Here is a 72,089-nt window from a genome sequence, read left to right on the forward strand (position 1 = left end):
AAAGCAGCTATCAATGAACGCAGCTTGAAAGCAAAGTATCAGGCAATTTGAAAGGGCATTCAGGATATGGGGTTGAGCTATGTATTCAAGAACACAGGGAACATTAATCTCAACTTAGTCCGAGAATTCTATGCAGGGTTTGATCCGCAGAATAATGAACAACTGGTGCCGATTCATGGACGATTGATAGATTTTTCACCCACGGCCATATGTAACTTTTTAGGTGCTCCAGATGTTCTTGTGGAGCCATTAGACCACTTCATTCGCCGACCTACATACAGAGAGTTGAGACACATGCTTTGTGTTGCCTATTCTATGGCAGCATGGGTATGGGATAAGATAACTAATTGGCACAAAAGGTTTCCCAAGAAGAAGATGAGGGCGGAGGCTCAAGTGTGGCTTAAACTGATAAATGCACGGCTCCTACCATGCAATCATGACACACTTAATAGCCGTGAGAGGACCTGTGTACTCTACTTCCTCATGACGGGTCAAAGGGTAAATGTGGGTTATCTGATCCGCTACCAGATGTCTATAATCAGAACGAGTAAAAAGATCGATTGAATGCCATTTGCCAATTTTCTAACTTAGTACTTAAGACACGAGGAGGTTGAGGAGGAGCCAGAGTTTGACCACACCATCAATCAGTCCCTACGACAAACGGACATCACTAGCCTCCGGCTGAAAGAAGAGACTGCCATGACATCGTTGACAAGTACCGAGCACAATGCTTAGGATGATAGTTTTATGGCCTATCTCTATGGGATGATGGATTTGCAGCTAAGGATAGGAGGTCGACAAGCCACATCTGAGGAGAGGACCGAATTGGAGCACCGGTACCCGCTCAACGCTCATGCTCAGCAGCTGGTTGGGATAGGAGATTGATACAGACTCCCCGATGATGAGGATATCAACACACCGGAGCAGTCTGAGGCTGAGCCAGAGCAGTCAGATGGTGAGGGAGATGATGATGAGGAGGAGGATGAACATGATGAGGAGTGGAGAGCGTCAGAGGATGAAGGCGTTGCTTGATCAGGGAGTTTCTTTACACCCTACTCATTTTTTTCGTGTTTTGTCATTTTGTGCATGCACTGAGGACAATGCATGAGCTAAGTGTGGGGTGGGGACTTGTACATAGTTAATTTTAGTTATTTAGTGTTAATTATTTTAGTATGTGTTTTAGTAGTTTAGTAATTGATTTGGCTTTGTGTTTTAGTTGTTTAGTGTCGTTAAAAAAAAACAGAAAAATTGTACTCCTCCCGACGATGGATCTCCCAGACAGTTTTCTTGAGGGAAGTTAGTCAAAAGAAAATATCAAAAAGATTTTTTTTTTATAGGTAGTGTAGTAATTCCCCCTTGATTTTTCTTTGGGCCGCGGTTCTTTTCCAGGGGCTTTTAGTTGAACCGGGTGTAGTTAGTTTTAATTTTTAGGAGTAGGAACCACGAAGCTATACATTTAATTGTAGAAATAACTCTTAGCTTTGTTATACCTTGAGAATAGTTAGTACTATGGTTGTGACGCTTAGGCTCGATTTTTGACTCTCGCATAAGTACCTTAAATCGTAGATTCCTAATTTTGCTTAACTGCTTTGACTGGAGTGTCGCGATGAAACCAATCCTGAGTGAGTTATATGCCATGTGTGTGTGATTTTTGTATGTATTCTGTGCGTTGCATTTGATGTCTAGAACTTACCCTGTATGTGTGCAAAGCGAAATAGTAGTCTTGTTCAGTCTGAGAAGTGATATAGGCGTTTCTTTGTTAAGCCATATATATATAGTTTATCCCCCTAAAAGTTATGTAACGTAGTTAACCCCTTTGAGCCTGTAATCCTGTTTCTTTGGCAACCACACTACAAGTCTTACCCAATTATTTGAAGTAACCATCTATTTGAACCTTTTCACCTCTAATGAGCACTTGAATTGTTATAAACTTTGTAAAAGTTAAAGTGTGGGGTGGTTGGTTTGGTTTTTGCATGGAACTAATGAAATAAGGAGAAATGTGAACTGTTTTGAAAAAAAAAAGTAAGAGCCGCTTGAATTGAAAAAGAAAAAAATAAAATAATAGTTGTATTGCTGGGAAAAAGAATATTCTTTGATAAGTGGCGACTCTTAATGCAATTATGCTTAAAGAAATATGGGGTAATATAAATTGAAGTGAAGGTGGAATGTTTGCTTTGGCATAAGTATGGGATGTGTGTCAAAGTATATGTATTGAAGTGCTTAAGGGAGGTGTAGTCACTCATATCCAAATGTATCCTACCCGACCCGCATCCTACATTACAACCAATGAAAGTCCTACTTGATCTTAGACTGAATGAACTCGAGTAGTAGAGTATTACACTACGGGCAAGCCTATGGTGCATCATTTGTGGCATATGAATGTTATTTCTGAGAGCGAGAGAATTTTGTCTATCTTGAGTTCCTATATTCTTAAAATTCATTGTGTGTGAAACTAAGCTCTTTGATTGGGTAAGGGCACATGATTCATGAAGGAAAGGTAATGTTGTTGACATCCATGTTAGAGTAAGTAAGTGAATTGTGAATAAGGCATGGTATTTGTGAGTCGAATCTTGAGGCGAGGATATCACACTTGTGTGCTTAAACTATTTTAAAAAAATTCTTGGTGTAATGAGTTAGGAGAATTGCTTAAAAAGGTCGTGTCTATAAGTGTAGTTTGATTGCTCGAGGACGAGCAATGTTTAAATGTGGGGTATTGATGTGTGGCTATAATTCCATAGTTTTGTATATTATGTGCCTTGCATTTTACATGCTTTAATGATAAATTACACTTTATATGCGCATAATAGAATCTATTTTATGTGTAGGTGAATTGGAGATGAAAGTAGAGCAAAAGGGATACTGAAACGTTGAAAGTGTGCTCGAGAACAGTGAAAAGGAGAGACTTGACAAGGCCAGCCAAAGGCCAGGCTGAACTAGGCTTTAGCCTGGCGAGACTAGCCAAAATCCAGGCGTTAGGCTGGCGACGCCAGGCCTGAGGCCAGGTCCAATCCGAGTTTTGAAGACTTAATTCGTTTTCGGGTTTGACTAGGACTTGGCCTACACGTTTAGGGTTTCTTCTACACATATAAATAGACCTAAAAATACCACTTGGAGGGACTTTTGAAGCCAGAGGCAAGAAGTGCTGGTGGAATCACTTGTTGGGAGTTAGAATCATCAATTTCTACAGCTTTTCATCTTTACTCTATATTTTAATTATGCAAAATAATTGGGATATTGTTACTATGAGTATGAGTAGCTAAATTCCTAATCTAGGGTTTTGATGGAACCTATTGAAGGATGATTTTCTTGTTACGTTAATATAGATTTGCCGTAGTATTTTCTCTATTTGTTCAACTATATTATTCTTGTGGTTGATTGAAGGGCCCTCAATTAGTTGTGCCTATTTAGTATGTATTACTCAGGAGAGAGTGTATATTTAGGTAGTTGTTGAACAACATCACTCCTAAACGTATATGAGGGATCAATACGGAGGTTTAAAGGTGGGTTTAGGGATAACGAAACCTTGATGCGATCTGAGTGAGCTGTACTTAATGCCAGCTAGCGTAATTCGGGAGAATATGCCTAGTAAATTATGGTAATTACTCGGGAGAGAGTTACGACAGTTAGAGTGCTCATGCTCGATAGAGAAGACTTAGGCAAATTTGTAGAAAACATAGCAGAAAAGATTCCGAGAATCGGGAAAATCACAACCTTAGATCATTTCAATTCTTATTTACAACCTGTTCGTAGTTAGTTGTTAATTATTACATTTTCATTACCTAATATTTAGTTAATAAAAACCTAAATTGTTACTTAAATATTTCTGAAGATTGATTGTGTGAATTTTTGCGAGTCTAGTAGTTGTGTTTGATAGGTTAATTCCCTGTGGGATTCGACTCCGGGCTTATACACCGGAATATATTTGCAACGACCGCTTAGTCCTTTTTATAAGGCATAGTTGAGCGTGATCAATATTCGCCCCCACTCTAGATGACATGTTTCACTTGGCTTGTTGTCATAAAAACTTGTTTGACTCATGAAGTGTTACATAAAAAGGGGATTCAACTGAAATATTTTTCGTACCAATAAAAGGGGAGAGAGAGTAACGGTCATGTATCCCTACATTTATTTATTATCACATTTATTTGGTGTCTTAGCTGAGAACGAATGGGTGATACCACAAAATATTAAAGACCTACTATGGTATTGGAACATCATCATTAAAATAAAGAACGAACAAAAGGAGTAGTGGAAAATGGCTCCATCATGCATCTGGTGGACTATGTGAGAAGAAAAAAAATAATATATACTGTTACTTTACTAAAAGATATTTTTTGGGACTTTATTTTAATTTACATATTTGTCCTCATATTACCATTTGCAATCATGGATTAAAATTGTTATTATTTTCTTTTCCACATTCAATTCTCCAACATCACTCTTTGAGGAATGGATTGTCAGAACTTTCATTTTTCCCTAATTTCTCCATCTTGAGACGGTTCAAACCAAGTATTATCTATTTTAACGTTACTTTTGGGGGAGTCAAGTATCAGAACTTCTAATTTTACTATCTTCAGACGGTTCAGACCAAACACATCGTCCATTTCAACATACATCGAGGAAGTCGACGATGGAAATTCCTTATTGTTTAGAAAATAATAGGCAACCATTATACATATTAATAAAATTTATACCCATTTGCTGTATTATATGGTTATTTATTTGCCTTCTCATATTTGTATTAGACAGATATGAAAAGTGTATGATTTCTTTTTCCATATTCTTCAATACACTCCAAATTAGCAAAAAAAAGGCGAAGTTTTCATATTTGATACTTTTTGGATACATAGCTGTAGACATCGAAATTTTAATGGATCAAGCTAAATCCTAAATTAAAGATACTATAAAGAAATCATAGGAGTCTATTAGGATTGCTTGTAGGTTACTCTACCCTAAACCTAACTAACACCTATATAAAGGAATATATATTCCCTTGAAGAAGCGTGTCAAAATTCCCATAAACTCTTGGGATATTCACAAAGAGATCAAAATATGGCTGAATACTTCTTGACAATCAAATAGTTCAAGAAGCTAGAAATCAAATACATCCCCAGGAGGTCTGCCCATCCTACATTCGAGAAGAATCAAGGGAAAAACAGAATTGTACTCACAATTGATTAGTACAAATATTTTTCTCTTATTTTGTGAATGCAATTTATTTTTCATATCTTGAAAATTTATTGCAAACAAATTGGCACGCCCAGTGGGTCCAGTTCTGCCCTCCATCTCTTCCTCTTGTAAATCAAAAACTCCAAGTTTCAAAATCATTTGTTGCGATGATCGAGTACTTCAAGTCTCGTCTTCAAGTTTCGGCAATCCTACACCCCGACAAACCTTGAAGTATGGGACATTTGTAGACATTAAAATTTTAACGGATCAAGCTAAATCCTAAATTAAAGATACTATAGGACTCTTGAAATTCTAGGATTCTATTAGGGTTGTTTTGGAGGTTACTCTACCCTAAACCTAACTAACACCTATATAAAGGGATAATATTCCCTTGAAGAGGAATCTCAAAATTGCCATAAGCTCTTGGGATATTCACAAAGAGATCAAAATATTGCCGAATACTTTTTGAAAATCAAATAGTTCAAGGAGCTAGAGATCAAATACATCCCCAGGAGGTTTGGCCATTCTACATTCGAGAAATACGCTGATTCAGCTCTCGAATCACAAAGATAATCAGGAGAGAAGAATCAAGGGAGAAACATTATTGTACTCACAATTGATTAGTAAAAATATTTTTCTCTTATTTTGTGATTGGAGTTTAGTTTTCATATCTTGAAAAATTATTGCAAACAATAGCCATGAATGATTCCATGGTTTAGTTCATTTTGCCTTTTATTTGACTTGATCAATCAATTTATGTTTTTATATTATGCAAATATACTACTAATGTGCTATTGAGAGAACTCTTTCTTTAGGTTAACATGTTTGTATCATCGTTCATGTATCTAAAAGCATTAGAGGACTTTGTATTTGTAATTGGAAATTCAGGAGGGACTTTTTATTTGGCAAGGTATTTCAGTTTCCTTGGGTTGATTGACTTTCTTGGCTTGGATTTGCTATTAAGTAAATAAAATCAATCATCAAACCTTAATAACCTACAATAAGACTTTCTTCCTTAAACACTAACTCAGCCAACATCAAATGAGGACTTAAGAAATTTGTCATATTCCTTGTGATTATTGATCCTTTATAGTTAGAAGACCAGTTCTTAAATCAGATATACATGGAACACCTCTTCCCCACCCCTTTTAAAACTTAATCTTCTATTTTACTTACAGTTTAATCTAACAAATATTGAAATAATAGTTAGGGGAGGGGGTAGAATATTGATACTGTAATATTATTTTAATGGATAATTGAATCTTCTCCTAGTTTATTTTTTCATTGTACCTTTCGAACTTCTTTATTTTGAGGTAGATACGATAAATTTAAAAGAAAAAGGCGTTATTATGGTAAAAGTTTGATTTAGATATGCTAAGTGGTTTACATGGCCGAACCGTCAATTAATTGGAGTGACAATCTTATAATTCAATATTCAAGTTTCAGCTGAAGCAACATTAGGTTAAAACAATTCAGCTGCCTAAATTTTGTGATATCGATTTACACGATACATTTATAATAAATTAGTCGAGATATGCATGAGTTGTCGACTTTTCTTCGTCTTTCATGTTTAGACACTCAAGGATTCATGTTTGCCACTCGTTCCATCTTTTCAACTTCAGTTCAAGAAATAAAAAACTTGTCTTTTAACATGCAGAAATAAATAAAACTTCCTTTACAGATGGTCTTCAAGTGCTTTGTCAAACATATGAAATCGTGGGTTTAGAAAGTTGCAATTTGGTCATGAAATTTTGGGTTTAGAATTTGAACTTTAAGTTGGGATCCTGTTCTACTGACTAGTTGTTGGTCTCTGATTTTTTTCCTTTTGAATCTTGTCTATAATCGTGGAAAATTGCCTGGCGTGCCGTAGAGAGCAGAACCATAACAAAGAGAAAATATGGAAGAGAAGGGAGGAAAGGGGGAAAGTAAAAAAACTGGAATAGCCACGTCTTACAACAATTTCCGTTGAATACTTCTGAGTTAATAGTACTATCAACTATACTGTTCCAAAGATGCAAATGCATATCCAAAATTGGATTAGATTTTGAAGCCAACTGTTCCTGTAAACAAACTACTACTCCTAACCTATCAACCATGGCAATACAAAGCCGCTGAAATTAAAACCAAAAACACATCTGCAACTCACTAGTGTATATTTACACCTCGCTATGCAAATTCAGTCCACATAATCAACATCCCAGAATGGAACAAATGGTATCAGATGTTTCCAGCAACAGTCACCTCCTTAAAGCACCATAATTCCTTGTTACCTGCAAAGAACATTAGTTATGCACGCAATGTTCGACCTAGAAAAGTAAACTTTGCTTTATAAGGTGAGGTAAAATGCACGACGTTTTCAATGCTCAGTGACGCAGAGCTAACAATCTATAAGAATAACCAGAGCATGCTTCTTATTCTTTGTCATGAGCAATTTCCCTAATTACTTTGCACCTTTCCTCAACATCAGAATTCTTGAATATTTATCAATACCTACATGGGGCAGACTACGATATTTAAGTTCAGCCGCCATTTCTCCAGTACCTCAAAAGGAAGAAAACCCCAAGAGTTCATAAATCATACTAATTTACTTTGTTCTCCCATCAATTCTCCAATAACACAATTTAGTTTCATTTCTTCAGAAAAGAGCCACTCAAAACTAATTAAGACATTTCATTTGAAGTGACTGAAAGTATTCAGGGGGTCATGCCTAACGATGAGATATAAACTAAAGCCCTATTACCAGATTGCAGAAGGGTATTCTTGATCGAGTTTCTCACTAGGATAATTATAAAGATATAACTATAAAGGAAGCAGCAAAGTTATAAGCACGCTCAAGGAGCAAACAACAACTTAAACGGGATAATATCTTATGAAGTAGAGATATAATAATTTTCAAATTTTTGTTTGTCTAAATAGTATAAGCATTGCCTTAAAACAGCTATATGATCCAATCCAAATACTAACTTTCTGATATCACTTACCCGAGGTCGAGGTCTATTTTCTTTCTTTGCCATGTCATCATCATCATCATCTTCTTCATCTACATCCATGAGCATCCTTTGAAGTGAAGACGAGGAGCTATCTGATTTTCTTCCCCTTTTAGCCGCTGTTGTTGAACCTCTACCCCTTCCCCTTGGAGCAGCCCTTTTGCGGCCTTTGCCCTGGACTGTCTTGTCATCGCCCTAGCAATGGGAGACAGCATATAAAGGCGCTATTACGTAACATACAGCAGGAGGAAGTGAGACAGAAAACTGATATTTAGGAAATACTTTTACCATCCAGTATTTGGAATTTTCATGCACACTATCCAAAATACAACTCTACAGGGGAAACAGATTCAAACTGAAGCGGTGACGTTTAATGATACTGCACTGGCCAGTAATACATTGTTCAGTAGTTCAAAGCAACTGGATCTCCTGATCTCTTACTCTCAATGCAAAAGTGAGTGTACGACGTTAACGGGGCTGATTAGCAGTGCGGTTAAGTGGGCAAACGTCGACTGAAGAGCGAGTCGAGGTCTCCAGAAATTATTAGTAAATAGAATAGGCATCCACTGTCTTCCTTGTTACTTGAGTTTAAATTCTTTATTCACATTTGTATTTTCTAACTGCAATTCTCAGGCAATGAGAGAAGAGCTAGAATTTACTTACTGTCACTCGTGCAAAGGTTTAATTGCCTTTTTTAACACTTCCAATCTTTTGCTTTCTATCCTTAGGCAGTGTGAGGAAAGTTGGGGTTAATTGTATATAATACAATGTAATGCTCATACAAGACTGCAATTAATTTGTGTGCAAGCTATATGCCTTCTTTCCAATACTCTTTTTTTCCTTTCCTAAGACAGCTTTCTAAACCAGGGAGGAGAAGTGCTTGGGGAAAGAAATGTATTCAATAAGGAAGATAGAACCTACTGAGCTTTCATCAATAGCATTTGTGTCCTGTTTAGCATCCTCATCACTTGAAGGAGATTCCACATTCTCATCATCTTCAGCAATACTTCGCACTGATGCAGATGCAGCAACCGATGCAGATCTGCAGCAACAAAGTTTATGTAAAGGACTTTAATGACAAATAATGCTTAAATTACCTAAATTTATGGCAAAATTCTAAAGGAGAAGCAAACAGCTATCAGCTATTTTGACTGGTAAAGTTTTATTTGTAAAAGTTGACACTACAAAATGTTGAAGATAATGCTTCTTTTTTCATATGAAGATCCTTTGTGTTATGCAAACATTTAAAAGAGGTGACGACAATCTGTCTTTAAAATAGTTGGGCGTCTTGTTGATTTGTGTTGTATTTTAGCCCGCTCTCTTTCCTTTTTATAATGTGAATAATCAATGAAAAGTGATTTCAATTAACTTCTCACTTGTTTATCATTCTTAACAACTTAATTCTTCTGTTTTAAGAAAAGTTGTCCATCTTAGTCCTATTTATACCCCTTTTCACCTCTTTTTATAAAGGTTGCATAAAACAAAAATGATTTCAATAAACGTATCATCAACTCACCATTTTAATTTAGTGCATTCTTACCCTAATATATAATTTAATGTTACCTCTGTCCCATAATTTTCTTTTCCTGTTTGACTTCAAATATTAATTGCTTTGGAGTCATGGCCATTTCAAGACTAAATTTAAGTTGTGCTAATATCTTTTTCCACAAAATTAATGCTATCACGGAAATACGCATAGACTCGCTTATTGCCACGCAGAATATATACGCATACAAATGAGTTCACTGGTGTAGAATATTTATTTCCTCCTCTCTCTTGTTGTCCTTCCATGATCAGCGAATAATTCCTCTTTCTTTTAGGGAGTGTTAATTAATACTCCATAACAATTAAGTTATAAGAAATAAAACTAGCAAATCAAAATTCTAAGAAATAAGAAGTTTAAAGAAAATGAAATTGAAAAGACAAATCTGCTATCTATATATCGTAATAATTTGATGAAAGTAAGTTTATATAGGAAATAAAAAGCCAAAACAAACAGCAAAACATCAATGTTTGTAAGTAGTAGCGATAATTGCTTATTTTGCACTGATCAAAGCAAAAATATTGTTGTCTATTTGCTTATTATTTAAGAAAAGAAGCAGAGAATTTTATCTGCTACTGCAACAAAAAGAGCGTGAAGCATCTTATGTTGGGTATTCTTTGTTGTCTCACTAACACATGCCTCCTATAGGCGATTGTATTCTGGTTCAATCCTGCTTTATATTCTTAGCAAGCTAAATGTAGCTTGGAGTTCAGAAATATAATGAAACTTCCCTTGATGCTCAATGCTTACAACAGCAACAAGCCACATATCAAACCCTTTGATGCCAAAGAAAGCAAGAAACAAGCACAACTCGAAGCAAAAGCTTCTGCATGTGAATAAACTATAGCAAAACTGGGACTTTATAAAGAAGACTAGAAACAGGGCAAAAATACGCAACATTGGAGCATCACTATTAGGAATCCAGGACAAACCTCTGTGAATGACGGAATCCCAAAGATGCATCAAGAGTTGTCTGCTTCAAGCTATTGGAAGCCCTTCCTCTGCCTCTGCCTCTGCCCCTGCCCCTTCCCCTTGAAGAGGTCTTGCTAACTTCAGAAGCATCACGAGAGGATCTAAAAGATTGAGATGACTCATTTCTTCCTTTACCGGCAGTAGACTTTGAGGCGGAGAGCATAGTGGTGTCCTCATCATCACTGAATGAAACTGCTGATCCTACTGCAGTACTTTTGCCTCTGATATCCTGAGAACACATGTCCTTAATCATTATGGATCAGATGCCCTTAGATTATACATGCTTTAGACAAATATAATAATGGACATTGACGCAATAAGATCATCCTCAGGTAAAAATCACAAAAAGGAATACCTCCAAGGACTGTCCATTAAAGGAGAAAGGTTGATCATCTTTATTCTGTGCAGCTCTTTGTTTGACGCGTTCCTACAAAAGCCATATTTGATATAAGACTTCAGAACATCACATAACAGTAATGGCATTGTGAAATTTACAAGCACACATAATTATAAGAACAATCAAGAAAAATACATTTGAACATGCAATTTTATGCAGTTAGTGAATTCATAATCATAGAATGTGCAGAAGAACTTCTGCGCCCAGCTAATTCCAAGCAAAAAAGAAGAACAGCTCTAGTCAACATTCCAAGACTACTGCTTTCCATCTTTGGCTAAATTTGAACTAGCAATTTGTGTAATTGCCTCCATTTGAACTGACTGAACAAGTGGCACAAGCACATGCAAATTGTTTATGTCATCTGAATTGTATAGCGAACAATCGTGAATGGACCTTACGGACCAGACTTGAAGGTCATCTTTAACTCTGTGTTAACCTGGACAGCAGCACATTATTGAATAATTAAGAATCTAACTTTCCAACTGTTCTCTTTCCTTTCTTTGGCTTAAGCTTCTCTTTGCAGACAACAAAGTCAATTAACACTATCACATGCCCAAGCATATAAAAGGCATTTGTAGTTCTTTGCTGCTATTTGAGTTCTCCGCTTCCTTCTCTCAGTGATTGTCCAACCTACTTTGCTTTGATGGAACAAAATCACCACCTCACCCACCCTAAAAGGACTAAATAGAGCAAGAAAAGAACTGCAAGAGAGCCCAACATGTTGAGCTACTCCAACATTTGCACTGTGAACTGACACGTTCGCACGTGATCCATGCATAATATAAAAGCACCACATAAAACGTGGCACCCTGTCTGTTTTTCATAGATCAGGAATTAAGCAGTCATCAGAAAATTGTTAGTTCCTCATGCATCTCTTCTTATTTGGTGGAAGCCTCCTCCTTTTTTAACCTGTCTTTCAGAAGCTATTAGCTGGGAATTATTTCTGTGCGCTTAAAACTTCTGCAAACAAATAAACCCATGAAATTCTTGCATCAAGTTCACTGACTCTCCACTTGAAACAGATTCAAGAATCACATATCACAATGACTGTTTGGGACCATAATTCATATCAGGTACCATTGAGAATGAAAGCCAATTGCTGCAGATGAAAATATACTTTTTCTATTGTTTAGCTGCATATCTCCCCTTTGTGAGATATGGAATGGGTGCCCAACCTATCTTTCCCCATTTGAAACTGTGAACCAAAGTAAAAAGGGAAGAGAATAGAGAAGGTACAAGCTCTTCTTTAAGGGGAATCTTTAAAATAGTAGATATGAACCCAGAACTTTAAAAATATAATGGGTTCAATGCTAAAAACTTTAAAAGTTGAACCCATAAGATTTAAATCCTGGATCCGCCTCTGTCAGAGGTAGTCTCAAGGTGAAAGATATAAAATTCTTACCTCTAAGCATTCTCCAACTTTTAAAATTATATCATCTTCTTCGAATTTCACTGCATCTGAATCACGGGCTATTTTATTCTGTTAGAAATATTTCAAACTTAGTACCGCACAATTAAAGTAACATATATGTAGGAGTAGAAGAAAAAATGGAATATAGGAATATCCCTAATTACAGTGACTACCGCATAACAAAATGACATACTCGAGTTTCCTCAAGGTTGTATTGTACACAAGAATAAAAAGCCATTTTGTCATCCTTGTTAACAAAATTGTGCAGCGCAACATCCAGATCGCTGACTGGAAGTACCTCCATTTTCTGTAGCATAAAATCATTATTAGATAGCTCCAAAATATTGAAAAACAAATGAGGACTTTGATGTATTGTTTTCAGCATCAAGATGTTTTCCACTTGTGCTTGCTCTTGTCAAATCTTCTGATTATACACTAATTGCGAGAGTCACAATGTTTTACTGTTAGATACATGCTTCTTCTTTAACTGCTAGTTGGATATATTATGTGGTAAACAAGGAAAACCCCATTTATCAGACTAGAAGAGGGTGAAGAGAGGGGGTAAAAGAGGGTGGTCAAAGAGAGAAAAAGTCCAGGATAATCGATAAAGATGCCCTACTGGAAACTTAAGTGTGCTGCCAAGAGTACGTTCCCTTTCACTTTTACGAAACTTAGTTTTCCCACAGCATAGAGGAACCAAAGAAAACTCTTGAACTCGAAAAATTAAAACATTATATGCTACTGTTTTGGATATATAGTAATGAAAACTCAAACATTGAACTATTTAACAGGTGATCGAGGACATCAGAATGAGAAAAGCTTCCAAACTTGACTTGATACCCACCAAATTGCTCTCAGCAACTAAAGCTTCAATGTTTTGCTGATTCAATTCTTCAGGGCGAAGCCGCTCAGAATCATCAAATTTAGCTACAAGAAATAAACAAATGTTAATAAATGTGAGATAATAAAAAATAGTGTAGATTACAATATCATTACAACAACAACAACCCAGTGAAATCCCACAAGTGGGGTCTGGGGAAGGTAGTGAGTACGTAGACCTTACCCCTACCACGAGGGAGTAGAGGTTGTTTCCGAAAGACCCTCGGCTCAAGTAGATTACAATATCATTAAAAATAAAAATAAAAAAATCAAGAGAAGCTAGGATATAAGGAGAATCAAGGTATTCAAAATGATGGATCATGGATGAATTATCTAGCATTATAAGTACGTATCTGCATTGGAGATGGTAAAAAAAATTCAAAAAGCCAGAATGGTGAAAATATCTGGAGCAACGATAAGATGTTCTTCTATACCAACCTTCTAGAGGAACTGTAACACTCAGTCTGGATAAAAAGAAAGTTCCAGTTCAACTTGGAATAAACACTGATATGAACGTTGAAAGTGTCTATTGTTATATTAAGCAACGGGAAACTTTCAGGTCACAAGATACCGTTTTGTTCTCTGAAAATTTAGGGGGGAAATATGAATGTAGAAGCTTATAACGGTCCATATAATCTGTTTGGTTGTATGTATGAAGAATTTCAACATCCCACCCAAAATATTAATGCAATGGATGGAGTGGTCCAAGACCTTTTAAACCTCATAAGATGCCCTTATATACCCAAGTGGGACATTATATGATGCAACAGTATATAGATGGTATAAGTTTCCTTCATGATAAATTGGAGATTATCTTATGACAGTCTAAGATGGATGGCTTGAGATTCAATCTCTATAAAGTATCAAACCCAAGAAGTGCAGAGTCTTCATGAGATAAATGAATTAGATTAGGTCAAGTTATGACTTATGAGCAAGAATCAGACTGTCATTGCCTACAGAGTGATCACACGGTCACTTGGCAGCACTAAACCAGTAAATTGTGAAACACAAAATCCAGTCATCGATCAAAGGCCATGGAAAGGGCCAGCCTGGTGGCCTAGACTCATGGCGAAGAAATGTAAGTAGATTCTTCACTCCCAAGAAAACAGTAAATTACCTTCTTTGCCGACCTTCTTTGATGATTTTGAGAAAATGAGAATATCCTGCGGATTGGCAACCTATAAATTTGAAAATGTCATGACCAGTGTTGTATGCATCTCGCTAGAGAGAGAGGCCAGGACTGCAAAAAAAAAGGATTAAATAGAACCCTGATCTAGCAGTTAGCATAAGAAGTACCTTCCCCACATATTTTTGTCCAAACCTTTGAGGATTTATAGTCATAAACCCAGAGTAGTCTACCTGTCAGATCGGTCATCCAAAAAGGAACATCAATTTTGGCACTACAATTAAAAAGGGAGAAGGGCAATGTATACAAAGTGAAACATGATGCATAAGAAAACCACCTTTACTCGAACTAAGGGGAGCTTTACAACAGATTCACTATTAGCCTTTTGATTAGATCTTTCTATCAACTTCCTGACCTATCACAATTAGAAGTTGTTCAAAATCAATCACAGTCATAAACTTCTCAAATAAAGCAACAGAAATTAACAAATGTACAAAAGGTTTATCATATAATATCCTGAATAAACACAAAGGATTGAAAGATGGAGAATAGACATACTACGCTATCCAAATGTTCAAGAATCGAGCTATGATCATTAGGATCAATATCAGGTTCATCCTTCAACACTACCTGTACCATGCACCATTTGAAAATGAATTTTAAAAAAATCCTGTGTAGAGACGTAGTTACGAAAACAAGCTACCTCAGTATAGAGGTTGTGGTGGATAAAAGAAGCTACCTCAGTATATTCAAAAGGCCGCACTGAGTTCAGAGGTATCTTTGTTGGGCGATATTGATTTCCCTAAGTAAAGTAGAAACTATTATTCAAATATAAAGGCATCACCAACAAAATAAAGAAGATTTAAAGATGGAATTCATAAAGCACAACCTTAATCTCTAAGAGGAGTACATGTTTTTGTTTTGATTCACCCTCAATCAGTGATGTTGCAACGGAAGAACCTGGCTGAGTAACGTGAAAACCCATACCTGGGACCTCCTGTAATAAAGATAAGCTTCAACTGAGCCTACTTCACAGGAAGGGAAGTAATTTAAAAGGCGAGGACAGAAACCAAGAAGCTCCAGAATTAGTAATACCTGAGGGTCCACTAAACATTCATGTTCATGACCCCACACAATAAAATCCAGAAAGCGAGGCAGGAAATGCTCATTTATTGCATTTTTCGGATTTGTCTTTACTCTGGAAAATGTGACGAGAAACGAGAGGAACATTAATACTCAAACTAAATTTTCAATTGTACTACTAAAACTTAGCGCAGATCTTAAACATGATAAGAGAGGAGATTTTCAGTTATTATCATCTGGCAGTATCTTAACCAACCTGTTCTGGTGAAGTACCAAAATGTTGAACCAGTCCGAGACTTGACACCTTTCCTGAGCCTCAGGTCGCATCCATTGCACAGCATGTGGTGTCTTCAAGTACCAAAAGGAACACAATTAGAAACTGTTTTTGTCAAGCAGCCAGACAGATCTGAAAAGGAACTAGAAACAATACCTGAAACATTCTATTCAAGCGTTCGTCCCTGATATTCCCAAGACCATAAAGAGCTACTGATGTTGAACCCTGCAATGCATGCAGTTAGAAATAAAATCACGCTTCAAACTCGGCAGCCACTTATTAAAGGTATCCACAAGCAGACCTTCCTGATAAGGATAGGGTAGAGAGCAATCTGCCCAACACCAGAACCACCAAGATCCATTTTACCAAAATAGTTAACAAGATTGCATGCGGAAAGGATATCAACGGCAGATAGGTTATCCTGTAACATAAGTGGACAACATTAACTCCAGATCAGCATGTAAGAAAGAAGATGGTAGCTCAACATTTTCAATAAAGTATTCTGGCTCATTGATTCATAAGAATAATTTTGAGATGCTAGTCCAATAAATAATGTTGGCATCAGCCTAACATTAGCTTAATCTTGAAAGCAGCAAATTAAGAGTTGTTTGAGTTCATCAGCACAAAGATGCAGACAGGTCCAATCTCCAAATAATCAATTCTAAACCTTCCGTGCAAAATTGAATACCCACCTTCATGTTTTACTCCATCCCAAAACATTGTTCAATTTCCTTTAAAAAAACAAGAAATATTATATAACACAAAGTCACCACTTTGACACTTCTCCATGCACCTATTATCATTTCTCCAAATCCAATTAGAGCTTTTCTTTTAAGCCTTCACAATTTTCTTAATGACAGATTCAATTAAGAATTAGAAAAAAGTACATGTAGAATCAGTGTGAGAGGTGGCATCATAGCCAGGACAAAACCACCTCTAGGGGTCAAAACCCAAATTGCTCTATGTGAGAGGTGGAGAAAACATGTAAAATCTAAAGCACCCATATGAAAATTAGCCTGAAAAGAAAAAGGGTTCGCCATTCAAAATGAAGTATCTCTTTATTCTACATAAGCTACTAACAAGTAACTTAATTTTTAACACAATCACATTGCCGACCAACAGCGGTATGATCAAAAATAGTCTTGCTGGTCAATGAATAGAATAATAGCAAAGCAACTTTCATAGAATCCATACCACACCAGCTGGATCATCATGATTGCCATGAATGCTAAAAACAGGCAACCCCACATTAAAGTGGGGATCTTCATAATTTACATGACCAAACCTGAATAAGATCCGCATAAGATTAAGAATAACAGAAATATTTATATTAACAAAGAAGTAAATGTAAATGAATTTATACGGAAGAGTTAATTGTAAAGCAAATTTTCAGATAAACTAACTTTGCAGGAAAAGATATCCTCTCATAGAACATAGAAAAAGGGGAGCAAGCCGAGCATAAGATTGTTGTTTCAAAATTTTCAATCATTTTTCCACAAATGAGGTGTCAATTTTCAGAAGGGAGAACAGAAATTTGCCTTCCCATTAAAAGATAAATGAAGAAGAAGAAGAAGAAGAAGAAGAAAGCATATATGGATTTTTCATACTTATCAAAAGGAAAGGAAACACAAAAAGAAAAGAAGAAAGAAGCATTGGAGGAATTTATGGAACGCTTCTAAAGCATGAAAATAAGAGGAAGAATAGTGATTGCAAGTTAGCAAAGTTCAGATAAATGGTTATTACATGTTAGCAAAGTTCACTGTCTGGTCACTAACAACCTGGAATTGCACAGGTCGATCATTGAGACAATAACGACGGAGAATCTCAATGGCTTTCACCAGTGTTGACCTGGAAGGCTTATTCTCGTGAAATAGATCACCACCGAGAAGCACAAAGTCCACCTGGAGCAAAACTGAAAGTCAATGAAACTCAAATATTTACTAGATTCCAACAAAATCTCATACTTAGTTTTCACCCCTTTTTTTCTAGATGGATCATAGATAATTGGCACAAGATATAAGAATAAATAACTGAGGAATGGCATATTAATTCCACCAATAGATACAACTTACAAGCAAATTTGTAAAAACCAAATGAAGAAGAGAAATTATTTTTGCCTGTTTTTTCTCCGCAATCGAACATATCTCTTCAAATGCCTGAAAAGAATCTTGCCGCCGTATTTCATCCTTTTCCATGTAGCCCAAGTGACAGTCTGTAGCAACCAGGATCTTAACCGTGTCGATCTCCTCCTCCCTGAGAAAATTTTCCAATTAAATTCATATTGCATCTATTGTAGACTTCAATAAATTTCTACAATTTCAAAGCAAAACTAAAATCTAAGATATCTCAGAAACCATGCATTTATAAAACAAGCTGATCAATTCAACTTGAAATTAGTTTTAGAAAAACTTTTAATTTCATATGTTTTAATTAACAGAACATACTAAAAGTTGTTATAAACTACTTAACAGGCATTATATTATTTTTCCTTCATTCTTTCTGTTACCTTGAAGAATCGTCCATTTGATCGAAGATTATCTCTTAACCTGCAGCAACAGCAATGAAAAAGGAACAATTGAAAATTGAGCTTGAGTTATATAAATTGACAATATAAGAAATATTTACACAATCAAGTCCAATTACAGTTAAATCTTTTCATAAGCATTAATCAGTAGTAATATGGTAGAAATGGTAACTAAACTGCTATCACAAGTTAAAATCCACCGATAATGTAAAATCTTTTTACAACGTCAGTTATATGATTTAATAATTGAAAATTATAGAAGTAACATGAAAGCAATAGTTAAAATGCTTTAAAAATAAAAACCCTAGCTACATAAATGAAATGTCAAACAAGTATCAGAAATTTTTACTTCGATGTTGTCAAGCAAGAATCAGGGAGCAATAGAAATGGAAGTAGAGATTTGAGAAAGAGTTGCTGATTTCTCGAAGAACAGGAGGAAGCCGAGTTCAGAGATAGTGAGCTGCCGCTGCAACTCTGTGACCAGTGGCCTGGCGGGGAATTTAAAAGAGGAAAATTGTGCTGAGACTGAGTTCGGGGCTGTGCCTATTGGAATTTGGAAATGTGTTGGTAGTGTGTAATTTTTTTATTTTTTATTTTTTATTTTTTGCTTTCTTTTTTAAAGTACAGGAAACAAAACACTAGGTATGTTTGGAAAGTCATCCGGTAATTAAAATTAGTATAATTATTAGGATTTATGTGTTTGTCATAACGTAATTACATTATAATTACAAGCGTACTATTTAGCTGCACAAATATAATTACACGGTTAGATTAAATTTTAAATAAAGTAATTATCAAACTTAAAAGTTAATATAGTAAATATATGGCTATAAAAGATTTTTTATAAGTATAAATAATATTAGATTTGGTATTTAAGATGCATATTTTTTTCTTGAATGTACATTAATGAGTTATCATATATTTATAACTAATATTGTAAAAATAATTATATATATTTTCCAAATTAATAATATTTAGTTTAATTAATTATAAAAACTAAAGACATATGTTTTGAAAGAACATTACGGAATGCATGTTTGATAAAATAAATTAATATTTATAAATATAATGTCATAACATTATTCAAATATTTGGCAAAACTAATCTATCAATTCTAATTAAAAACAATGAACAATATGTAATGTGAAATAACAAGCCAATACTACTAAAACAAGTAAATTAGATCCATAAATATAACACAATTTCATAATCCAACAAAAAAAAAAGTTTAACATATGTCAAATTCCAACATAATAAAAATAAGTACAAATACAACTTAAGATTAGAAAATATAATAAATTTATAATCTCATTCAACGGCGAAATTCTACTTTAATGACATCACCCATTACATGCCAAGTTTATTAATGACTCATTATTTCTAATATTAGGAGGTGTAGTTTAAAAAAACTAGAATAACAACGCAGTTACGCTAAATGAAGAAAATAAAATAAATAAGAAATAAAATATAAGAGCAATTACATGGAATCACAAAAAGTAAAGATAGAGAAATAGAAGATAAATAATGTACAAAGAAAAATATATTTTAAAATTAAAAAATATATTAAAAAGTAAAAATAAAATAAAAATTTAAAATCAAAATAAACTAAAATAATGGAAATAAAAATTTATAAAGAAAATAAATTAAAATAATTACTCATAGGAATGAAATAAAAAAGTAACCTTGTAATTACACAGTGTAATTACCATCAGTTCTCCCCCTCCCCTTGAGAATTGGAGAGTGTAATTACATCTCTCTAATTACACCCAATTTCATGTTAACCAAGTAATTACTTGGCTAGACAAACATCCCAAACTCTGTATTTACACCCAAATTCAATTCCTAGGTGGCTTCCCAAACAGGCTCATGTAGAAAGAAAGAACGGTAATTAACTCAAATAGTCGTCCACCCAACCAATAAATTAAAAATAGTCGGTTAAGGTATAATATATACATATTTCGTATATTATATGTGTATAATCGTATATAATTAATGTATATGGCTAAAAATGATAAACGGTGAATATTACCGTCTATTTATGTAAAGATCCCACAGAAAGAAAGATTAATGGGTTCTTGAAGTGAAAGTGATTTTTATGTTATTAATTGAAAGAAACGTGACCAAGTGATGTGCACACATAGCCAGTAATAACACATGTATTTACTTTTAAACCATTGTTTTAAATGTATTTAGTTTTTAGCCACTGCTTTAATAAACTTTTACCCGCCCGGATGAAAATACCCTTCTGCTATATAGGATTTCGCTGATACATACGCTCCTTATTCACGATCAGCAGCGGCTCAAACTTACGTGCGGAGAATTATTGTGATCGTCCAAAATTATAGAAGCTTCTCTTCCGATTTTAAATTTTTTGTCTAAGTTCAGAATTCAACTTTCTCGTCCAAAATTCACCATAAAATTACAGTAAGTTCTAAAGTTTCAGATATCTCTATATGTTTTTGTGTGTTTGCGTGAATTTTTATTTCGTTACTGGAGAATAAGATGCTAGGAATTTGATTTTTTTTCTTTTCTGTATTGATAACGTTAAGGACATCGCGTCCTTAACTCTGTGATTGTTCTGTAAATATTGAGGACATAATGTTAAGGATTTGGTGTCCTTAACATGACTTTGTTCTAAAAAAATATTAAGGATAAAGTGTCCTGTGTTTTGCAACTTGTATTAATAAAGTTAAAAATACGATGTCCTTAACTTCATGACTGTTATTCTAAATATTAAGGACATAGTGTCCTGTATTTGCAAATTGTATTAATAAAGTTAAGGATATGATGTCCTTAACTTCATGACTGTTGTTCTAAATATTAAGGACACCATGTCCTTAACATTTTCACTGCACACAGCAAAGTTAACTTTTTCACTGCACACATCAAAGTTAAGGACAGCTTGTCCTTAACTTTTACAATGCACACATCAAAGTTAAGGACAGCTTGTCCTTAACTTTTACAATGCACACATCGAAGTTAAGGACATCATGTCCTTAACTTTTACAATGCACACATCCAAGTTAAGGATACCATGTCCTTAACATTTTGACTGCACACATCAAAGTTAAGGACATAGTGTCCTATTTTTGCAACTTGTACTGATAAAGTTTAGGACATAATGTCCTTAACTTAATGACTACTGTGTAAAAATTAAGGACATAGTGTCCTGTTTTTGCAACCTATACTAATAAAGTTTAGGACATTATGTCCTTAACTTCATGACTACTATGTAAATATCAAGGACATAGTGTACTGTATTTGCAACTTGTATTGATAAAGTTTAGGACATGATATCCTTAACTTCATGACTGTTGTTCTAAATATTAAGGACAAGTGTCCTGTGTTTTGCAACTTGTATTGATAAAGTTTAGGACATCTTGTCCTTAACTTCACGATTGTTGTATAAATATGTCCTGAATTTTCCATTTTCTTGACTTGCAGGATGGATACAATATGTATTATAGTTGCTTTTAATGGTAGATGGACTGCAGACTATAAGTATCTTGATCATCAAACAAAGCTTGTTCTAGTACCTGAGGCAATTCGATTTGAAGATTTCATTAACCAGGTCTTTGAAGTTATTGAACTGGATAGAGACAAGTTTGAAGCAATGATATGGTTTTATATCAATCTGGGAACAAGCAAGGGAATGCTTGTATCCAAAGATTTAGATCTTCACACATGTATAGAGTTACTAAAAAGTCATTCACTCTTCAAGGGTTGTCGTTTCATTGTTGATATTTCGGAAAGAGTTTTTGATTCTACAAGAACCTTTGAACATGTCAATACATAAACTCAACAAGACAATCAAGACAAATGCCAACAGATAATGGAAATAGATGTGGTTGAAGCTCAACCAATAACTGAAGAGGTACTTCAAACATTTGATTTTATTCAAGTAGAAGGACAAAGCATTATAGAGATTGACAACGAACAAGCTTTGGGTATTCAAGTCTTAGAGAGTGCAACGGTAATAGAAGAAGTTGCTGAAAAAACCTTTACTCAACTAACTAGACAAAGCTCAAATTCGAAACAAAAAGAATCCCCAACTACGATATTAAGAGAAAATGCTTTGTTGGATGAAATAAAAGTGGGATCAATATTTGACAAAAAGAAGAGTATAATTAACTGTTTTTCCAATATAGTAATTAAAGGACATTTTGAATTCAAGGTTGTTAGATCAAGCTCAACAAGATATTCGTTGAAATGCAATGATGATAGGTGTGGGTGGTGTGTGCGTGCTTTCAGAATTAAAGATTCAATACTATTCAAGATAGTAAAGATTGAGAAAAATCATGACTGCTCTGTTAACACTATGAAAGCTGATCAAAGGCATGCAACTTCAAAGTTGATTAGTGGTTACATTATCGACAATCTTCGAGACCCAAGGTTTGAAGTTACACCAGCCTTTGTCATGGCAGAAATGCAAAAATTGCATGGACTAGACATTGGTTATCACAAGGTATGGCGTGCTATTCAACGTGCTTCAGCTTTAATAAGAGGAACTCCTGAAGAGAATTATGAATTATTGTCTTCATACTTGTATATGATGAAAAGTAAAAATCCGAGAACATACACTAACATAAAGATAGACGACAACAATAGGTAAACAATCAAAAAGAGTTTATTAGTCTGTTTTATAAATATTAGGACATGGTATCCTTAACTTGAATGTGTGCAATGAAAATGTTAAGGACATGGTGTCCTTAACTTTGTTGTGTGCAGTGAAAAAGCTAAGGACATGGTGTCCTTAACTTGGATGTGTGCAATGAAAAAGTTAAGGACATGGTGTCCTTAACTTTGATGTGTGCAGTAAAAATGTTAAGGACATGGTGTCCTTAACTTTGATATGTGCAGTGAAAATGTTAAGGACATGGTGTCCTTAACTTGGATGCGTGCAGTGAAAAAGTTAAGGACATCGTGTCCTTAACTTGGATGTGTGTAGTAAAAAACTTAAGGACATGGTGTCCTTAACTTTGATGTGTGCATTGTAAAAGTGTCCTTAACTTTGATGTGTGCAGTGAAAAAGTTAAGGACATTGTGTCATTAACTCTGCTGTGTGCAGTGAAAATATTAAGGACATGGTGTCCTTAACTTTGATGTGTGCAGTAAAAAGGTTAACGAGATGGTGTCCTTAACTTTGATGTGTGCAGTGAAAAAGTTAAGGACGTGGTGTCCTTAACTTTGCTGTGTGCAGTGAAAATATTAAGGACATGGTGTCCTTAACTTTGATGTGTGCAGTGAAAAAGTTAACGAGATGGTGCCCTTAACTTTGATGTGTGCAGTGAAAATGTTAAGGACGTGGTATCCTTAACTTTGATATGTGCAATGAAAATGTTAAGGGCATGGTGTCCTTAACTTTGATGTGTGCAGTGTAAAAGTTAAGGACATGGTGTCCTTAACTTTGATGTGCGCATTGTAAAAGTTAAGGACATGGTGTCCTTAACTATGATGTGTGCATTCTAAAAGTTAAGGACAAGTTCTCCTTAACTTTGACGTGTGCACTGAAAATGTTAAAGACATTGTGTCCTTAACTTTGATATGTGCAGTGAAAATATTAAGGATTTGGTGTCCTGTATTTTTAACCTTCTGTTAAACTGTATTTTCAGGTTTCTTTATATGTTTTATGCATATGGATCATCAATAGCTGGTTGGAATCATTGTAGACCAGTGATTTTTGTTGATGTATCTTTTTTGAAGTCAAAATATCGTGGTGTTTTAATGATTTCAGTTTCAAAGGATGCAAATAACCAAATATTCCCACTAGCCTTTGGAATTGCAGAATCTGAAAATAACAATTCCTATGAGTGGTACTTTAGTGAGCTTCGCAATGCAATTGGGAGCCGTGACAATTTAATTTTTTTATCGGACATGCATCAATCTATTGCACATGGCATTGCAAAGGTATATCCTGAAAGCCACCATGGGATTTGTATCTATCATTTGGAGCAGAACCTAAAGCGAAGGAAAGTGAAAAGTGAGGTCATAAAACTTTTCCAAAGTGCTGCAAGAGTATACAAGCGCAAAGAATTTGATCTATACATGTCAGATTTAGCAAAAGTTGATAAGAAGACTTTTGACTACTTGATGGAAGAACCACCGGAAAGGTGGGCACGTTCTTGTAGTCCACGACGAAGATATGACATGCTCACAACAAACATAGTTGAGTCAATGAATTCTGTGCTATTAGAAGCAAGGGAGTTGCCTATATTAAGAATGATGGATTTCATCCAAGTGAAGCTACAACGTTGGTTTTATGAAAGAAGAAATGAAGCAGAAGGAACTTTTTATGACGTTTCTTGGTGGGTAGAAGAGGAATTGAAGAAAAAGATAGATTTAGCTTTTACTTTAAATGTAAGTATTATGTTCTTACTTTAGCTTATTATTTTAATGATAATTTAACCTAATGTACTAATTATAGTTTTTCAACTTTGAAGGTCTTCCCTGTTGATTTATGGTGTTCTAGAGTTGAGGAAGAAGGAATTACTTTCTTGGTGGACTTAAACAAAAGAACATGTGATTGTTTTCGGTTTCAATTTGATGAATTACCATATATACATGCAATTGCAGCTATCGAGAAGAGAAACATCAAGAAGTCCAATTTCTGCTCGGACCGATACTTAAAGGAATCTTGGCTGAAAACATATGAAAGACAAATACATCCTGTAGGACATACGGATTCTTGGATTGTACCAGAGAGTGTTAAGTCACAAATTATTAAACCTCCAGATTTCAAAGTCCCGCCAGGTAGAAGGCAGAAGAAAAGGTATATTCCAGCTACCGAATCATCAAAAATAACATTCAAATGTGGTCGTTGCAGAAGAATTGGTCATAATAGAATATCTTGTATATATTCTCCGGCAGTCCATCCATTTTCAAGGAAGCATAGAGAATAACAGATATATCCACTTATGTTTATCTACTCTTTTAAGTTTTTCTATAAATTGGATTCATTTAGATTGTTTTTATTTGAGCAAGTAAACATTAGCAGATGGTTATATAAAAGATGTCCTGAATTTTCAAAGTTTCTTTGCACTTACTTGCTCTTTGTTTCTTTTTCTTTTTTCGGGAGTTCAATTTACCTTTGTCGGACCAATTATTGTTTATGGAATTTTATTCTTGTCGTAAGTAAACAAGAAAGTCCTTTTCTTTATATAATTTGACGCCTGCAACTTGCTACATCTTTATTTTTAAAATGAGATTGGTACAAGTAAAACTTAAGGACATAATCTTTTACAAGTCCTAAAAATTTCAAGTATGAATCTAATATTAAGGACATAAATTTCTAAAATGTCCTTAACTTCTGGAAATCTCAGATTATTATCTAGATTTCCAGAAGTTCAGGACATTTGAGAAAAATATGTCCTGAATATTATTTTCATCCTTCAACAAATCAGGACGTTTATGAACATAATGTCCTGAAGTTCTACAACAATCAATGTATCTTTTGCTATATCTCTACAGATTTAATAAAAAACTGACAATTTAAAATAGACAAATCAGTAGTTATAAAATTGACATCTGCAGCTTGCTAAACACAGCTTGCTACATCTTATTTTTAAAATGAGATTGGTACAAGTAGACTTCAGGACATAATTTTTTGAAATGTCCTGAACATTTGAAGTATGAATCTAATATATAGGACATAAATTTCTAAAGTGTCCTTAGCTTCTGGAAATCTCAGTTTATTGTCTATATTCCAGAAGTTTAGCACATTTAAAAAAATATGTCTTGAATATTATTTTCATCCTTCAACAAATAAGGATGTAGTTAACAGATTCTGAAGTTCTACAACAATCAATGTGTGTTGCTTTGAATTTCTAAAATCTTCAAGATAATTTAATCAAAGATTGGCCCTTTAAAACTGTGAAAAAATGGACAAATTAATAGTTAACAGAAAGAAAGAAATTATTAACACGATGCCTTCATATTACCGCTGAAACTGTAATTTAGCATAGCTGTGACCAAAATATTATGCTATGCAAATAAAATAAAGTGCCTTGTGACAATTTACAGGATATTTCAGAATTCATATGGATTCTTTACAGCAATTTTATACCAATTTCACTACAGCTGACTTTCTTTACAACTACACTACAGCTCCTTTGGGCATGAAGTTTTATTTTCACTATCATAGTCGTCGCCGACATTTTCTGGTGATGTATCATAACCAGAATTTCTTTTCCACTCTCCATGTGCCCAAAGATTTGCTGCAAGTTCTTTTCTGAAGTTTGATATGTCCTCAAGTTGGAATTTCTCCACATCCTTTTCCATCATCAACAACTCCACATACTTGATTAGGAATGTACCACAATCAGTCCTAAGAAAAATATGGAGTCAATTAAATAATATCTTTAATAAAATAAATCTAAAGTACATATAAATTATATAGCAAATGACAACACGTACGATCCAGCTTGGTGTGGTGATCTTTGCCACTGAATATCAAATTTGTTGAATGCATTTTCAAAAGACTTGTGATTTTTCTCAAACTGTGAGAACTTTAGCAAGTGGGGGATCATGCGTGCATACATTTCAATGTGTTTCATTCCTTGCTCATATGGCTCACTATATATGGAATCGTACACATCAATATTTCTCTCATTCAAGTCCAATACCCCCAAAAGAAAATGTGTCACAACATCATTATCTTCTGAAGAAAGCCGACATGGAAAAAAGATTTTGTCAACCTCTGTCCAAGCAATTCCACATCTACGATTGTCACCCCACACATATGGTGTGAGAACCAACTGATTATCATCACACCAAAACAAATCTGAAGCATCTTCATTGAAATCCTTATACACAATTAGCATATAGTTATCAAAAAGTATATCTGTAGTTGTGCAACGAAAAGGATGGGCGCAAGGGTGGTAGCATTCCTTCTTTCTCAAATAATACAGGGCAATGTCAATATGCTTCATAAAAAGGCAAAAAAAGAAAAAAAATCCATCAGTCATAAATAAATAAAAAATAATAAATTAAGAAGAAAGAAAACAAATGCCTTGTGAATTACCAAACCTTATCATCAAGTACAAAGCTACTATTTGCAAGCTCAAGAAAGAATATTTTTCTACTAATTTTTTGATGGTACAATTTTTATGGATTCTTTCTCACACCATTATCCTCAGCATATATATCAGTTTGTCCCCTGAAAATTTTGAAAATATCAAAGTTAGAAAGTTTATAAGTTAGTTCTCAATTCCTAATTAAGGACACTTGGTCCTGAACTTATAGTAACAAGGTCATAAGTTTAGGACACTTGGTCCTGAAGTTAGAGTTGCAAATTCAAAATTTAAGGACAAGATATCCTTAACTTACAGTTACAAGTTCAAAAGTTAAGGACACTTGGTCCTGAACTTAGACTTACTAGCTCATAAATTAAAGGACAATTAGTCATGAATTTAGAGTAACAAGCGCATAAGTTAAGGACAATTGGTGCTGAACTTAGAGTGGAAGTTCAAAAATTAAGGACACTTGGTCCTGAAGTTAGAGTTGCAAATTCAAAAGTTAAGGATAAAATGTCCTTAACTTACAGTTACAAGTTCAAAAGTTAAGGACACTTGGTCCTGAACTTAGACTTACTAGCTCATAAATTAAAGGACAATCAGTCATGAACTTAGAGTAACAGGCGCATAAGTTAAGGATAATTGGTCCTGAACTTAGAGTGGAAGTTCAAAAATTAAGGACACTTGGTCCTGAAGTTAGAGTTGCAAATTCAAAAATTAAGGACATGTAGTCATTAACTTACAGTTACAAGTTCAAAAGTTAAGGACACTTGGTCCTGAACTTAGACTTATTGGCTCATAAATTAAAGGACAATTAGTCATGAACTTAGAGTAACAAGCTCATAAGTTAAGGACAATTGGTCCTGAACTTAGAGTGAAAGTTTAAAAATTAAGGACACTTGGTCCTGGACTTAGACTTACAAGCTCATAAATTAAAGTTTTGAACTTAGAGTAACAAGCTCATAAGTTAAGGACAATTGGTCTTGAACTTAGAGTGGAAGTTCAAAAATTAAGGACACTTGGTCCTGAAGTTAGAGTTAAATTCAAAAATTAAGGACAGGTAGTCCTTAACTTACAGTTACAAGTTAAAAAGTTAATGACAGTTAGTCCTGATAGACTTACAATCTCAAAAGTTAAGGACACTTAATCCTTAACTTAGAGTTACAAGCTCAAAAACTTAGGACATTTAGTTATGAAGTTAGAGTTGGAAGCTCAATACACTTAGTCCTGAATTTAAAATTACAAGTTCAAGACACAAATGTAAGCAATTAAGAAATAATGAATACATTTAGGGACTTACACTTTTTTGTGACCTTTCCATTTCTCCTTGCCCAACCACCCAATGAATTTCTTCAATAAGTTTTCATCATCTTTGGTATAATGAAAAATACATGTACGAGTATATTTTGATTTTATCCAGCCTGTATACTTAGGAGTATTTTCATTGTGCGCCATCGATGTTCCTCTTTTTCTTTTCTGTTCAAAAGGAGATTTCAATTGTCAACTAAGTTTCTTATTCCTTTTCCCTCGACCGAGCTCTTCTTCAACATTTCCTTCAACCTCCATAGACAAACCCTCATCAATGCTCATTTGTGTAGTCGGAGGAGTAGGAGTAAGAATAGCAAATGATGGACCATCAAAACCAATACTATCTCTCTTTCTTTTCCTAGTATATTGGTTAGCGGTTTCATTTTTGTTTTGCTCTGCAAGCAACACTACATATACATTAGTTTGCTGCAAGTCATCATTTCTATGAATTGTCAAATGAAGAGACAAAAACTAAGGACATAATTTTTGAAATGTCCTGACAATTTGAATTATGAATACAATATTAAGGACACAATCAATACTTGTGTTGGCCACACTGCCTTTTGTATTTCTTTAACAGACAATAGTGCTGACATATTGCTTGCATTTTCTTTATCTTGCAACTCTTCTCCATGTTCTTCGATTGCAAGTTAACAAGATTCTGCAAAATATTTACAGGAGCTAACACAATTAGTACTTGTTACTAATCTTTGATTAAAACAAACATGTATAAGATAAAAAAAACTCCGTCTAACCTTTTGCAACTGTCAAGATCATGCCAGTTAAATCATTATCTTGACTAGCATTTTTTTGGCTTCCAATATTGTCTGTAAGAAAGAGAGGTGTAGAGATATCATACGTTCCTTCTATATATTTGCAAACAATCTCACTTATGCTTGTTCCTTGGGTATTTTCTATGTCTTGAGATTGTCCTCCACTTCTCTCTTTTGAAATTCCATCATCTTGATAGTCCACTCCATCTTCTTTCCTTGCAGTTTCAAAAGATTCTGTAACATTTACAATTAATACTTGTTACTAATAGTTTACTAAAACTAACATTCAACATGTTATGAAAATTCCATCTAACCTTGATTGGCATCATTTTGATTTCCAAATTTCTCTTTAAGTGAGAGAGGCGTAGATAGATCATAGATTTTTTCAACACATTTGCATATAATCTCACTTATACTTGTTCCCAATGGATTTTCTAAATCCTGAGATTGCACTCCAGATTTACAAATTATGTTTGTTACACTTGTCTTTTTTGGATTTTCTTGGTCTTGATTTTCCATTCCATCTTGAACTTGCACTCCATCAAAAGATTCTACACACATTTGTAATCACAAAATTTTTTTTATATGTATTATGCTATTGAATATAAATTTCAATGATAACAAATTCAAAAACTGTATATAACCTTTCCCAATTTCGATGCCAATATCAGTTTCATCTTCTAGATGCGCATCTCTATAATCGCTTTCATAATGATCTTCTACATGTACATCTATATTATCACATTGATCATCAACTGCATCTTTGCTAATTGGAACACTAGGTTCTCTCTCTATGGTCCTTTCATGAGGTTTGTCTAGAATCTTCAATAAACTATCAATCTTTGATCCTAAGATTTTCTTTAAAGCCTGTGAGAAGTATTTAAAATAAGAATCAGAATGTTAGCTCCTTATAAGTTACGGACATTGATCCTTAACGTAGAGGTACAAGCTCACAAATTAAGGACAAGTGTTCCTTAACTTAGAGTTACAAGAATAGAAATTAAGGACATGTAGTCTTGAACTTAGAGTTACAAGTTAAAAAGTTAAGGACAGATAGTCCTAAACTTCAAGTTACAAGCTCACAAATTAACGACACTTGGTCTTTAACTTAGAGTTACAAGCACAAAAATTAAGGACAGTTAGTCCTGAACTTAGAGTTCCAAGTTCAAAAAATAAGGACATTTAGTCCTGAACTTAGAGTTACAAGTTAAAAAGTTAAGGACAAATAGTCCTAAACTTCAAGTTACAAGCACAAAAATTAAGGATAGGTAGTCCTGAACTTAGAGTTCCAACTTAAAAAAATAAGGATATGTAGTCCTGAACTTAGAGTTACAAGTTATAAAGTTAAGTACATGTAGTCCTGAACTTAGAGTTACAAGTTAAAAAGTTAAGGACAGGTAGTCCCGAACTTAGCGTTACAAGTTAAAAAGTTAAGGACATGTAGTCCTGAACTTAGAGCTACAAGTTAAAAAGTTAAGGACATGTAGTCCTGAACTTAGAGTTATAAGTTAAAAAGTTAAGGACAGGTAGTCCTGAACTTAGAGTTACAAGCTAAAATGTTAAGGACATGTAGTCCTGAATTTAGAGCTACAAGTTAAAAAGTTAAGGACATGTAGTCCTGAACTTAGAGTTACAAGTTAAGAAGTTAAGTACAGGTAGTCCTAAACTTCAAGTTACAAGCTCACAAATTAAGGACACTTGGTCCTTAACTTAGAGTTACAAGCACAGAAATTAAGGACATATAGTCCTGAACTTAGAGTTACAAGTTAAAAAGTTAAGGACATGTAGTCCTGAACTTAGAGTTACAAGTTAAAAAGTTAAGGACAGGTAGTCCTAAACTTCAAGTTACAAGCTCACAAATTAAGGATACTTGGTCCTTAACTTAGAGTTACAAGCACATAAATTAAGGACATGTAGTCCTTAACTTAGAGTTCCAAGTTCAAAAAATAATGACATGTAGTCCTGAACTTAGAGTTAAAAATTAAAAAGTTAAGGACATGTAGTCCTGAACTTAGAGTTACAAGTTCAAAAGTTAAGAATAGGAAGTCCTAAACTGAGAGTTACAAGCTAAAAAATTAAGGACATGGTGTCCTTAACTTAGAGTTACAAGCACAGAAATTAAGGATATTACCTTGATGTCATTTTGAATCCTTTTTTTCTGATAAAGCTATTTTTTGATGTATTCTAGTACATTCTACCTCCATATCCTTTTTGAACTTCTCCGATAATCTCTTAATCAAAAACCATAAAAACAAAAAAGTCTCTTAAGCAAAAATAAGCAAATAAAAAACTAATGGTATTCAAAGACAGAAAACCTACGTTAACAATTTTCTTAAGCAAGACTTCATCAAATTGTGTTGAAGGCATTGAACTTTGATCTTGGGACAATGGCACATGCACACTAGTGGGCTCCGCATCTACTTTAGAAGAAAGAAATGGTACCATCTCGAGCAACTGATACAACTATTATATAAGAAAAAAAATGTAAGTATTCAGAACTAAAACACATAAACAAAAAAATAGCTAGTAATCCTGTTAACTTACCTTTTAATTATGGAAGTACTTTTTACATAGGGTGTCATAATGTGGAGGTTTCATATCTGAATAACATAGCATCCGGGGGAACCCACATTCTCTAAAGTTCACAAATTGTTTTTCTGAAAAATTGAAAATACTTCCATAATCCAAACACATAAGGCGAAAGGGAAGCCAAGTATAGTATAACTGTCCTTCTCTTTATCTTTCTCTTTCTCTTTCTCTTTCTCTTTCTCATTCTCATTCTCATTGTCTGAAGTATTTTATTTGGGCTTCAAGCAGCTCTTCAATGATTTTAGTAACTTTTCATAACAAAGAGAGCCCCAATTGAAAGAAGAGCAGAGTTCATCGTCATCTACGATTTTCATTACCAGCTCAGACACATTCCGATTCTTGCGCTTCCCCATCAACACAGATTCAACAAAATAAATTGTTGCCAACTTCACCGCATCATCATGGTTGCCTATAAATGATACAGTTGTACCATATGGGTGACTAGTAATAAAATGCCACAAATCGCCTAACTCGATTCTATCCTTTCCAGGGAAGTAGACTTTCGAAAGCCTATTCTCTCTTTCACGTAAAACTTTGAAGTCCACTGAAGAAGAACATTTCAACCCAGTAATTATCTGGGACGCTTCACGTGTAAACTTCACTTCATGATCAAAAACCTTGAATGTCATTGAATGCGAGTCATTGCTTATAATTTCTGAAAGCAACACACAATGAATAAGTCTACCACAGAACTTCACACCTTGTAATCAGAAAAAGTTTTCGAAAATACCATCCCTCAACTTCTTCCATTGCGTGTTCGACAAGAAACTTTTTATTGTTTTCTTATACTGAAAATCTCCTTTCCAATAGCTCATCAAATTACGCCAATCATCAAACTCGAAAACACGATCTCCTTCCATTAGCACACTACAAAGAAGGAAATAGAACGTAAATATTAGGACTATTTTTCTGAAATGTCCTTAATATTTAAACTACAAAACTAAAATTCAGGACCTAAGTAGATGCATCTTTAATAGAAGAACAGTAAAAATTAGCTTACAAATTCGTAGGACTATTTTTCTGAAATGTCCTTAATAATTAAACTACAAAACTAAAATCCAGGACCTAAGTAGATGCATCTTTAATAGAAGAACAATAAACTAAAATTAGCTTATAAATTCCTAGGACTATTTTTCTGAAATATCCTTAATATTTAAACTAAAAAACTAAAATCCATGACCTAATTAGATGCATCTTTAATAGAAGAAAAATTAACTAAAATTATCTTACAAATTCTTAGGACTATTTTTCTAAAATGTCCTTAATATTTAAACTAAAAAACTAAAATCCAGGACCTAATTAGATGCATCTTTAATAGAAGCACAATTAACTAAACTTAGCTTACAAATTCTTAGGACTATTTTTCTGAAATGTCCTTAATATTTAAACTAAAAAACTAAAATCCAGGACCTAATTAGATGCATCTTTAATAGAAGTACAATTAACTAAAATTAGCTTACAAATTCTTAGGACTATTTTTCTAAAATGTCCTTAATATTTAAACTAAAAAATTAAAATTCAGGACCTAATTAGATGCATCTTTAATAGAAGCACAATTAACTAAAATTAGCTTACAAATTCGTAGGACTATTTTTCTGAAATGTCCTTAATATTTAAACTAAAAAACTAAAATCCAGGATCTAATTAGATGCATCTTTAATAGAAGCACAGTTAACTAAAATTCCTAAACACAGTTAGCTTACAAATTCTTAGGACTATTTTTCTGAAATGTCCTTACATAATCAATATATTGATTGAACCACAAACACATTTCAATACCAAAAGTTTCTCAATAACTTTCTCGCAAAAATCTGCACCTTATTCCTCCGTGAATCAAGTTATAATCATTATTTTGGACATTTCACACATACTTGATGGCAAATACAGCATTGATCACGATTAGAGATATACAAAAAGAAAAATACATAAAAGCAAAATCGAAAACATACCAGTACGCTGGTTAGCTGCAGAGAAGATGACAAATGAGAAGAGATTAAGTTGGACAAAGCATATGCAGAAAATTGTTGTGGGCTGGGCATGAGCGATATTGAGGGAGCAAAATTTTGCCTATGAAATTTTGGCTCTGAACTTCAATCGAGATAAGAGAGTTGCATGCAGGAACGATATTGAGGGAGCGAAATTTTGCCTATAAAATTTTGGCTATGAACTTAAATGAGAGAAGCGTATAAAGGAAGGGTTTGAGAATAAAAGAAATAGAAGAAAGGTTAAAAATATCTTTTCATATTAATTTTAATAGAGTAGTGGCTATTTTTGCTCAACATTAGAATTGGTGGATAAAAAATAAACACCACGTTATTTAGTGGCTACCACACGCCATTTTTACGAGTTTTTATTCTTTGCTATAATTGACTTATTTGGGTTTAGTGTTAATAATCTCTGACCTAATTAATGAGACATTTTTATGTAGTCCCAAACTTCTCTTTTTTTATATTTGACCCTTACATATAAAACTAAAACTTTAACCAAAAAGGAAAAAACACAACCCATCCAACATCTATTTATTTTCACTAGTTTTAGTATACGTGTGTTGCACGTATGTACTCCGCCAAATATATTTATAATATTTGTTATATGCAAGCACAGAAAACTAGTAGAACAAATAGCTTGACAATAATTTGAAGCATAAAGTGTAATGCAATATGGGGACTTTCATGTTCAATGAAAGTTCACAATCAAGAACACCAAAATAAAGATTAATTGAATTAATGCAAATTTTAAATACTAATAAAAATGCAAAAAGAATAAAAAAAATAGACCCTGAAAACCCTTAATTTTGTTGATGTTGCTCGAACAACAAAGTTATGATGAAAATGTGGAATTGTAGCTACCTTTTTAGAAGTACTCATATATAATTCCAAACAAAAAGAAAAAATTATATAAGGTCATTGTGTATAGTTCAAATAGACCATAAAAATTAATTATTAGAAAATTAAGACTCCTAAATCGAGAAGGAGTTCAAAATTACCAAATATAAATTTATGAAGAATAATTTGTCAATTTTTATTAACTAGAAAGAATCATAAATTTTATTAACTAAAAATCCCTCCTAAACCTAATAGGAGAAATTTCATACACCTAAATATAAATAAAATTAGGAAGTAAACGAAACCTAGTTACTTCAAAATATACAAAGTTTCCTAATTTATCAACTAAAGAAAATTCTCCTAAACATAAAAGATGATTATTCCTAAATAGTAGGAAATTAATTAAAATAAATTATTCTTAAATATTAGAAAAATAATTCAATGACTTTTTTGTTCAGTGCGAACTCTATTTTAAAGGGGTAAAAAAGACGAACGACATTTCACTAAGGGTCTTCGTGCTTTTAATATAGTATAGATTATTGAGTTGTGAAGTTCGTGGTTTTCAAATTAATAACTAAAACTAGTATTAGTAATTAGTACCCCGCGCGATATGCGGATAAATATCAAATTATGATTTGGCTTATTTGAATTATATGCAAATTTCGTCAAAATTTAAACCTTCCAGATAAAACCTATATATAATAATTAGATATCAGTTAAGAAGCAGGACATGAAACTATTGCTCATATTTCGTACTAGATAACATGTTTTTTTTTTATTATTTTATATTTGTAACAACCCAACCCCTCGTTCTTAGTACTTGCATTTTATTTTGTGGTCACTATTAAAGAATACTAAACATCACGTTGTAATATATCTTGTTTGAACATATTATTTTAACAAAATTCTTACTACCACTTTATGTTTTACCTCAAAATCGTATAAGTCTTATCCTTATACATCTTTACCCAAAAAAAACCTCTATTAAATCTCTGCTTATAGTTATTGAATTATTTATTACTTAATATTGTTATATTTTCATGTGATTTTTATTAGCTTACCAATTGACTTAATATCTTGCTTATTACCCTTTTGACAATCAAATATAAATATTTATTCCTAAAATTTAATGTATGCTTGTAACGACCCGACAGGTTATTTTGAGTTCTAGTGCGTCGTTCGGTGGTTTGAAGCCTTGAGTAGTTTTACTCCATGTATTATGACTTGCACGTGTAGTCAGATTAGATTTTCGGGAAGATCAGAGTTGGTTTGGAAGAATAATTCTCAATTTGGAAGCTTTAAGTTGGAGGAGTTTATCATGGTTTGACTTTTGGGTAAACGATCTCGGATCAGAGTTTTGATGGTTCTGCTAGGTCTGGATGATGATTTTGGACTTAGGCGTATGTCCGGATTTGGATTTGGAAGTCCGTAGGTTGATTTGATATTTTTTGGCAAAAGATAGAAAATTGAAGGTTTAGAAGGTTGATAAATTTGACCGAGAGTTGACTTTCTTGATATCGGATCGGGAGTATAGTTTCGGGAATTGGTATAGGTCCGTTGTGTCATCTGGGACTTGCATGCAAAATTTGAGGTCATTCTGGATTGATTTGGTATGGTTCGACATAAGTTTTAGAAGTTTAAAAGTTCATTAGTTCATTATGCTTGAATTGATGTGCGATTCATGGTTTTGATGTTGTTTGACGTGATTTAAGGCTTCAACTAAGTTCGTACTATGTTTTAGGACGTGTTGGTATGTTTGGATGGGGTCCCGGGGGCCTCGGGGTTGATTCAGATTGAAATTAGAGGGAGAATTGGACTTATGCAATTTCTGGTGGCTACAGATCTGGTGTAACCGCACCTGCGAGGATTTGGCAGCAGGTGCGGAGCCGCAGAAGCGGCCAAGGGGGTCGCAGAAGCGGTTCTGGGTGAGCTGGGCAGCGGTCGCAGGTGCGAGATTTTTTTCTGCATCTGCGGGCTTGCAGTTGCAGATGCGTATTTTGCTCCGCATAAGCAAAAATAAACTGGACGGGCGGGACTCGCAGAACCGGAAGTGCTCCGCAGGTGCGAGTGCGCATGCGCAAGGTTTTGACCGCAGAAGCGGTTCCGCATGAGCGAATTGTGAATCGCTGTTGCTCTTGGTCAAAGTTTTATGAACTTTCGCACCTGCGATAGTTTGTCCGCAGGTGGGGCACTTTGGTTCGCAAATACGAGGAATGCTGGGCAGACCCTATTTATTTGAGGGTTGATTATTTCATTCATATTTTTGAGCTATGGATCTCGGATATAGGGCGACTTTGGAGTGTCATTTTCGTCTTCTCACATGAGGTAAGTGATTCCAACTTATTACAATTTAAATACATGGTTTATACATAGAATTAAACATGAAAAGTTATGGAAATTATAGGATTTTAAGAGAAATCATATAAATTGGTATTTTTGAATTTTGACCACGAAATTGAACATGAAATTAGTAATAAATTATATATTTGAGTTCGTGGTGTTATGGGTAATGTTTATCTTTGAAAATTTTCAGAATCCGGGCACATGGCCCCGAGGGCTGACTTTGTTGACTTTTCGAGCGGAGTTGAGAATTATTATAAATTGATTAATTATGAGTGTTAGAGTATATTTTTATTGGTTTTCATGATTGTTTGACTAATTCTGGATCGATGGGCATTGGTTTGAGGTACTAGAGAGGCGTTGGAGCCGGTTATGGGACTTCGAAGTGAAGTAAGTCTCTTATCTAACGTCGTGAGAGGGAATTTACCACGTATGAGGTGACGAGTATCCGTGCGTATGCTGTAATTCCTGATTATATCCGGGTAGACTTAGACTCACGCCATGCCTTAGTTGTACTATTTGAGTTATTCTTGTTTGTTTAATACTTTAATTCGCATTATGACATGAGACTAGACTCATGTAGAGTAATGTACTTGTTATGTTAGAAATTTGATGAGCTACTTGATTAGCCGTGAATATTGTGCTTCCCTTACGAATTTCTTCCGCGTTGAGAGCGTATTCATCGAAAAGAATCCTTAAATTTCACAACTCACATGTACATTCGTGAGTGGGGTCAAGGACCCGTTAAAGCTTCTTATTCTAACGGGATCGGGCCGTTCACCTCGACAAGATTATTATAACACACTCTTATGGGATCAGGCCGTTCACCTCGGCAGGATTATTGTAACACACTCTTATGGGATAGGGTCGTTCGCCTCAGCAGGATTATTGTAACACACTCTTATGCGATTGGATCGTTCGCCTCGACAGGATATTGTAACACACTCTAATGGGATCAGGCCGTTTGCCTCGGCAGAATATTGTAACACACTCTAATGGGATCAGGTCGTTTGCCTCGACATTTCTATAAGCCACTCTTATCGGATCGGGCCGCTCGCCTCGGCAGAATCATGCGAAACACTTGATAAGAAGTCTGCGTACTCTTGAATTATCCAAACTTGAGATGTGACTGTTGATTTGGTGTTGACGATTACGTACTCCATATGAGAGGTATCCAGTATTGGAAGACCTTGTGTTCACTATTTAGCTGTAGACCGTATTATTTGCCTATATCTGTACTCGATGTTTACTTACCATGTTTCATATTTGTCTACTTATTTATATTTGATTTTATGGACCACTAGTAAGTGTCAATATCGACCCCTCGTCACTACCTCTTCGGGGTTAGGCTAGATACTTATTGGGTACGCGTTGATTTACGTACTCATACTGCACTTCTCCACTAAATGTGACGGATCTGACAGGTTCATTGGTGGTCATTTGGGCGTGTAGGTGTAGCTGCCGAGGGAATTTTGTGGTGAGCTGCATTCCATGCTATGATTCACAGCACACAAAGTCCTTATCATAATAATTTAGTTTATCACGTCTATCTTGTATTCCAGACAGATGTTGTATTGTTATTGTATTTTCTCGTAGATACTCATGCACTCGTGACACCGGGTTTTGGGGGTCCCTAGCGGAGGATCATTATTGTAGTCCACGTATTATTATCATTTCACGTTATGATTTACTTACATTCGGAATTTGGTAAAGAAAAGTACAGGTTCCTATGATTGCCATGTTTTATTCTATTTATTTAATGAAATTCCTGATAATAAAAAAAATAAAAAATGATTAATTATTTAGATGGTTCACTGATAAACGGCAAAAAATACATATTTTTCGGTGTACTTTCATCTCATAAATTGTGTGGTTACGGTAGGTAACATGAGTTTTTGTAGTGAATTATGCTCATCACGTGCATTCTTATGTGTAGGAGCAAGTTGGACACAAAATGAGCAAAAGAAGTTGATTCGGGACCAAAAGACAAAAGAAGAACTTTGCCTGTTCACTCTCGCGTGCGCACGAGAAAGTGAACGAGCTAGCTAAGGAAAAGCTTGAGAAAAAACAGCGGATTATGGCAAAAAGGCATGGAAGTGCACGAGAGACCTAGAATTTCGCTCGTTCACTCTCGCATGCGCATGAGAGAGTGAACGAGCTATCCTAAAAAGGCTATTTCGAAGTGGGCTTGTATTATTTCGTCCCATGCTAACCCTATCCCATATAAATAGTCTTTTAACTCACTTTTGAGAGAACGAGGGGGGACGTTCTTAGAGAGGATTATCGACCAAATGAGGCAAAAACACACTAGGAGCAAGGCGGAGAATTCTTCTACGAGTTTTTCACTTCCTTCTTCCTATTTTCATTATTGGTTATGAATTCTAGTATTGTAGATTTGCATACTTTTATGAATAACTAATTTATTATCTAGGGTTTTGATGGAACCTTTTGTAGGATGAATTCGTATTACGTTTTTATACAAAAATGCATATTTTTCGATGTACTTTTATCTCATAACTTGTGTGGTTACGGTAGGTTACATGAGTTTTTGTAGTGAATTATGCTCACCGCGTGCATTCTTATGTGTAGGAGCAAGTTGGACGAAAAATGAGCAAAAGAAGTTAATTCGGGACCAAAAGACAAAAGAAGGACTTTGCTCGTTCACTCTCGCATGCAAACGAGAGAGTGGACGAGCTAGCTAAGGAAAAGCTTGAGAAAAAACAGCGGATTATGGCAAAAAGGCATGGAAGTGCACGAGAGACCTAGAAGGAAAAGAAAAAGACAAGAATTTCGCTCGTTCACTCTTGCGTGCGCAAGAGAGAGTGAACGAGCTATCCTAAAAAGGCTATTTCGAAATGGGCTTGTATTATTTCTCCCCATGCTAACCCTATCCCATATAAATAGTCTTTAAACTCACTTTTGAGAGAATGAGGAGGGACGTTCTTAGAGAGGATTATCGACCAAATGAGGCAAGAACACACTAGGAGAAAGGTGGAGAATTCTTGTACGAGTTTTTCACTTCCTTCTTCCTATTTTCATTATTGGTTATGAATTCTAGTATTGTAGTTTTTCATACTATTATGAATAACTAATTCGTTATCTAGGGTTTTGATAGAACCTTTTGTAGGATGAATTCTTATTACATTTTTATACAAAACTGCATATTGTTCGGTGTATTTTCATCTCATAACTTGTGTAGTTACGGTAGGTTACATGAGTTTTTGTAGTGAATTATGCTCATCGTGTGCATTCTTATTTGTAGGAGTAAGTTGGACGAAAAATGAGCAAAATAAGTTGATTCGGGACCAAAAGACAAAAGAAGAACTTTGCTCGTTCACTCTCATGTGCACACGAGAGAGTGAACGAGCTAGCTGAGGAAAAGCTTGAGAAAAAACAGTGAATTATGGCAAAAAGGCATGGAAGTGCACGAGAGACCTAGAAGGAAAAGAAAAAGAAAAGAATTTCGCTCGTTCACTTTCGTGTGTGCACGAGATAGTGAACGAGTTATCCTAAAAAGGCTATTTTGAAGTGGGATTGTATTATTTCACCCCATGCTAACCCTATCCCATATAAATAGTCTTTAAACTCACTTTTGAGAGAACGAGGAGGGACGTTCTTAGAGAGGATTATCGACCAAAGGAGGCAAGAACACACTAGGAGCAAAGCGAAGAATTCTTCTACGAGTTTTTCACATCCTTCTTCCTATTTTCATTATTGGTTATGAATTCTAGTAATGTAGTTTTGCATACTATTATGAATAACTAATTCGTTATCTAGAGTTTTGATGGAACCTTTTGTAGGATGAATTCTTATTACATTTTTATATAATTGAGCCGTTAGATTTCTCTACTTCAACTATGTGTTTATTGATGTTGATTGAATGGCCATCAATTAACTGTGCCTATTTAGTGTTTATATTGCTCGAGAAAGAGAGAGTACACATTTAGGTAGTTGTTGAACAACATCACTCCTAACGTATGTGAGAGATCAATACGGAGGGTTTTAAAGGCGAGATTAGAGATAACGAAATCTTAGTGCGATCGTAGTGAGCGGTGGATTAGTGTCAGCTAGCGTAGTTTGAGAGACTATGTCTAGTAAATTGTGGTAATTGCTCGAGAGAGAGATACGACATCCAAAGTACTCACTATCGGTAGAGAATACTTAGGCAAAATTATAGAAGACGTAGCGGGAAGGATTCTGATAATTGGGGAAATCATAACTCTAGAACTCCTTAATCTTGTCTCCACCCCTTAGTATCTTTAGTTGTTAGTTCACTCCTTTAATTTGTTAGTTAATTAGTTTAACATAAGAATCTTTATATTTATAACTTAGGAATTATTCGAGCTTGTCTTCTTAGTGATAGTCAACAATTCTAGTTAAACCTTAGTTCTCTGTGGGATTCGACTCTGGACTTTTAGACCGGATTATATTTGCAGCGACTGCTTATCTTTTTTAGGACTAGAGTTGAGCATGATCAAATTTTGGCATCGTTGCCGGGTAACTAACAGTGTAGCTGTAGTGTACATATTGCTAGGTTTTATGTTTGAACTTTTATTTTTATTTATTTTGTATTTGATATTATTTTATTTTTGTTTTACTTATTGATTTGAGAGACATGGCATCGTGGAATTATGAGAGTTTTGATGTTGGCAATTCTTCTCTTGATCCTCCTTATGCATATTATGGAGAAAATCACCCACTGCAAAATTGCCAAAATATTCCCGAGAGTGAGTTATATGTACCAACTCAATCTTATGTGTGGAATATGTGTGATATGTGTGGTGGTCAAGATGGTCATTTTTTTTATTGTGCTTGTATGTTTTATCCTCCCCCAACCCCTCACTTTGGTGGTTCTTCTTTTTCTTATGAAGTTAATAGGAATAAAGAACCTAAGGATGATGACCTGAAAGAGATCAAAGATATGTTAAAGTGTTTCATGGAACAAAGTAATGAGAAACAACTACAAATACAAAGGCTATGTGATACTATCCAAAGGCAAGAGACAACTATTCATAACCTGGAGGCACAAGTGAGTCAATTAGTTGAAGCATTTAATGCTCAACAAGCTGATATTGTGGATAGTATCCAAAAAGAGCATACATTAGATGCAGAAATTGAGGTGCTAATGGGGGAGATCAGAGTAGAACACCAACAATCTATCAAACTAGAATTTGAGGATGTCGATATTGTAGATGAGATACTAGAGTCAACCGAAGACATTGAAGATACATATTTAGTTGACTCTAGTGTCATTGGTTTTAAGGATGTTAACAGTCCTAAAGTTCATGTAGTAGAGCGCATTGGCCCACACTCCACGTATTTTTCGACATTATGTTTGGATGATAATATAGAAATAGAGTCATCCGAGCCAATTGAGGAGTCAAGGAATGAGGAACAAGTACACTCTAGAATTCTTTTTGCCGGAAAGTCAGGGTTACACGTCTCATCTAAAGGCCAAGAAGTGCAGAATACTACATTGTTTCCTTGGGCCAACTTGATTAGCTCGAGGTGGACGCAAAAAGTGATTCGCGTCGTGCCGTGACGTGCTTGTTGGGAGGCAACCCAGCTTTATTGCTTTCTTTTATTTTTTTATTTTTTATTTATTATTATTATATTATTCTTGCAGTGTCGTTTTTTATTTCTCTAGGAGCATAGGAAGCAAGGCTATTGGAAGGAAGCAAAAGCAAGTGAGATGGTTAGAGTTAAGTGCGGGGTGCCCGCACAAAGAACCAAGTTTGGGAGAACTCTGAGTACCCCATGAGCTGCTAATGCTTAGGCCATTGACCTACCAGGGAGTTTTTTTTACCCTCTTGTATTTATAGGTGTCTATTGGGGACAATGCATAATTTTAAGTGTGGGGTGAAGAGACTGTTTGGGTGTTCCTGTGCTATTTTAGTTGTGTTATTGTATGTGTGTTGAAAAAAATAAAAAAATAATTAGGTAGTAATAATCCCTCTTGGTTTTTCTTATGGCCACGGTTCTTTTCCAAGGGATGACTCTTTGAACCGGATAGTAATTTTTTTTTTGTAGGTAAAATTTTCATAAAAGTTTTGTACTTTTCCCGACGATGGATTTCTTAGACAGTTTTCTTGAGGGAGTAAAGTCTAAAGAAAAAAAATGCAAAAAGATTTTTCTTTTTATTTCTTTTGTAGAACTAATAATGGAATGGAAGAACTAGAGTATCTACGCTTTTTGACATGTTTTGTGCCGGGACTTAGAGTTGTAATATTTGAATTAATTATCTTCTTCGTGTTCTATGTGCCCACATGCCTTGAGAATATATGTGACTTTTCTTTGACGCTTAAGTTCATTTGTTGACTCCTGTGATTACTTCCCATGTGTTAAGTTAATATGATGACTATGCTTAGTTGTCTAACTTGAGTGTCAGATCTGAACCGTCCGGAGTGAATCATGTGCATTGTGTGATGTGAGGCTTGATTACATTCTGTGATGTCCTGTGTTTGTCTAGAACTTGCTTCGTGTGTTAGTCGAAGCAAAATAAGTAAGCTTTGTGAGTCTAGGAGATGATGTAGGCGTTTCTTTGATTGTCCATTGAGCTAGTATGCCACCATAAATTAAATTATCTTTAGATAGCCTATTTGAGCCTATAAACCTTTTCTTTGGCACCCACTTTATAGCATCTTCCCTTTTTGTTCTTAATTAGATCTTTTTGAACCTTTATCTCAGAAAACACTTAAGTCACTAGAAGAGTAAGGTCAGAGTTGGGGTAGCATGGCCGAGCAACCCAAGTTTCGAGAGTGTTAGAAGAAAAAAAAACGAAAAAAGATCAAAGAAAATACAAAAAGAAAAATGAAAAAAATAGAAAATACACTTCCTATTCCTCTTATCCGAGCTAGTGAATGCATAGTTGTGCTTAAAGAAGAAGGGCAAAATTTTATATAATTTCGTGGCATTGCTTAAATTGGTCATGAAGAGTATGTATTTGAAGTACGTGTAGTATATTCAAGTGCTTAAGAGAGTTAGTCACTATACCCAAAAATATCTTACCCACCCCTTAGCCTACATTACAACCTGGAAAGACCTAATTGATCCTAGACTTCGCAAGCTTAAATTAGTAGAGACATACACTACGGGTAAGCCTATGGTACGACCTCACGATGAACATGAATTTCTTTGTGAGAGTGAGTGAATTCTTTCGATGTGTAAGTCCTTAAATTATACTTGAATGCATATTTGAGTGTGTGGACTAATTTCTCTCTTTAATTGTGGTGAGAGCACATGATTTACAAAGGATTGGTAAAGTCCAAGCATTTTGAGTTGACACAAGAAGTGAGTCATAGTAAGGAATGTATTGGAGTCATCTTTTGAGGTTAGGATGTTAGAAGAATTCGCACAAATATTTTAAATAGTCTTGGCATGGGTCTACTTTTGAAGAAGATGTCAATAGTTCTTATATTGAGTTCTAAGTGTTGGCATAAGCCACTGTCATTGGTACGATGCTTGAGTATATTTGAAAATGTGTTTCTTGCCATTGTGCTTAATTTTGAAAGTTGCTCGAGGACGAGCAAGAGTTTAAGTGTGGGGTGTTGATAAACGGTAACTTGTGTAGTTACGGTAGGTTACATGAGTTTTTGTAGTGAATTATGCTCATCACGTGCATTCTTATGTGTAGGAGCAAGTTGGACGAAAAATGAGCAAAAGAAGTTGATTTGGGACCAAAAGACAAAAGAATGACTTTGCTCGTTCACTCTCGCGTGCACACGAGAGAGTGAATGAGCTAGCTAAGGAAAAGCTTGAGAAAAACAGCGGATTATGGCAAAAAGGCATGGAAGTGCACGAGAGACCTAGAAGGAAAAAAAAAAGAGAAGAATTCCGCTTGTTCACTCTCGCATGCGCACGAGAGAGTGAACGAGCTATCCTAAAAGGCTATTTAGAAGTGGGATTGTATTATTTCGCCCCATGCTAACCCTATCCCATATAAATAGTCTTTAAACTCACTTTTGATAGAACGGGGGGGGGGGGGGAGTTAGAGAGGATTATCGACCAAATCAGGCAAGAACACACTAGGAGCAAGGCGGAGAATTCCTCTACGAGTTTTTCACTTCCTTCTTCCTATTTTCATTATTGGTTATGAATTCTAGTATTGTAGTTTTGCATACTATTATGAATAACTAATTCGTTATCTAGGGTTTTGATGAAAACTTTTGTAGGATGAATTCTTATTATATTTTTATATAATTGAGCCGTTGGACTTCTCTACTTGTTAAACTATGTGTTTATTGTTGTTGATTGAATGACCATCAATTAACTGTGCCTATTTAGTGTGTATATTGCTCGAGAGAGAGTACGCATTTAGGTAGCTATTGAACAACATCACTCCTAATGTATGTGAGAGGTCAATAATGAGGGTTTAAAGGCGGGATTAGAGATAACGAAACCTTGGTGCGATTGTAGTGAGCGGTGAATTAGTGTCAGCTAGCGTAGTTCGAGAGAATATGTCTAGTGAATTGTGGTAGTTGCTCGAGAGAGAGCTACGACACCCAAAGTACTCATGATCGGTAGAGAATACATAGGTGAAATTATAGAAGACGTACCGGGAAGGATTCTCACAATTGGGGAAATCATAACTCTAAATCTCCTTAATCTTGTCTCCACCCCTTAGTATCTTTAGTTATTAGTTCACTCCTTTAATTTGTTAGTTAATTAGTTTAACATAAGAATCTTTATATTTATAACTTAGGAATTGTTTGAGCTTGTCTTCTTAGTGATAGTTAACAGTTGTAGTTAAACCTTAGTTCTCTATGGGATTCGACTCTGGACTTTTAGACCGGATTATATTTGCAGCGACCGCTTATCCTTTTTAGGACTAGAGTTGGGCATGATCATTCACCATTGGCTTGCTTATCGACGACGTTGGGCACCATCACGTTCTATAGTGGATTTTGGGTCGTGACAGCTTGGTATCAGAGCACTAGGTTCACTTAGGTCTCACGAGACATGAGCAAGTCTAGCAGAGTCTTGCGGATCGATACAAAGACGTCTGTACTTATTTTCAAGAGGCTAAAGGGCTGTTAGGAGCACTTCCTTTCTTGATTCCTCATCGTGCGATTTGATTCTATTGAAGCTTATACCTTCATTTCCTTCCTACTTATTCTTGTACGATGAGCACTTGTTATCAATTGGGCATCGAGGAGTTGTAATGGTACTACAAATGTAGTGCAGGATGTTTATCCCTACACGTTCTAGTGGGCTATTAACGTCGCCTTATGGAGGGGTGTTTTGTAATTTCAGCTTAGTGTTGGTATTGCCTACGGCCGAGATTTGATATTTTTGAATTTGGTGGAATTCTTGTTAATATTATGGTGTCGCCGTCCTTGATTGAACACTGAGGCTCATCGGCATGTTGGTCTTCATTTCTTTGCCTCTGGGCACAGTGTTGTGAGATGGAGTCTAAGAGGAAGTTGTCAGAGATGGTTGTGTGTTGTGACTACAAGATCGAATCAACGTTTCCAGTATTGATGGTTTGAGGGAGATGATCTCTGAGGTGGTTTCTATGCTTAGGAATTTCAAATGTGATGAGGAGGGCTTGATGGGAAGGTAGGAAAAAGTGAAGTATTAGATCATTGTCTTAAATGCAATACGACTTCGAGCTTCAAACACATTGTTGGACCTTCGGGTGATGTTAATGAATAAAGGGATTCTTACGGCTGGCGGATTAGTGTGGACCCAAGGAGGTTAGTTGATTTCATGATGGAGGTAACTATAGCAATGGCGTTGGAGGAGGTCGATATGAGGTTACACAAGTGGGCTATCTCCCGTGAGCAGGTTAGCGGTTGCGTGGTTTTGATGAGGTTCCCACGAATAGTTCTACTTTCTGCCTAATATGGTATGCATGTACTACGATGTGAGCTCGAATCGCTTGAAGAAGATGGTACGACTGTTAGGAGGTCGAGTGTGCGATTGTGGCTGGTAATTCGGGATGTGTTATGATTAGTTCAACAAGAACTGGTGAGAAATTTATTTGAGCAACAGTGTGGGATCATGGTAACCGGGAATAAAAGGACGTTATGGGGTCTGGATCTATATGGTTATGGCGTAAAGCTAAGTGGGGGAGCCCACCGTCTATGATTGAGTCATGTGGTTGGGTTCCTGTGTAATTTCTGGTTATCGATGCATTGGTGGATTAGTTATGACCAAGAGTAGAAAAACATCAAGGGTATTTTGGGCAAGGAATTTGACGTATATGTGCTACATTTTCACCTTATCGACTCATGTACGGATGTTGGGGATGACTCAGAGTTTACGCTTCTTGTGGATATGATGTGCAAGGAAAAGAATTCATCCGGTTGCTTATTTGGAAGTGTTCATGTGATAGCAGAGTACTAGAGTTTGGTTACATATGCGGGACCAGGTCAGAGTGGGTGACTCTCAACAATGGTTCTAGTGGGTTAAAGGACTGGGTTCGTTAAAGTGCGTTAAAGTGCGGTGTTTAAAGATTTTGGGTTCATTATGCGGCTGGGGACTAGCTTTTGCAGCAGAATATGGATAATACTTGGGGAATTTCTATGTTATCATCGGGTTTACGATGCAGTGTTAGAGAAATTGGAGAAACAACTTCGGATTCGCATGTCTTTCAGAACGGGTGTATCAGTTGGAGATACTATTGAGTGCATAAGGAGGGTATGAGATGACTGATGGGTATTGAGACATGTGGCCTCATGATTTGGGTCAATCAGGATGAGTGTTGCTTGAGGTCCATTATGTGTTTGAATAGAACTATTATTTCAGAGGCCAATCAAGAGTAAGTTGGAAGAAGTTGAGTCAGTTCGTAATGGTTTGAATCAGCATAGTTATGGAAATGATCAGTTTCTCCGGTGTCTTAAGGCTATACATGTGATTCGTGGTTGTGCGCGTGGACATGACAACCACCGTAATTTGATTGATTTGGATGTATTTGATTATGATAGATTGTTATATATAAATGGATTCCAGAAGAGTTATGGTGGTTTAGACCACAACTTGAGGTTTGATTTTCTGCGGTTATGGGAATTTGGTTGCGTGTTGCAATTGTTCTTCTAAAATAAGTTGAGTGAAAGGGGTTATAGTCGATCAAGTGTTTATTCTACTTGTGGTTTAGGGGTTATGATGAAATTCTTGGACTCTCGCATAGCGGCATGATAGGTGCAGTGAGCAGTGTGGAAATTGGAAGTTGAGGATCAAGGTTGCGGTTCGGTTTTGATAAGAATGTCACAAGCTCGGAGTAGCAGGGGGAAGATTTCAGATGTTCAGAGTATGCTGGCATTATCTTCGAGAAGCCTGAGGATGGTCTATTTTGTAGAAGAAGTGTTGAGTATTGAAATGCGGATGCTTGACTAGCACTAAGGAAATAGCATGGTCGATGGCCATCAATGTTCAGATTTTACTACATGGTACGGAAGGTTGTGGGAGTATACCCCATGGTAAGATCGTATAAGTGTGACGTGTTAGTTATTTAATTACTAGAGATTGAAATCAGGTATGGGGTTTTTGGTACTATCGCTAATTGGAGATGTTATGACTAAGAGGCGCTCTATTCCTTTGGTTATGGGCTGTGGGAGTTTATTCTGGATTTGACAACTGCTCTCATGTGTCATGAATAGGGTCATTGTGGATCCTTGAAAGGTTATTAGCCCAGTATGGGATGATCGGAATCAACTTGAGGTCCGTTAGTAGATCTAATGTGATTGTATGCTCTACATCGGATCAGATGTGTTCATTTAGCATAGCATTACATATGGAGGAGTCTTCGGGCGTTGGATGTTATTCATGTCATCAGTTATTCTATGTAATACTCTATTATGCCACGTGGGTTGTGAGACAACTTGATTTATTCGCACTGTGCTGTGATCCCATGTAGCTTGTGGTGTTATATGAGCAAGATGGCTCTCTAGATGTAGGTTGTTTATTATACCTTAGTCGTGCTTGAGTTTTGTTGCGCATGGCGCTATCTGTCTCCCCAAGGATGTATTTATGCACTTAACGTGCTTGTGGTCGCTATTCGTGCATTTCGTGGGTATGAGCATTATGGCTCGATGGGTATTTTCTTTATTGATTGTTATGTGTGGATCAGGTGGCATGCTGCCATGTGTATCATGTGTGGATCGGTTTGCACGCCGCAACAATGAGATGTTGAGTACAGTTCCCTATGCTTATTTTTTGTGTGTCTTGTTTCTCATCTTTGAGAAAGGTTCATAGCATCTGATGGCCGTTTTATTCGTTACGTAGGCCGGGTAGTTCTTTGCCAGAGTTTGTTCTTACTTATGTGTCATATTCGAGTTGTAGCTTGTTGGTACACTAATGACGTCATATGAGATTTTAGTTAGTGCTTGAGGTGGCTTATTGCCTGAGCTACTTGTACTGGGTGAGACGAGGTTATTAGACCTGAGATTAGTGCGATCGGATTCATGTAAGGTATATTAAATAGAAAATGTCACTATTTAGTTTTGAATGAGGTAATAGTTCTTGTCAAGCAGGGAACTCCATGAGTTATTGATTGATGGGTGGTTATGAGTTCCTGCACATCTCTTTCATCATTATAGTATTGTGAGGGTTGAGACCGGGCTTATATGTGTTATGAGGTATACTACGGGCATCTGGTTCGTGAATTTACAGCTATTATAGTCAGAGGATGATATTATAGACGTACAAATTGTGCGGTGCATTGTGTGATCTCAGCATGGGTGCATGATCGTATTTGGTACAATGGGTTGAGATTGTTACGGTGTTCGTATGTTGGAATCAGGTCTCGTGGAGAATTTTGGATGTTGGAATCTGGTCATAAGGCTTGTTGGCTAAGGTAAAAGGGTGGATCTTCAGTCTGGCTCGAGCTAATGTGCTCACGTGGGTTGTACTGACACGGGTAGGTGCACAAGGTGATAAACAGTGATTTGGTCAGCTCCGAAATGGTTCTTGGCACATTCGAGGACAGACGTATATTTTAAGTGGGGGAGAATGTAACGACCCAACCGGTCATCTTGAGCTCTAGCGCGTCGTTCGGTGGATTGAGTCCTTGAGTAGCTTCACTTCATGTATTATGACTTGCACGTGTAGTCAGATTATATTTTTGGAAAGATCGGAGTTGGTTTGGAAGAATAATACTCAATTCAGAAGCTTTAAGTTTGAGTAGTTGACCATGGTTTGACTTTTAGGTAAACGACCTCAGATCGGAGTTTTGATGATTCTGTTAGGTCCGGATGATGATTTTGGACTTAGGTGTATTTCCGGATTTGGATTTGAAAGTCTGTAGGCTGGTTTTATGCTTTTTGGCAAAAGTTGCAAGATTTAAGGTTTAGAAGGTTGATAGGTTTGACCGAGAGTTGACTTCCTTGATATCAGATTCGGAGTATGGTTTCAGGAATTGGTATAGGTCCTTTGTGTCCTTTGGGGCTTGCGTGCAAAATTTGAGGTCATTCTGGGTTGATTTGGTATGGTTCGACATGAGTTTTAGAAGTTTAAAAGTTCATTAGTTCATTAGGCTTGAATTGATGTGCGAATCATGGTTTTGATGTTGTTTGACATGATTTAAGGCTTCAACTAAGTTCGTACTATGTTTTAGGACGTGTTGGTATGTTTGGATGGGGTCTCGGGGGCATCGGGGTTGATTCGAATTAAAATCGGGGGGAGAATTGGACTTATGCAATTTCTGGTGGCTATAGATCTGGTGTAACCGCACTTGCGAGGATTTGGCCGCAAGTGCGGAGCCGCAGAAGCGGCCAAGGGATTCGCAGAAGCGGTTCTGGGTGAGCTAGGCAGCGGCCGTAGGTGCGAGATTCTTTTTCGTATCTGCGGGCTCGCATATGCGTATTTTGTTCCGCGGAAGCGGGAATGAACTGGACGGGCGGGAGTCGCAAAAGTGGAAGCGCTCCGCCGGTGCGCAGGCGCGAGGTTTTGATCGCATAAGCGATTCGCATGAGGGAGTTGTGAGTCGTAGGTGTGCTTGGTCGAAGTTTTATGAACTTCCGCACCTGCAATGGTTTGTCCGCAGGTACGGCACTTTGGTTCGTAGATGCGATGAATGCTGGGCAGACCCTATTTATTCGAGGGTTGAGTATTTCAATCATATTTTTGAGCTGTGGAGCTCGGATTTGGGGCGACTTTGGAGTGCCATTTTCGTCATCTCACACAAGGTAAGTGATTCCCACTTATTACATGTTAAATACATAGTTTATATATGGAATTAAACATGAAAATTTATGAAAATTGTGATTTTATGTCACGACCCCAATTTCACTCCATTGGATGTCGTGATGGCACATAGTCTCTAAGACTAGGTAATCCTAACAATTTGCGGAATAACTGAATATAAACTGAACTCAAGCCTCAACACATGAAATATAAATGAGAACTGTGATTCAAATAATTACAACTCCCCAAACCTGGTAGAAATAAGTCACAAGATCTAAAGATAAAATGTTAAGTGTCTATGTACATCAAAGTATAGTAAAATAAAGAAAGCAACATAAAAAGGATAGAGGGAGACTCCAAGGTCTGCGGACGCTGAAAGATATACCTTGAAGTCTCCACGTACGGTCTAGCTCACGGGTATCTGGCCTGGTAGGAAGAACCTGGATCTGCACAAAAAAATGTGCAGAAGTGTAGTATGAGTACACCACAACGGTACCCAGTAAGTGCCAAGCCTAACCTCGGTAGAGTAGTGATAAGGTCAAGTCAGGGCCCTACTGGAATAAAAAGAAACAAGGCAGAAGATATAATAATTATAATATAATGAAATGACTGAGAATTTAACAATGAGAAATTTTAAAAAGGTAACAACACAACAAATAGAGGTAAACAATAAGGGCACTCCCGAGGTACCGCCTCGTAGTCCCGAATGTAAATACACAACAGGGGGAGCTCCCGAGATACCGCCTCGTAGTCCCAAAAGTAAATATGCAACAGGGGCGCTCCCGAGGTACCACCTCGTAGTCATAACAGGGGGAGCTTCCGAGGTACCGCCTCGTAGTCCCAAAAGTAAATATGCAATAGGGGGAGCTCCCGAGGTACCGCCTCGTAGTCCTAAAAGTAAATACACAACTCATAACCTATGGAACAATGCATTTACAACAAGGAATCCTACAGCTAAAGACTGAATGCAAGACCAAGGAAGTAGGTAATTTAACTAAGCATGTTGCACAAATTGCAAGTAGAGTTAAGACACGTAGGCATGCGGCATTAGGCTAAACATGATGACTACACAGGCCAGAGCAACTCAGTTAAGGAATTTAAAAGAAAACTACTTAGCAAGAACCGAATCTTTCAACATATAACCCGAGTATGCACTCATTATCTCGCGTACACGGCCTTCACATATTGCAAATATCATAACAATATCAAAACCTAAGGGGAGGTTCCCCTCCCCCCTCCACAAGGTTAGACAAGTCACTTACCTCAAATCTCATTCAATCAATTGATAAGAATGCCTTTCCCTCGATTTTCCGACTCTGAACGGCCCAAATCTAGCCAAAAGCAATTACATACTATAAATACAACTACAAGAAACTAATTTAAATAATAAATTTATGACTTTATCAAAGAATCAAAAAATTGCCCCAAAAAGTTGACCCAAGCCCACGTCTCAGAATTGGGTAAATATCACAAAATACGAACACACATTTGGTATCGAGTCCAACCATACCAAATTTATCAAAATCCGACACCAAATCGCCACTCAAATCCCCAAATTAAACTCTCCAAATCCCTAGCCTCAAACTCCCAAATTCTAACTTAAATACACACAAACTAGGTGGGAAATTTAATGAGAAAACAAGATTATTGAATAAAAATGTCCACAAGAGACTTACCTCAAGAAACACCTCAAAAATCCTCTCAAGAATCGCCAAAACCCGAGCTCAAAATGTTTAAAATGAAGCATAATCACAAACCCTTGTATTTAAGTGTCCTGTAGAGCACTTCCGCTTCTGCGGAAACTTAGCCGCATCTGTAGCGTCGCAGAAGCGACAACAAACCCGCTTCTGCGGCTTCCCTTGCTCATGCGGTCCCTTCATCCACTCCTGCGGACTAGCTTCTGCGAGCCTCCAAGTCGATTCTGCGGAACCCAACCCCTACCCAATTTCGCTTATGCGGTTATTCCTCCGGAGAAGCGACCATAGGACATTTCCTCCAGCCCCGCTTCTGCGCCTAAATGCCCGCTTCTGCGCCCAAATGCTCGCTTCTGCAAGCTCGCACCTGCGGTCAATCTTGCGCAGTGCGATTGCACCAGAACCTGTGCACTTTAGCCATTCTTACAAGTCCAATTTAATCCGTTAACCATTAGAAATCAACCCGAGGCCCACGGGACCTCAACCAAACATACCAACTAGTCCTAAAACATTATACCAACTTAGTCGAGCCTTTAAATCACATCAAACAACGCTAAAACACGAATCACGCATCGATTCAAGCCTAATGAACTTTAAAACTTTACACTTCTACATCCGACGCCGAAACCTACCAAATCAAGTCCGATTGACCTCAAATTTTGCACACAAGTCATAATTGACATTACAGACCTACTCCAACTTCCAGAATCAAAATCGGTATCCGACCCCGATATCAAAAAGTCCACTCCCAAAAATTATCCAATTTTTCAACTTTCGCCAATTGACGCTAAAATGACCTACGAGCCTCCAATTCAACATCCAAACACGCTCCTAAGACCAAAATCGTCCTACGGAGCTGTTGGAACCGTCAAAACTCCATTCTAGAGTCGTCTTCACACAAATTAAACTACTGTCAATTCCTAGAACTTAAACTCCCAATTTAGGGACTATGTGTCCCATTTCACTCTGAAACCAAAAACCAATTCTCCCGGCAAGTCGCGTAACCACAAAATAAGATTGAGGGAGCAAAAATTAGGGGTTCGGGGCTATTACTCTCAAAAAGACCATTATATGTTAAGAGCAAACCTAGAAATTGGTATTTTTGGATTTTGACCACGAATTTGGACATGGAATTAGTAATAAATTATATATTTGAGTTCGTTGTGTTATGGGTAATGTTTATATTCAAAAGTTTTTGGAATCCGGGCACATGAGCTTGGGGGTTGACTTTGTTGACTTTTCGAGCGGAGTTGGGAGTTATTATAAATTGATTAATTACGAGTGTTGGAGTATATTTTTATTGGTTTTCATGATTGTTTGACTAGTTCCGGATAGCTAGGCATTGGTTTGAGGTACTAGAGAGGCGTTGGAGCCGGTTATGGGACTTCGGAGCAAGGTAAGTCTCCTGTCTAACTTTGTGAGGGAGAATTTACCCCATTGGTATTATATCTATTATGTGATACATGTTGTGGGAGCTATGCACGTATGAGGTGACGAGTGTCCGTGCATATTCTAGAATTCCTGATTATGTTCCAATAGACTTAGACTCACGCCATGCCTTAGTTGTACTATTTGAGTTCTTCTTGTTTGTTTAATGCTTTAATTTGCATTATGACCTGAGACTAGACTCGCGTAGAGCAATGGGCTTACTATATTAGAAATTTGATGATCTACTTGATTAAACGTGGAAATTGTGCTTCCCTTACGAATTTCTTCCGCGTTGTGCGTATTCATCGAAAAAAGATTCCTTAAATTTTATAACTCACACGTATATTTGTGAGTGGGGTCAAGGACTCGTTAAAGCTTTTTATTCTAATGGGATCGGGTCGTTCGCCTCGGCAGAATTATTGTAACACACTCTTATGGGATCAGGTCGTTCGCCTCGACAAGATTATTGTAACACACTCTTATGGGCTCGGGTCATTCGCCTCGGCAGTACCATGTATCATATTCTTATGGGATCGGGCTGTTCACCTTAGCATTTCTATAAACCACTCTTATGGTATCGGGCCGCTTGCTTCGGCAGAATCATGCGAAACACTTGATATGAAGTTTGCGTACTCTTGAATTTTCCAAAGTTGAGATTTGACCGTTGATTTGGTGTTGACGATTACGTACTCCATACGAGAGGTATCCAATATTGGAGTACCTTGTGTTCACTATATAGCTGTAAACCATATTATTTGCCTATATTTGTACTCACTGTTTACTTACCATGTTTCATATTTGTCTATTTATTTATATTTGATTTTATGGACCACTAGTAAGTGTCAATGTCGACCCCTCGTCACTACCTCTTCGGGGGTTAGGCTAGATACTTATTGGGTACGCGTTGATTTACGTACTCATGTTGTACTTTTGCACTAAATGTGCAGGATCTGACAGGTTCATTGGTGGTCATTTGGGCGTGTAGGTGTAGTTGCCGAGGGGATTTTATGGTGAGCTGCATTCCATGCTACAATTCATAGCACACAGAATCTCTATCATAATTATTTAGTTTATCCTGTCTATCCTGTCTCTCTTGTATTCCATACAGATATTGTATTATTATTGTACTTTCTTGTAGATACTCATGCACTCGTGACACCGCGTTTTGGGGGTCCCTAGAGGAGGATCATTATTGTAGTCCACGTATTATTATCATTTCACGTTACAATTTATTTACATTTGGAATTTGGTAAAGAAAAGCACGGGGGCCTATGAATGCCATGTTTTATTCTATTTATTTAATGTAATTCCTGATAATAAAAAATAATTATTTTATATCATGTGTAATTAGATTTTCTTTCTCTTTTAGTTTCAGGATACAAATTTAACTTTTATTTTCATTACTAGATTACCTACATGAGACATTTATTTTGTATTTTTGAAATTTTAATTTGTTATATAATTGTTACTTTTATTTATCTAGTAAAACTTTAATTTTGTATTCCTATCCATAGTTTGAGCATTTTTACCATACTTTTAATATAATCTCAAGTTCAAATCATCTTTCCCTTCTATTTCTAATATTAAATGTCTTTTAATTTTCAATTATTGCTATTATGTTACCTTTTATATATATATATATATATATATATATATATATATATATATATATATATATATAGTATTTCATGTTTTCATGTGGTCTTAATTAACTTTCCTCTTTATTTAATATCATTCTCTAATTATATACTTTAATATAATATAGGTCAATGTGTGATTTTTTAATCTTGATATAAATATTTATATTATTTTAAATTAACACTCAAAATTGTTAAATTATTTACATTTATTAAAAAAAACTGAAGTATTATATAGTAAAATTTCTAATATTTTAATTTAGTTATTTATTATTAATTAATTGAAAAATAAGTTATATGTGGATTATTCTGGTTATTCCATATGGCTGAATTAGTTAACAGGTAATAGTTAATTAGTTAACTTTGAATTAGTCTAAAATATTAATGCAAAAACGTAACGACCCGACCGATCGTTTTGAGGATTAGCGTCCCGTTCGGTGGCTTCAGGTCTTGAGCAGCTTGTATTATGTTCTAAGATGTGCGTGCGTGGCCAAGTTTGATTTTTGGATGATTAAGGATCAATTTGGAAGAAGGATTCCTGTTTTAAAAGCTTAAGCGGTAAGAGTTGACCGGAGTTTTGAATTTTGTGTAGATGACTCTAAAATGGCATTTTGATGATTTCAATAATTTCGTATGGTGATTTTGGACTTAGGCGTGCATCCGGATTTGGATTTGGAGGTCCATAGAGTAATTTGAAGCATTTCGGCGAAAATTAGAAAGTTAAAGTTTTTGGAAGGTTGAGAGGTTTGGCCGAGAGTTGACTTTAGTGATAACGGGGTCATATTTCGATTCCGAGAGTTGGATTAGTTCTGTTATGTCATTTGGGACTTGCATGCAAAATTTGACGGTTTTTCGGGTTGATTTGATATGTTTCGGCGCGAGTTTTAGAAGTTGGAAGATTTGAAAGTTCATAAGTTCGATTTGTGGTGCGATTCGTAGTTTCAATATTTTTTTTATATGATTTGAGACCTCGAATGGGTCCGTGGTATGTTATGAAACTTATTGGTATGTTTCGAGGGGGTCCCGGGGGGCCCGGGCGTATTTCGGATGGGCCACATGCCATTTCTTATGTTTTGGAATGCTGTATTTCTGGTGTCTAGCGTCCTTCTCTGCGATCGCATAGGTAAAGCCACGATTGCGAAGGTTTTTTGGTGGGCTGGTCCTTTTTCCTCTTCATGTTCGTATGATGTGGCCCGCGCTCGCGTACGTGTGTATCTTCCTTCTTCACGTTCGCGCTCGTAGTTTTGCGTTCGCGTAGCACACCCTTAGCAGCTCGTATTTTTCTTCTCCTTCGCGATCGCATGTACTCGTTCACGATCGCATAGTACACTTCTTGGGGCAACAGTTATTCCCTTCTTCGCGATCGCATGCATTTGTTCGCGATCGCGTAGTGCATTTTTGTGGCAGTCATTATTTCTTCTCCGCGATCGCATGTGTTTCTCCGCGATTGCGATGTGCAAATACCTGGGCAGCAGAATATATTTTCCAAAATCGAGGGTTTTGCCATTTTTATCTTATCTTGAGTATTAGGCCTCGGATTTGAGCAATATTTCGTGGGTTTTTCAAGCAAATCATTGGGGTAAGTGTTCTTCACCCGAAATTTATTATATTTCGTGATTCAATCTTTATTTTTATCTTTTAATTAGTGGTTTGAGTTGGGAAAAATGAGAATTTTGAGAAAAACTTTCAAAAATGTAAAATGACGATTTGAACGATGAAATGATATCGAAATTTTGTAATTCTTGTATGGTTGAACTCGTATCGGAATGTGTATTCGGGTTTTGTAAATTTAATCGAGTTTCGAGGCGCGGGCCTGAGGGTTGACTTTTTAGTTCTTGTTAAAGATTGAAGCTTTATTATCCAGAATTGTTTCCTATAAGTTTTATTTATGATTTGAATTTATTTTGGCTAGATTTGATCCGTCCGGAGGTTGTTTCACTCTAGAAGGTCATTTTAGTGTAACGGTTTAGCTTCCTTGAGGTAAGTATCTTGCCTAACTTTGTGGGGAGGGGGAGGGGAGGGAGGAGGAACTACCCCTTAGGATTTGAGTCGTTGGTGCTAATTGTGTCATGTGAAGGCCGTGTACGCGAGGTGACGAGTACGTGCTCGAGATTATTTGTGAAAATTTAACCGTTTAGGGCTCTTAGGTACTTATGTCCATTAAATATGAAGTTGTTTTGTGATGTTAAATTCCTTATTTACTAAATTCACCCTTACGTGTCTTATTTGAAATTAATTGCTTCATGTTTTACCCTTATTGCCTATTAAACTCTTGTATGCCTTAACTGAAGTTGTTGCCTCTCTTATTGCCATGCTATCCTTTATGTAATTATTTATCCTTGATTAAAGTTATTATTATCTTTTTCGTAATTGCCTATCATCAGTTGAAGTTGTTATTATAGTTTCCATAATCTGCCATCCTTAGTTGAATTTGTCACATCTCTTCCGTAATTGCTCAACCCTAAATGAAGTTTTGTCATCCCTTATCATTGTTGACTTGTCCTTATTTGGAATCATTGATTCATGTTATCTCTCTTATCGTTGAATTGTACTTTTGTGGAATCATTGCTACACATTACCTCTTCTTTGTTGAGCTATTCTTGTTGAGACCATTATTCCCTATTGTGTCTTTTTTTTGTGAGCTCGTTCTTCCGTTTCTTTGTGTTTTGAAGTTCCTGAGTTGATTTACTTGCTGTATTCTCGTATTATTGTTGTCGTCGTCGTCGTCGTCGTCGTCGTCGTTGTTGTTGTTGTTGTTGTTGTTGTTGTTGTTATTGTTGTTGTTGTTGTTGTTGTTGTTGTTGTTGTTGTTGTTGTATTCAGTATTGTTGAGCCGATGGCTATGCGTGGTTGTGATATTGAAACTATTTTAAGAAAATGTTGTGGCATGTGGGCACATATTGTGAAAGACATTTATTTGAGTTGTTATGTTTTGGCATACGTGTTATTGTTGAGACAATTGTTATGTTATTTGCATGAGGTTTCTGTCATGCTATTGTTATTGTGTTGCACGAGGTTTCTGCCATGACGTTGTTATTATTGATACGCATGCGGTGATATAAGGTCTTAGTGTTGGAACGTATGCGTTGAGATAAGGTGAGCTTGAAACGCGTGGCTAGTAGGGGAACTACTAGAATTCATGCGGTGTGATAAGGTGGGCTAAAACGCGGGATGTTATTTCGAGAAAAATGATTTTCAAAAACTAAATATTAAAGCTCCCGCAATGATATAAGGAAAGTTTGTGATTCATTTTATGATTTGAGACTACGAGGCGGTGCCTCGATGTCACGACCCAAAATCCAACTAGTCGTGATGGCACCTAACCTAACCCGCTAGGTAAGCCAATTGACAATAAACAAATTCCAATGAAATTTAATGAGGCAAATAAATACAAGAAGATATCAGAATCTTATACATTTTTCAATGACTGATAGTACAAATCATGAGCTTCTAAGATTAGAATTTACAAAGCTGGCATGAAATAAATAAATGCATCATCTGTTCGAAATATACATAAATATATTTTATAAATCTAAGGCTACCATGAACAAGAGGCAGCTACCACCGAAACGCGGTACATCTTCAAATCCAGCTCCCGCCGATCACAACAACATCAACATCCAACATCTATGACTGGAACGCAGGTACATCTTTAGATCCAGCTCCCGTCGTACGCAATAATATCAACATCAGAAATCTGCACGCAAGGTACAGAAGTGTAGTATGAGTACAATCGACCCTACATACTCAATAAGTGACAAATCTAACCTTAGGTTGAAAGTAGTGACAAGCTAGGATAAGGGTCAGGGTCCAATTTCAATAACCAGCAACAGTTTATAGCAATATGATAAAGATGGTACATGAAATAATTCAGCTAGTTTAGAGTTACAGAAAAATAGGCATGCTTTTCAAGTATATCAATGAAAACCCAAATCTTTTATCGAAATCACCAAAATATGAGTACATTTGTAAAACTGAGATTTTCCCCAAAACTTTCAACAGGTAAATGTTTTATTTTCAATTAGCATGAGGAAAGTACATCTTTATGCCTACATGTCAATGTGCATGTGAAGTCATGAATGACGCAATGTCGTACATCACGAGGAAAATGCATCTCTATGCATGTATGTCAAGTGTGCATGTCGAATGCAATGCAACTCAGTGATAAAACCATATGCATACTCTCAGAGTATCAATTCACTCAGTCCTCCCAGTCACTCAGTCCTCACAATCACTCAATCCTCCCAATCGCTCGGCATTCACACTTGGCACTCGCACTCAGTAGGTACATATGCTCACTGGAGGTGTGTACAGTCTCCGGAGGGCTCCTTCAGCCCAAGCGCTATAACAAGCCAATCATGGCATAAATCAATATAATATGCTGCGAAGTGCAGCCCGATCCCATCATAAATCCTCACCATCAGGCTCTCGGCCTCACTTAGTTATCAATCTCTCCAGTCTCTCAAGCTTACAATGTCATGAAAATCAATCCAACATGATGATGTGATGTATCAATAAATGATAACAGAGACTGAGATATGATATGCAAATGAATGCGTATGACTGAGTATGTAATTGCAATGTAAGCAAATAACTCAACAACATAAATGACCTCAATGGGTCCCAACAGGATAAGCATATAGCCTAGACATTGTTTCTAACATGGATCACAGCTCAATTTCTCTAGCATGTAGATATTTCATAAATACAAACAAGATTAGGTAACTACACAGTACCACAGATTTAACCGAGTCACAATTCACACGGTGCACGCCCACACACCCGTCACCTAGCATGTGTGTCACCTCGACACTAAACACATAACACGTATAATCATGGTTCATACCCTCAGTTCCAAGTTTAGAAGTGTTACTTAACTCGAACAAGCTAAATCCAATACCGAGCAAGCCAAACGATGCTCCAAAATGCCATCCCGCGCGTACTGACCTCCGAACGGCTCGAAACTAGCCAAAAGCAACTCAAATACATCAAATAATGCCAAAGGGAACAAACCCAATTGATAAAGGTTGAATCTTTAATAAAAATCCCGAAATCGAACAAAAAGTCAAACCAGGGCCCACGCCTTGGAACCCGATGAAACTTATAAAATCTGACAACCCATTCAAGTACGAGTCCAATCATACTAGTTTTACTCAAATCTGACTCCGAACCGATGTTCAAAACTTAAAAACTCACTCTATGAAACTTTAGGCTAAAATCTCCAATTTTCTCTTTATAATTCATAATCCAATTACCAAAAACGAAGATAGAATCACGAAATATAATCAAAACCGAGTAGAGAACACTTACTCCAATTCATATGATGAAAATCACCTCAAATATTGCCCAAATCCAAGCTCCCCAACTAAAAATATGACCAAATGAACAAACCCTCGATATTAAATATTTTTTGTCTAGTTATTCTGCCTCGTTTCATATGACAAATGACCCCAAAACTCACTTTTGATACCTCCAATGGATTCCTTGTGAAATTTCAATCAACTTAGGCTTTTGAATCACCTAATTTAGCCTTAAAATGAGGGAGATATGATATTTTGAAGTTTTAAATAAAGTCTAAAAATTTAAAGGATAAAAAATGATATTTTCGTAATTATTTTACACCAGAAAATCAGCAACGAAAGAAATTTCGTTTTAGCACCCAAAACTCATTCGGAGCCTCTCGGACACAAACCATATATGAGTTTCAATCATAAAATATGCTACGAACATGCTCGCACACTCAAAATACTGAAAAGAGGTCATCTTGACCCGATATTGACCATAGTCAAACTCTAAATCATTAACTTAACTAATTTCTCAACCAATGATCCAAAACACACCTGAGCCCCTCGGGACCCCATTCAATCATACCAAAAAGTCTTAAATCACGATACGAACTTATTCGAAACTTTAAATCACATCAAACAACATAAAACCAAGAATCTTACCTCAAATCAAACTTAATAAACTTTTGAACTTTCAACTTACAAAACTCGTGCCGAACTATATCAAATCAACTCGGAAGGACCTCAAATTTTGCACACAAGTTTCAAATGACATAACGAACCTATACTAATTCCCGGAACCACAATCTGAACCCGATATTATCAAAGTCAACTCTCGGTCAAACTTATGAATATCCCAAACCTTCAAATTTCTAACTTTCGTCAATTAGTTCCGAAACCTTCTAAAAATATCCAAATGCAAATCCGGGCATATGCCCAAGTCCATATTCACCAACCGGACCTAACGGAACCATCAAACCTCTGATCCGAGGTCAAATACGCAAAAGTCAAACATGGTCAACTCTTACACCTTAAAGCTTTCTAGTTGAGAATCTTTCTCCCAGATCAATTTCGATTAACTTGAAAACCAAAACCGACGATTCACACAGGTCATAATACATCATACGAAGCTACTCAATACTTCAAATAGCTGAACGGAGTGCAATTGCTCAAAACGACCGTTCAAGTCGTTACATTCTCCTCCTCTTAAACATACGTTCGTCCTCAGACGTGCCAAGAGTTGTTCCTAAGCCGTCAATTCACTGTGTAACCTTACCATCACATGCCCGGGGGTGATCCCAAATCACCCCAATCCATGTAATCTTGACAACACAACGTAACTAAAGATCATTACTTAAACCTTAGTCCGTAAACCTTATAACCCAATTTCCAACATTTGGAATTTCTCACAAGACCCGAATCTCGCATCTACACGCTATATAAGTCTGAACAAGTTGTATCAAGCCATAACCATAACCCAAGATGTAATCACATGATATACCACATAATTCACATACTCGTAGCAATAATTTTCGATCACAGTAGCTGCTAAAAAACAAACTCGGTACAGGTAATAGACCTCATATCAAGTAAAATCTCGTTCAAAACTTCGTATGCCGCCGATGATGATGAAAGAAACACACACAAAATCATAACTACCCATCAGAACAACAAGTCATGTAGCTCTCTCACTCGTCCGACAGAACCAGAGTCAAATTCTAAGCCGACTTCCGATATTATTCTTCCAAACATATGTAATCAAATTTGATAGCACCCATACTAGGTCCAATGACCTCATCTCATCAAACACAGTTATTCTACTAACATGCCATACCAATACAACCTAAAGTCATAGACCGTGCAATCAACGCACCAATAAGCAATGATTCAAATGTGCTCAAACTTGGAAAATGATTCAAATGAGAGAACTGTCCTGCAAGCTCAACAAGTACCACCACAACTTAATTGCTACGAACCTATCACACATAGTAGAACCAAAACACATGAATCTATCACAAAGGATCATATCATAACGTAACTCCGCTACAATGCGTGACCCATCCAAGCACCGGTCCATACGAAATACCTCAAGTCACAATGCTCAAAATCAACAACCATACGCAATTCGACAACAAGTACTGGACGTGCATGACCATAACCATGAAGGAGAGAATAACACAATATAACACAACCCGGAAAGACCATAACCAAGGCGCAATCAACCATTCAACAGCCCAATAACCATTTCGCTCGAATTCCGCTACAAGGCCCAAACAAAACCGCATCGGGTGTGAATATAACCAACCCATCACAGTCCCTCGTAGCATATAAGAGTAACACATAGAACATATCATAACACAAACAAGCTCAACTCTAACCGAATGGCACACCTTTCAGCAATAACAGTGTTGATTCAACAAATCCGACCCGGTGTAGAATACACATCCTTATTGGGCCTACTAATGGGCTCCCAAATCAAATTCGGTCATCCCTAAATGGATAAATGGCCCTCCAAAAGTCCAGAATAACATAACCATAACACGTACTACCATCTAGCTAACTTTGACTATATATTCACAGTTCGCAACCCCGAAATAATCTGCTTCTGAGAACTCCAAGTCTCCAAATCCATAGAACATATTAATCACCATAGTCGATCCCAACTCTACCACTCGAATGACTCACACATCTCTCATACATAATCATCCCCACAATAAATACTTCTATAATTCTTCCATGCCACATAGCAAAATCTGAACATCAATAGTCTATCAACCAGACGAGTACCGCAATAACAATGAAGCATCTATAAGTCAAAACATGATGCGTCTTCTGAAATGCGCACCCTTCTCAGGCAACACCAAGTAGCAACAACATTCATCTAGTCATCTGAAACAGTCCATGTTGTCTAAGAATTCACGATCTTCCCTCCATAACTGAACCGCCACCTTGTACATGCAAATCTCAATCCCACAGGACGCAGTGCATTTATCATGCCATCATGTGAAAAGCACGAGAATCTCATTATCAACTCCGAGTCACAAGCAGAATACATACACGATCAGTCAAAAACCTTCCACTTGATCCCATCCAGGAGAAAATTACATCACGCAACATACCCCTCATACTTGTAGATAATATATATCTCAAATTGTGGCTGAAATCATCGAGAACACTTTGAAACCCATTTTCACATAACTAAGCCATTAGAACCAAATCCATCTAACTCAACCAAGCCACATAAATCATCAAACCCAAGAGTATTGCCACAAAACACCTGTAGAGAATCATCATATCATAAGTACCCAAAAGAACTGATTATATCTATTACCGTGCTGATCCAACCTACTACCAAGCTGTCATATTTCTCCGAGTTCCTTCCGAATTACCCTCAAGTAGATACTTCTCCTTGCCAGTAGACTACGATCCTTACCCAAAGTTCAACACAAGAAATCCTAGCATAAAACCACACCGCCCTAAGGACCATAAGATGTTGTATTCCTCTTAAGCACCACAAAAGTACCACAACCGAGACGCCCATTCTAAAGAGACCTTCTGTGAATCTAAAGCTATTTCCTTCACCTTCCTGAAACTGAAATGTAGAATCCATAATGAGATAGAAATACTGCGAGTCTTGACACCATCCAATGTAAATCTTAGATTCTAACTTTATACAAATCCGAAATATTATCAATTTTTACATATAAATCTTGAATCCATTAGAACCTTCTTGAGAGTCATCCACTCTGCTCAAATCTAAATTGCACTGCGCAAATGGGCCGAACGACCTATGCCCCATTAGCATGACAACACCCAAAGAAGTAATCAACACCTCTAAGCAATTGAGTGAATCCTTTTCTTGGTACATTACATCCATCACGAATAGCAACCCTAAACCATTCCCAAGACTTCCATATATCCATAATGGGTAATACATCATGCATCCAGAAATTCCTTACTCCAGTCATCCTCAAAACCAACCTCTACGAGTCATAACCGACCCACAAGTATGCCTCAGACCGAAATCAATATAACACATAACCATGCAATCAAATTATCGATAGCAAACTCCCCCACTTGGCTCAAAGCCATAGAATAAAATATTCAATAACTCCCAATACCCACACTCTATTACTGCCATAATCCTGCAGTGAAATTCAACTAAATTCTTTACAAGCTCCTACAACACAACCCATCAAATACTTAAAACCATCCGCTAAGCCAGCATGCATCCTCGTGGTAGTCAGGTCAACTTTTTCAACAAATCCAAACTCAAATCGCAACACATAGAACCACTGGTAGAAAAGAAACCCTCCACACAACATCACAAGGATCACACATCCGTAGATTACCCCGCAGGTGACAATCCACCTGCTTAGCCTCAAACTGACATCTCTCTATACCCTTTCACAGTCACAACTACTATGAAATCACTTAATCTTCCTGAGTCCGAACTCATCAACAAGACATGAAAATCTACTTCGTTACACAAGTGAAATAACACGAAAGAATCTCTTAAAAACCTTTATAACTCAAGACTGTATCACACATCCATAGAAATCGAGCATCCAATAGTCCTTTTCAAATCTCAAGCAAACTTTTCCCATCACATTCAAACCATCTGAACACATCCCACAATCACATCCTACTCATCATATAGCTATCCAACCAATCACTAAGCCATCAGTCCCACTCATAGGGACACCGATGGACATAGAAGTCCAAAAGCACATGCTCACACAACTGAAACTACCGAGCTTGAGATGTGGTTAAAACCGGGCCTTAAGTCCTACAGACTGGCCCATCACCAAAACGCAAAACATATCTCATACCTCATCAATAGAACCACAAGTCGTTGATGCATAACTGATACTGAGTGCTCGTATGCACATACGAGTGAGTGGAAGGAAATTCAAAGAGATACGCTTCAAGCTGGATCAATGTTGCACGATAAGGAAAGAAAGATGGGAAGTTTATCCTAAATTCCATGTAGCCTCTCGAAGATAGGTATAGACGTCATCATACCGATATGCAAGACTCTACTAGACACTTGCTCATGACTCGTAGAACCTATGAACCTAGAGCTTTGATACCAACATGTCACGACCCCAAGATCCAATTAGTCGTGATGGCACCTAACCCAACCCGCTAGGTAAGCCAATTAGCAACAATCCTACTCAAATGAGATCTACTGAGAGAAATAATGATAATATAAATGAACTTTTATACAAGGAATCTCCAAGGACTGGTAATACAAATCATGAGCTTCTAAGATTTAGAGTTTACAAAGCTAGTATGAAATAAATACATCATCTGTTTGAAATGTACATAAATATATTTTTATAAATCTAAAGCTACCATGAACGAAAGGCAGCTACAACCGTAACACAGGTTCATCTTTAAAGATAGCTCCCGCCATACACAATAATATCAGCTCCAAAATCTACACGCAATGTGGAGAAGCGTAGTATGAGTACAACCGACCCCACGTACTCAATAAGTAACAAACCTAATCTTAGGTTGAAAGCAGTGACGAGCTTGGACAACGGTTAAAGTCCAACACCAATAGCCAAATACAACTCATAACAATATAATAAAAGTAGTACAAGAAACAACTCAATGATATGATGCTCAGCTCGTTCACAGTTACGGAAAAATAGGCATGTTTTTCAAATATAACAGCAAAATCCAAATCTTTCACCGAAATCACCAAAATATGAGTAAGTCAGAAATTTGTGATTTTCCCCTAAAACTTTCAACAACAGATAAGGTGTTTCAATCTTAGATAGTATGAGGAAAGTACATCTCTATGCCTACATGTCAATGTGCATGTGAAGTCATAAATGTTGCAAAACAGTGTAACATGAGGAAATGCATTTATATGCATGTATGTCAAGTATGCATGTCAAATGCAATGCATCACAGTGATGAACTCATGTACTCACACTCTCAGAGTACTTTATATCAATGTCTCACACTCCCACTCATCACGCTCAATCACTCAGCTCACTCAGTCACTCAGTATTGTACGGTTCCTGCTGCGGCGTGCAGCCCTATCCCATCATGAATCAATAAATACTGTGCTTACTGCTGGTATGTCAGACTACGGAGGGGAGAATCCTGCACAAGCACCAATATAAGTCATCATGGCCTGCTGCGGCTTGCAGCCCGTTCCCATCAATAATATATATATAAAGCCCATAGGGCCTGCTGCGACGTGCAGCCCGATCATATAATAATAATAATACATATAAGGCCAATGTGGCATGTTGTGGTGTGCAGCCCGATCCCATCAAATAATATATATAAAGCCCATAGGGTCTGTTGCGGCGTGCATCCCGATCCCCTCAATATCACTCACAATCCGGCACTCAACCCCAACTTAGTCATCAATCTCTCCAGTATCTCGGGCTCACAAATCTCATGCCAATCAGCCCAACAATGATAACATGATGTGACAACAAATGATAACAGAGACTGAAGTATGATATGTAAATGAATGAATATGACTGAGTATGTAAATGTGATTTAAGCAAAGAACTCAACAACATAAATGACCTCAGTGGGTCCCAACATGATAAGCATATAGCTTAAACATAGTTTCTAAGATGGATCACAGCTCAATTACGCTAGCACGTAGAAATTTCATGGATACAAATAAGATTAAGTCACTACACGGTACCACAGAGTCAACCGAGTCATAATTTACACAGTGCACGCCTACACGCCCGTCATCTAGCATTAAGGGTGGGCATAGTTTGGCAAACCCGAAATCCAAAAGGAAAACTGATTTTTTGGGACTTTTGGTTTGGATTTTCGGATTACGGATTGGATTTTAGATTTAATTTTTAAAATTTATGGATTTCGGATTGGATATTGGATTTGGTACTTCGAATTTTTAGATATTCAAAAATACGAAATTCTTATACCTTATATTTAGTCCATTATCTATATGTCAATAGTAATAGGTTCAATACCCTACCCATTAAATATTATCTCATATATTCAATATTAATTACTAAGTTACTATGAGAATACTTTATATTTGAACATGGTTTTACTATTTCTACTTCTTATCGGCCGTATTAATGTCTCTATTGTATTTTTTTGATAATAATTTCATTTCTTGAATGCTTCATTTGGATAATTGCGGTGAGAATGAGGAACCTTTCAGGTAATTTAACATGAGTACTCATTTGGATTTTTATTTTTGTAAAATGAATAAACTTCTTAACTTATAAGCTCAAAATAGAAAATCCAAAATATCCAAACCGATTAATCCGAAACCGAACTTAAAAAATCCGATCCAATCCGAACTTATTTGGATTGGATTTGGATTGTGATTTCTTCAATCCGAAAACCGAAAATCCAAACCGAAATTTTCATATGCAATCCGAACTGCCCGAACGCCCACCCCTACCTAGCATGTGCGTCATCTCAACACCAAACACATAACACGTATATTCAGGACTTCATACCCTTAGCACCAAGTTAAGAAGTATTACTTACCTCGAACAAGCCGAATCCAATACCGAGAAAGCCAAACATTACTCCAAAAATGCCACCCGCGCGTATCGACACCTGAACGACTCAAAACTACCCAAAAGAACCTCAAAAAATCAAATAATGGCAAAGGAAATAAACCCAATCGATAAAGGTGGAATCTTTAATCAAAAGCCCAAAGTCAACCAAAAAGTCAAATCTGGGCTCGCACCTCAAAATCTTATGAAACTCACTAAATTCGATAACCCATTCAATTACGAGTCCAAACATACTAGTTTCACTCAAATCTGACTCCGAATCGATATTCAAAACTTAAAAACTCACTTTATGAAATTTTAGACAAAACCCCCCAAATTTCACTTTGAAATCATCAATCAAATGCCAAAAACGAAGATGGGTTCATGAAATAACCAAAACCGAGAATAGAACACTTACCCCAATCCATATGGTGAAAATCGCCTCCGAAATCGCCCAAATCCGAGCTTGCCCAATCCATATGGTGAAAATCGCCTCCAAAATCGCCCAAATATGACCAAATGAACAAACTCTCGATATTATATATTTCTGCCAAGTTTGTTTGCCTCGTTACTCATGCCAAACAATCCCGATAGTTGCTTTTGATACCTCCAATGGATTCCTGGTAAAATTTTAGTTATGTTAGGCTTTTGAATCACTCCATTTGACCTTATAATGAAGGATATATGTTGGTTTCAATATTTAAAAATAGTGCAGATTTTTAAATACGAATCCAGTGGCAATGCCGTAATTAACCTGGGAAAAAAAATCTAGCAACCCAATTCTTAGTAAAATGACCACAAATTCCTCATACAATGCCGAAACTTGATGATTTCAGTCGCTATGGTTCCAAAATTACGATATGGATATAATGCTTCAATCAAAACAGAAATTGGAGCTCATTTGCTTAATGTGGTACCATTTATACTTGAAGTAACAACGTCGAAACATAAAAAAACGAGCGCAACACAACCCAAACCTATCCGAAACTCACCCGAGCCCCTCGGGACCCCATCTGAACATACCAAAAAGTATCATAACATAACATGGACTTACTCGAAGCCTCAAATTATGTATAACAACATCAAAACCACGAATCGCACCTCAAATAGAACTTAATGAACTTTTGAACTTTAAGCTTGCAAAACTCGTGCCGAACCATATCAAATCAACTCGGAATGACCTCAAATTTTGCACACAAGTCTTAAATGACATAACAAACTTATCCCAATTTCCGGAAATATAATCTAAATCCAATGATATCAAAGTTAACTCCCGATCAAACTCATGAACATCCCAAACTTTCAAAATTCTAAGTTTCGCCAATTAGTGTCGAAATGTAATGACTCGGCCGGTCATTTTAAGTATTTTAGCCCTGATCCCCTAAATTATTCTTCTTCTATGCTATATTGTGGTTATGTAACTTGCCGGGGTGGTTGGTTTTGGTTTCGGGTGAGTTTCAGAGTGAAAGGGGATACATAGTCCCTAAGTTGGAAATTCTTATCGTAGGAGTTGACCGTAGTTTGACCTGTGCGAAGATGACTCTATAATGGAGTTTCGTCAATTCCAATAGCTCTGTAGGGTGATTTTGGTCGTAGGAGCATATCAGGATTTCGATTTGGAGGTCCGTAGGACGTCTCTGCGTGAATTGGCAAAAGTTGGAAGATTTTGGAAAGTTTGACCGGGAGTGGAATTTATTGATATCAAGATCAGATCCCAATTTCGGAAGTTTTAATAAGTATGTAATGTCATTTATGACTTATTTGCAAAATTTTAAATTCAATCGGAGTTGTTGGTATGAATCGACATCAGTTTCGGAATTTGGAAGTTCATAATTTCTTAGGCATGAATTTGGGTTGTGATTCATAGAATTTGTGTTGTTTGATATGATTTTTAGCCTCTAGTAGGTACGTTATGTGTTTTGTGACTAGTTGGTATATTAGGACGGCGTCCTGGGGGGCCCGGGTGGGATTCGGATCGAATCCGGAACAATTTAGACTTGATGCATTTTTGCTGAAGGTTGGCAGTTCTGGTGTCTTCGCACCTGTGGAGGGATTGGCCGCAGGTGCGGGTTGGTCATAGATGCGGAGCTGGGCATGTCCAGCTGGGGGTGCAGAAGTGGCTTCACTTCTGCGATGGGGAGAATCACAAGGGTGACAGTGGTCGCATGTGCGACACTTTTCGTCGCAGGCGCGCAAGCGGAGGTGCGACTCTTTTCTCGCAGAAGTGGAGAGTGAGGAACAAGTCATGACCGCACCTACGATAGAAATTCCACAGGTTTGGAGCCGTAGATGCGGCAGTAAGGTCGCAGGTGCGATTTAACTGGCAGAAAAAGGGGAAATTCAAGGATTTGATCCATAATTCATTTTGGGACTTAGGGAGCTAGGTTTGAGGCAAAATTTTGAGAGATTTTCAGAGAGAACCTTGGGGTAAGGAATTCTAACTCATTTTTGATTAATTCACATGTATCTATTGATAATTTCATCATTTAATTGGTGCTTTGGAGTTAGAAATTGGAAACAATTGGTAGAAACTCCTTAGGCTAATTTCTTGAGTTTTGAAAGGTGAAATGAGGTCGGATTTGAATAATTATTTTATGGTTGGACTCGATATCGAATGGGTATTCGATTTTTTTAATTTTGGTCGGGTTTCGAGGTGCGGGCCCGGGGTGACTTCTTTGGTCAATTTTTCAATTCTTTGCAAAGATCGTAATTTCATTGTTTAAATTAGTTTCCTATAGTTATATTTAGAGTATAAACTTATTTTGGCTAGATTCGAGCTGTTTGGAGTTGAAAAATCGAGAGAAAGCCTTCTAGTTTATTAATTTAGTGTGGTTTGAGGTAAGTGACTTGTATAACCTTGTGTGGGGAAAATTTTCCTTAGGATTTTGTAACGACCCGACTTGTCATTTTAAGAATTAACACCACGTTCAGTGACTTAAGGTCTCGAGAAGCTTCTCAATATGTATTATGACCGGCGGGTGTGATCGAGTTTGATTTTCAGAAGATTCGGAATTAAATTAAAAGAACAATTCTTATTTAGAAATTTAGATGGAAAGAGTTGACCGGAGAGTTGACTTTTGAGCAAACGACCCCGGAATGGAATTTTGATGATGTCAATGGCTTCGTATGATAATTTCAGACTTTGGCATATGTTTGGATTTGAATTTGAAAGTCCATAGGACAATTCGGC

The 72,089-nt window shown here is 36.4% G+C and overlaps 2 protein-coding genes across 4 annotated transcripts; one reads left to right on the forward strand and one right to left on the reverse strand.

The window, feature by feature from the left end:
* Positions 1–7,090: 7,090 nt before the first annotated feature.
* On the reverse strand, positions 7,091–18,920 carry LOC104106887 (double-strand break repair protein MRE11). Of its 3 annotated transcripts, none has more exons than XM_009615541.4 (23): positions 18,715–18,920; positions 18,348–18,387; positions 17,959–18,094; positions 17,585–17,742; positions 17,036–17,126; positions 16,143–16,262; positions 15,998–16,066; positions 15,824–15,915; positions 15,580–15,682; positions 15,374–15,481; positions 15,224–15,286; positions 15,043–15,114; positions 14,822–14,899; positions 14,655–14,717; positions 14,476–14,536; positions 13,324–13,406; positions 12,673–12,786; positions 12,471–12,548; positions 11,027–11,098; positions 10,632–10,900; positions 9,078–9,198; positions 8,151–8,351; positions 7,091–7,439 (listed from the first exon to the last, which is right to left on the reverse strand). In XM_009615541.4, the coding sequence occupies exons 2-23, from the start codon at positions 18,362–18,364 to the stop codon at positions 7,407–7,409; spliced, it is 2,202 nt and encodes a 733-aa protein (XP_009613836.1). In that variant the 5' UTR covers positions 18,365–18,387; positions 18,715–18,920; the 3' UTR covers positions 7,091–7,406. The 3 variants fall into 3 exon arrangements, with proteins under 3 accessions (XP_009613836.1, XP_009613835.1, XP_033514719.1); XM_009615540.4 differs by having other exon boundaries at positions 10,632–10,915; XM_033658828.2 differs by lacking the exons at positions 18,348–18,387; positions 18,715–18,920 and having other exon boundaries at positions 10,632–10,915; positions 17,620–17,742.
* A 5,143-nt stretch (positions 18,921–24,063) lies between these two features.
* Positions 24,064–25,317, forward strand: LOC138895188 (uncharacterized). The gene is made up of 2 exons (XM_070179859.1): positions 24,064–24,722; positions 24,806–25,317. The coding sequence occupies exons 1-2, from the start codon at positions 24,090–24,092 to the stop codon at positions 25,262–25,264; spliced, it is 1,092 nt and encodes a 363-aa protein (XP_070035960.1). The 5' UTR covers positions 24,064–24,089; the 3' UTR covers positions 25,265–25,317.
* The last annotated feature ends 46,772 nt before the right edge of the window (positions 25,318–72,089 follow it).

The sequence above is a fragment of the Nicotiana tomentosiformis genome, chromosome 7 (assembly GCF_000390325.3).
Source record: "Nicotiana tomentosiformis chromosome 7, ASM39032v3, whole genome shotgun sequence".
Taxonomy (NCBI): Eukaryota; Viridiplantae; Streptophyta; class Magnoliopsida; order Solanales; family Solanaceae; genus Nicotiana; species Nicotiana tomentosiformis.

What these genes read in the sequence shown, in the direction of transcription:
- LOC104106887 (XM_009615540.4), bottom strand. An exon ending in TCCCCTTAGTTCGAGTAAAG is followed by an intron (nt 14,718 to 14,821) that starts GTGGTTTTCTTA and finishes CCGATCTGACAG; the next exon opens with GTAGACTACTCTGGGTTTAT. An exon ending in AAAGAAGGTCGGCAAAGAAG is followed by an intron (nt 13,407 to 14,475) that starts GTAATTTACTGT and finishes TATTTCTTGTAG; the next exon opens with CTAAATTTGATGATTCTGAG.
- LOC138895188 (XM_070179859.1), top strand. Translation starts at nt 24,090, where the DNA reads ATGATTTCAGTTTCAAAGGATGCAAATAACCAAATATTCCCACTAGCC. An exon ending in ATTTAGCTTTTACTTTAAAT is followed by an intron (nt 24,723 to 24,805) that starts GTAAGTATTATG and finishes TCAACTTTGAAG; the next exon opens with GTCTTCCCTGTTGATTTATG.